General features: G+C 52.5%; 2 protein-coding genes across 2 annotated transcripts; both read right to left on the reverse strand.

Annotated features, from left to right (window-relative positions):
- Window positions 1-7,785: 7,785 nt before the first annotated feature.
- LOC120387528 (maestro heat-like repeat-containing protein family member 7) lies at window positions 7,786-16,367 on the reverse strand. The gene is made up of 6 exons (XM_039508440.1): window positions 16,280-16,367; window positions 15,092-15,241; window positions 14,309-14,463; window positions 13,789-13,933; window positions 8,050-8,234; window positions 7,786-7,942 (listed from the first exon to the last, which is right to left on the reverse strand). Exons 2-6 carry the CDS (start codon window positions 15,206-15,208, stop codon window positions 7,801-7,803), a joined length of 744 nt encoding a protein of 247 aa, XP_039364374.1. The 5' UTR covers window positions 15,209-15,241; window positions 16,280-16,367; the 3' UTR covers window positions 7,786-7,800.
- Window positions 16,368-19,766: 3,399 nt separating this feature from the next.
- LOC120387543 (maestro heat-like repeat family member 5) lies at window positions 19,767-24,141 on the reverse strand. Its single transcript, XM_039508458.1, has 4 exons — window positions 24,099-24,141; window positions 23,389-23,475; window positions 21,081-21,185; window positions 19,767-19,934 (listed from the first exon to the last, which is right to left on the reverse strand). The coding sequence occupies exons 1-4, from the start codon at window positions 24,129-24,131 to the stop codon at window positions 19,767-19,769; spliced, it is 393 nt and encodes a 130-aa protein (XP_039364392.1). The 5' UTR covers window positions 24,132-24,141.
- Window positions 24,142-70,424: the final 46,283 nt, after the last annotated feature.

The following is a 70,424-nucleotide window of genomic DNA, read 5'->3' on the forward strand; positions in this document are numbered from 1 at the left end:
TGCAGTGAATGGCCAGAGGGCTCCCTCACCAGGCAGTCACAGATTCGCCAGGTTTCCTTGTGCTGGATGAGGCCACTGAGCTGGTGCCACCTCAGGAATTGGGCGGCACTGCTGAGGGTGTCCCAACACACCTGCAAAACAAGAGGGGCCGGGGCGAGCCGGACACAGTTACGGGAGCTGGAAGCCACTAGCCTAGTTACCGGAGGCCAGGGAGGCCGTGCGTGCTGAGCAGCTTCCCTGCACTGGCTGCTCACGGAAGGTCGGCGGTGTGGCTAAGGCAATGGCTGGAGACCTGACTCAATTCCCAGCTCTCCCTGCAGGAACTCAGGCAAGTTGCTTAGGCCCAGGGCTGCAAAGGGATTTAGGTGCCTAATGCCCATGGGGGTTCAATATTTTTGAGGCTGCGCCTCAGTTCCCCACCTCATGGGGTGAATTCATTAGTGCTGGTGGCATTTGTGTCCCAAGTGATGGGGGCCATGAGCACTAGCATGTGCAGAGGCATGGGGGGGGAGGGGCTTGGGCATGTCATGGCTAGTACGGGCTGTCCGGGCCGCTTGGCTAAGGGCACATTGGGTCCTGTGTACCATCTGGAGGCTGAGTAGCCCTGCTCCTGGTAGGGATATGGCCAGGGTTGTGCTCTTCCCACAAGCACAGCCAGGGGAGTGTGCGGAGGCCAGTGGCTGTAGGAGTGGGGAGGCGACCACTCGCCCCACCCAATCTCTCAGCCTGACTGCAGGGGGGTGTTGAGCTCAGAGGATGCAGAGAAGACTCAGCAGTTGGGTGGGGTTCCATGGTCATGGCACTACTGGACTCAACATTCAAGTGATTTTGAGTGCCTGATTGTCACAGCTCTGAGCACCTGCCCTCTACCGGCCAGACCCTTTAAAGGGGGGTGTCACATGTTGCCCCCCCCCAAACAAATGGTCGCTCTGTAACTATCTCAGCTGCAGACTCCAATTCGTGGCCTCACCTGGGACACGTTGGGGACGCTCATCATGAACAAGGAGGAGCAGTGGGACCAGGCTCTGGAGCACATACTCCTTCATCTCACTCCGGTTGGGCCACCTTACAAGCTCCAGCAGGTCTTTAAAAAGGGTGATGGAGAGCACCCGGAGCTTGCTGGTCACCTGCAAGAGATGATATAGGGAGAGGAGGAGACACTGTGACAGTCATTCTCATCCAGCAGGGCAAGTGCACACTGTGCCAGAGATGTCTGCCCTGCAGAGGTATTGGTAACTCACCCCCAGCCATACAGCCACAACTGGGGCCAGAGTCTCATGGGCATAGCGCCATTGAAGGCAATAGAGATGCAGATTTCCACCAGCTGAGGGCTGGCCTGGTAACTTCTTGGCCAGGGAGGCAGTAAGCTGGGGTGAGACTGCCCCTAGGCTCTCACAGCCAGCTCTGGGTGCACTGACATCAGCACCCGCCTGTGTCAGCCAAGGGAAACATTCAGGATGGAGCAGTGTCAGGACAGGGCGGCAGAGAGGAGCGATGAGGAAAGATTCAAAGAGCGAAGGGGGTGTAGTTTGTCCACCCACTTTGCAGGCCCAGCTCACACTGGTGTTGACCCACAGCAGCCCTCTAGCCGGGCCAAGGGGCCAGGCATAGGGGCAAATTTCTACATTGGTGTTTGTTTGGGCCATGCTCAGGGACCTGGGGTGAATTTAACTAGGGCCAAGGGGTGGTAAATGTGCAGGAGCTCCCAGATAGGGGCCTTGGAAGCCATGACTGGAAGCCACCCAGCCTCCAGGGGTTTGGGGTGGGGTGAGGGTCAGCTCAGAACAGCTGGGCAGGCTCTGTACAAAACACATGGGAGGGTATGGGGGCATCAGGGCTGCACTGCAGTGGGCACAGGCAGATGTTGAACTGCCACCTCTCTGGTCTTCCCTCCAGTTGTTGAGGCCTGTTTGCCTTTCCTGGTGATGGGTGTAGTAAGTGCAGGCCATGATAAAGGCCCAGTATGAGGCCTGAGGCCTGAACTAAAGTAATGAACAAGACTTTGCTAATATAAAGCCAAGTTAAGCTGTGAGCCAGAGGCAGGCCCTGCTCACAGAAGCTGGCAAGAAAGGGCTGATACATATCTAAAAGGTACTGAACATTCACAAACTTGCACATTCCACACAGATAACAAAGAACAGGCTGGCCCATCCCAATGACAGGGGCAAAGGGTAAAATGATGGATAGAGTTGTTTTGATCGAACCAACATGTACAAGGTAGAAGGGGCACCTAAATACATAGAAAGGTTGTACCGTGCTACGTGGAGGGTTGTACCTCATCGTCAGGTGTGATGTGTAACTTGTTTGTGTCTGTGTATAAGAATGCATCCTGGGCGGTGCCTTTGTCCGGCCGAGGGGCAGTGGAAAGTCCCGCCAATGAGCCGGGTCCATTGCCAAGAGGCACTTTCTCTTAGTATGCCCTGAATTAGGCTAAGAAACCTACAGGGAACTGCAATTGTGTCCAGTGCAATAAACCTAGCCGACGTGGCTTTGCATCTTACTGGACTCTGTGGTTATTGGGGGTTCTCGTCGGGTCTGCTGTGTCAGCTATCTGCAGAGCTGGGGTAGCACACCGAGGAACACTGCATACGCAGCCGAGTGATATCAACAAGGAGAAAGCAGAGCACCACACGGTAGCACTCTGACAACACACTTCTGACAACAATGGGCGTTGTGTTCATTAACACTATTTGGATATAACCCCTGCCCCATAAAGAACCTGTTCTGTTCCCCCCGGGCCTGAGAGGGGTTTGGTTTAAAGGGCTCGCCCCAGGGCGAGATCCTGCATCCTTGGTCCAGGCTGCCCTGTCCCTTTGGCCAGCTGGGGATCCAGGAGACCCTGGGAACAGCTTTAGCCAGGCCTGTGCCACTACTAAATAAAGAGCGGCAGGGTCCCAGCAGAATTCGGGAGGGCTGAGAGTAGGATTTACCGTTATGAGAGCTGGGGAGTCCCTCCAGGAGCCCCCACTGGGGCATTACCCCTGGAAGGCAGTAACGGATGGGCCCCTTTCTCCTGCCCGCTTGCTGGATCTCGCCACCCAGTGTGGGACTGAACATCAGTCTGGTGAATGCGCCGGCGGGGGCTAGTTTGTGGGTACAAAGATCTGAGGAGAACTTTCCCTCCTTTGGCGCTGCCCTGCCATGAGAGCGAAGGGGAGAGGAAAGGGCGGTAGCTGCAGAACCTACAGACAGAGCCATTTCCTTATGGCGCTGACAGGCCAGCTGTAGGATTCCTGGCCAGGAAAGGAGGGCAGATTTTCACCAAAGTACCATCACTTGTCACCCTGGAAGCCAGCAAGAGCATTGCAGCACCCTGTGCTGCAGAGGCCCCTCGCTGCATGCAGGCTCAGGAATGCACGTCCTTCCCCAAGGGAGCCTCGTCCCCAGGCTGCCCTCATCCTTGTCAGTAGGCCTGCGGGACACCAGGGTTCCCATCCTTTCTGCCATGTGCTCTCATGGAGTGAGAGGAAGGCGGGAATGGGCTCATGATTTATGACAATCCGTTTTCTGGCTAGGACCATAGCACAGGCCCTGCTAGCCCACCCCCTAGCCCCCATTCACATGTCCGCAGTTTGATGGGATCTCCTGTGAGCTGCCAGGCCTTACATCATCAAACAATGGCAGGAGTTGCTCAGCCACTTGCACAGCCGCGCAGCTGGCGCTCTGCCTGTCCATGCCGGCGAGGAGGTGTTTCAGCACGGCGATGGCCTTGCAGATGAGGCTCTGTCTACCTCCTGGAGTCGCTCCAGGACATCTGGCAGCAGGCGCTGGAGTTTCCCCACCTGTGTGAAACAAGGAGCTGCTTTACGAAACACCCTCCAGTGACCCAACAAGCCATTTCCAAAACAATGTCTGCCTCCCCTGCAGACAGAGGCATGGGAGCTAGGGGTGCTGGGGGTGCTGCAGCACTCCCAGGTTTACGCAGGACTCTGCTCCTGGCCCCACACACAGGGTCCCAGCTGCCGGCCCTCGCCAACCCCAGCTATGGCCCCAGCCTTGGTCCCCTTGCCCCATCCATCCCCGCCCCGCCTCCTGGAGCCATGGCCCTGCTCCTGACCAAAGCTCTAGTGGTGGAGGGGTGTGTGGACAGGGGGTAAGGGGGTGCAGCACCTCCACTATAAAAAGTCTTCCAGCGCCCCTGCCTCCAGAGACATATTACAGCCTCAAAGCCTTTGCACAGCCAGCTAAGATCACGGGCAGTGGGTCTGGCAACCTGCAACATAAGCAGCTGCTTCCTTGTCCCCCAGATCTCAGGGGATGGTTTTTATTAGCAGATATCATCCGTGGGAAGTTCTCTACACAACACGTTGACCCCAAATAAATCAAGTGTATTATTGTTCAAATAGCACCTCGAGGGCCTGTCTGCAATAAGGGCTTGTGCTGGGGGCTTTCCAGGCACAGTCAGACAGTCCCTGCCCTAGAGCTTACAGGCTAGACACACGAAGGAAGGATTTCTATCCCCATTGTACAGACATGGAACTCGGGCACAGAGAGGTTACGTGACTCGCCCACAGTCACTTAGGGAGTCTGGCGGAGCCAGGAACCGAACCTGGGTTCTCCTGAATCCTGGTCCTTACAGCCCAGCCTAGGGGAGGGAGCCAATATTGCACACTAGTTCTAGGGTTAGTCTGTTACTAAAAGCCAGATTCAGTCATTTCTGTATTTGGTTTTTCAACCTTTCAAAGACAGCCCCACAAAATCTCAACCGGCATCAGGGAAAAAATAGGTCATATACAGGCTAACCGGTTCCAGAAAGGAAAATGAACCACAAGCAAGTGAAAACCAGGCTGAAGTGCATGGACCGATGGGAATGGTGTGTAACAAAGAGAATTACAGTCACGCCCTCTCCATGTCTGATCTAGTCATAGTCCGGGTTTAATAAACCGGACTGACCCCCTATTCTCAGGCGAAGTAAATTATCATTAACGAGAGTTGCCTTCAGATTGTCTCCTCTTTACCAGGCTGTCAGATCTGTGTATTTAAGCCCCAAGGACTTTCTCTGCCTTCACTATATTGTGGGTATCAAACTTGTTATGAGATCTTAGCAGCAAAAGGCCCTTCCAGAGCTCTTCAGAGGAGCGAGTGCTGCGGGACAGAGCCGTGACGTCAACAGTTAAAACCTATGAGGCTTAAAAGGGGATTTGTAGGAAAAAATGGTTCCTAATTGTAGTGAAATGGCTCTATCCACGCGTCCTGATCACTGGGGTCGCCAGCATTCCCTGGGGGTCTAGAGTCTGCAGCTCTGCTGCTACTCTAGTGCTAGGGTTCTTTGGATCACAGAGACCCCAGACACAATCAGGCCCAGCTGTGCCAGATGCTCCACACACCTAGAGACGCACCCTGCAGGAGCCAGGCCCTGCCCTGCAGAACAGCAGACAAAGGCCAGGCAGGGGCTTGCCCAAGGGCACCCCGCAGGTCAGTGGCAGAGCCAGGAATAGAAGCCAGGGCTCCTGACTCCAGGCCAGGGCCATACCCCCTGGGAAGGTTTCAATGACCCCAGCCCTGCAGCAGCTCCCTGCGGTTCTGGGTTTATCCCCCAGCCCTCCTCCCCTCTCACCTTCTCTGGGAGCCGGGCCAGATTGAGAGGCCTTTGAGCCCCAACCAGCGCACCACGGTCTGGTGGTCTCTCAGCTGCCTGCTCATCTCCTCCACGATGGCGTCTTCCAGCCCGTAGCCAAGGTCAGGGCACTGGAGGAGCTAACACACCAACAGCAAATCAAGCTAGAGAACGGGGCTGGCCTCTCGCGACTCATCTCTGCCACGGGGCCCTTAGCTCCACTGGCCAAGGCCCGGCATGGGCTGCATGCAGGGCATCGCGATTGGTCACTGTGTGGGCCCCAGTGAAACGCTGCTTGCGCGACGGCCCCTCGAGGCTCCAGCTGAGATCAAGGCCTGCCCTGCTCCCTCACTAAGGCTCAGCTGCACACGGAGCAGTGGTGTGGGGGGTGGGGTCTGCAGCCTTGTGCTCCAAAGGGTCGCCCGGTCTGCGGGGGGCAGGTGAACTGGCCATGAATGGGCAGGCGGCTGCCCGGCCTGCGCATGGCACCACGGATGTCAGAGGGGCTCGAGGGCCGAGGTCACACTAGGGACCATTCTATGGAACTGAGCCTTGGGGAACAAGAGACACCTGACCCTGGGCCTTGCTCCAGCCCCATGACACCAGCTGGGACAGGTAACAATGCCCAGACTGAGTGACTCCACCCCTAGGGTTGTAGGAGCTTTCCCTGCCCCTGCTCACCCACCCACCCCCAGGGCCTTCAGGGCCACCCCTCTCCTGGCCATAGGCATGAGCGGCAAGTTCCATTGGCCCATGGTGCCTGGGCACCATGGGCCTCAGCCCCACCTTTCCCCCCACGTCTCCCAGGCCATTTAAAACAGCCTGGGGCCCCCACCACCACTGGCAGCGCAGCAGAGCGGCCTCCTGCCTGCTTGCTCCCATGGCTGCCAGCCCCTCCCTGTGGCCCCTGGGTGGGGTGGGCGTGCCCCTGCAGCCAGTAGGAAGCTGTGGGGGCAGTGCCTCGGGGTAGCAGCACATGGAGGGTCCCCGGCCTGCCCTGCCTAGGAGCCCCAGATAAGCGCCGCACCCTCCCAACTCCTCCCAGAGCCTGCCCCCACCCCTTTCCCGACCCCACTCTGGCCCCAAACTCCTTCCCAGAGCCTGCAGCCCCTCCTCCACACACCCTCCTGTCCCCAAACTCCCTCCCAGAGCCTGCATCCCCACCCTCTCCTGCACTCCCACCCTCTGACCCATCCCAGAGCCTGCACCCCAGGCCCCCTCCCCCACCCAAACTCCCTCCCAGAGACTTAGGCAGGTTGGGGGCAGAGTTTAGGGGGGCAGAGTTTGGAGGGGCAGGTTCTGCTGAGCACCACCAAAATTTCTACAAATCTGCTGTCCCTGGCCATAGGTCAGCCCCATGCCCAGTCACCGCTGGGCCGGGGCTCTTCTCACGACCCTCACCCGCTGGTGAGGCTCACCTGAATGAAGAGCGCCACGGCCGGGACGTACCGCCTATCGTCCCGATCGCTGAGGATGGCCATCAGATGGTAGAAAATCCAGTTTCGCTCCTGGAAATTGGCGAAACCATGGCCCTGGCATAGGAAACACAAACACCACATCATCAAGGTGGGCAAGGACTGGTCCTCCATTTATGAATCTAACCAGGACAGGGGATCCCGGGCGACTAGTCACGCGCAGCTGGCACGGACTAGTTCCTGCTGGCTTAAAATGCCCAGCGGCTTATGTGCTAGAGACCCAAACCCTTAATCACTCGACAGGGAGCCCTTCCATGAGGCCAGCTCTGAGCACGTAGTGCTGTGGCTGCAAGAGAACTGCAGACAAAGAAGGGTGTCGGTGGGGTCGGTGGTCTTCCTCATGTGCCCAGATATTGGGTGATGAGAGACAGAAGGGTGGGTGAGAGAATATCTTAGATTCACCCAAGACAAGCGCTGGAGCTTTCTGTGTTAGCTTCTCTCTCACCCACAGTCACTGGGCCAACCAAAGACATTCCCTCCCCCACCTTGTCTCTCTCATGTGCTGGGCCTGACAGGGCTACACCAACGCTGCGGAAAGACATGGCGGAGGCTGTCTTTGCCCAGCCATGCCTGCCAGAGCCACGCAGGAAGCGGTTTCGCCAGGCAGCGCAGGGTGGAGAAGTAGCCGACTGACCCCTTGGCCAACAGCACAGAGGCTGCGGCCTGTTCCATGCAGGCGATTGGGAGCCGCGTCTCACCCAGCAGGGAAGGCAATGTGGCCGTGTCCTGGGCCAGGGAGCTGCTGCTGTGATCGGTTCTGGGCAGCACTCACCGGGCAAGCAGGCAGACACCTTTGTGGTGCGTGTCAGAGCTCATGAGCAGGTCCCAGCCGCCCTGCTTCATCATGAAGGTGACCTGCTCCTTGTAGCCAGCGCATAGAAGCAAAGCTTCCATGGCCTTCACCGCGAACCTGTGTGCAGAGCGAGCCTCTTGTTACTGAGTGAGCCCAGGCCAGGCCCTGCCGCGTGCCTGCGGGCGACGCTGCAGAACCCAGGCTGGGTGTCGGGCTGGCGGTACCTGACGGGGCTGAGGGGTGCGGCCGTGTCCTCCTGGTTATGCTCCCTCTCCTGCGAAGCAGTGTGCTGCACTGTGTGGGTGACGTGGAAGAGCAGCGCGACGTAGAGCTGAGGGAAGAGCTCCTTCACCTCCTGCCTGCAGGCCTGCTCCTGCAGGATCACATACAGGGCTCTTGTGGCCTGCAGCTAAGAACAGGAGACAGACATCACTGCAGGGATTTCGTCCTTCCCACGCTCCCCCAGGGCACCTAGAGGGGTGGGGGTGGGCTGGGGGCTAAGGCCTGGGATGCTGGGTTCAATTCCTAGCCTGTGAGACCTTGGCTAGAACCACACAAGGGACTTCGGCCCAGCGTGGCCATGCCCAGCTGCATGTGCCCTGCTGCCCAGTGGACTCACAGCCCTGGGTTAAGTGCCCAGGCTCCGTATATGCTCCAGAGAGAGAGTCAGTTGGGCCAATTGTTAAAGCGGGTGAAAGGGATGGGCTGGGTAATTTCAGGCCTGTCAGCCTGACATCGATCCCAGGCAAGATAATGGAGCAGCTGGTATAAGATTCAATTAATAAAGAATTAAAGAGGATAATTTATTTAATGCAAATCAACAATTTTTCGATGAGATGACAAGTTTGGTAGATAAAGGAAATGGTATTGACATAATGTATGTAGACTTCTGTAAGGCGCTTGAGTTGGCGCTGCACTCCAGTTTGATCAGAAACCTAGAAGTTACAAAAGTAACGTGGCACACATGAATTGGATTATAAAGTGGCTGATAGGTCTCAAAATGTAATTGTAAACTGGGAATCAGCATTGCACAGGTGTGTTTCAGGATGGTCCTTGCAGGGATCGGGTCTTGGCCCTCTGCGATTTAACATTTTCATCAATGACCTGGAAGAAAACCTCAAATCATCACTGATAAAGTTTGCAGATGACACAAGAATTGGGTGAGTGGTAAATAATGAAGAGGATAAGTCACTGATACAGAGCGATCTGAATCACTTGGTAAACTGAGGAGCAATCAAACAGTATGTGTTTTAATATGGCTCATTGTAAATGAATACATCTAGGAACAGGACGAGGACTCTATCCTGGGAAGCAGAGACTCTGTAAAGGACTTGGGAGTCCTGGTGGATAATCAGCTCATGTGATCCTGGGATAAATAAACAGAAGAATCTAGAGTGGGAGTATTTGGCACTGGTGTGACAACTGCTGGGATCCTGGGTCCAGTTCCGGTGCCCCAATGCAAAAGAATGTTGATGAATTGCAGAGGGTTCAGAGAAGAGCCATGAGAATGATTAAAGGACGAGAAACCATGTCTTATAGTGATAGGGTGACCAGACAGGACAGGGGTTGGGGGTAATAGGAGCCTATATAAGGAAAAGACCCTAAAATCAGGACTGTCCCTATAAAAATCAGGACCTCTGGTGAGAGATATAGTGAGAGACTCAAGAAGCTCGATCTATTCATCTTAACAATGAGAGGGTTGAGGGTGACTTGATTACTGTCTATAGGTATCTCCCTGGGAAACAAATATTTAGTAATTGGCTTTTCAGTCTTGCAGAGAAAGGTCTAACATGATCCAGTGGCTGGAAGTTGAAGGTAGACATTCAGACTGGAAATAAGGCATAAACATCACAGTGAGAGTAATTAATCATTGGAAGAATTTACCCAGGGTGGTGATAGATTCTCCATCACTGACTATTTTTGAACCACGATGGGATGTTTTTCTTCAAAGACCTGCTCTAGGAATGATCTGGGGGCAGTTCTCTGGCTTGTGTCAGGCAGGGGATCTGACTAGATGATCGCAGAGGTCCCTTCTTGCCTTGAACTCTATGAAGCTAAGAGTGAGGAGCTGCCTAAACCAACCAATAGGAAATGCGGAGGAGAGGGATGTGGCCTAAGCCCCACCCCTAAAGGGAATTTGGTATCTATCTCTACTTGGGAACACTTAAATAGTCATTGGAGCAGAGTTTTGACCCCAGGTCTCCCAGTTGGGTACCCTAACCACTGGGCTAGAGACAGTGGTGTAGTCGAAAATATGAAGGTCCTGGAATGCCACTAAAATACTGATTTTCTTCAATATGAATTATAGAAATTCACATTTTATTTGTCTACTGAATTTCTGGTACAGTAATCCTGGGCTAAACCAGGCATGGCTGGAGACAGGCCAGCTGTCCAAAATAACAAGGTATTGGATTTTTTTTTAATTGTACACCCCCCCCCATAGTAGCTATTCAATTTATTTTAAATGTTGAAATCATTGTGCTGAAATGCCATTACTGTGTATGCAATAGAATACAATAGAAATGCCATTACTGTGTCTACAATAGAATATGTAAAAGATATAACTCTAGACAGAAGTGTACAGTACAGTGGTAAAAACCCAATGAATGCGTAGCAAGTTTTCTTTTTACTTTAGCCTATAGGCTAATGAAAATAGAAAATAAATCATGCTGCTGCACTACAGACATTACTGTATCAGGCTGAAATAATAAAAGTTTATTTTAAATGTAGCTAGTAGGCTACACAAGTAACACAAAATCCATCAAGGCATAACGGGCTGGAGTAGCAAAGGCCTGCTGTAATGCATTGATCTAATTTTACAAATATTTCCACAAAGCGTCTTTCTCCATATTGTATTTTCTGTGTCTGTGAATCAGAGGAGAACAAGGATGTCTGAGCCAAGTTCTGGCACAGCTGAGAGGATGCCACATGGAAAATGAAGGGCCATGTAGCTTGCTAAACGTGAGTGATGACGTATGCGGAATAAGCCCCTTGCTACATTTCCATTCACAATCATAGTCATGTGGCTGAGGGTATGGCTACACTTGCAGCTGTACAGCACTGGGAGTTAAAGCTGTCTTCGTACAGCTGAGTAGGGAAAGCACTGCAGTGTGTGCACACTGACAGTTGCCAGCGCTGTTGTGGCCACATTTGCAGCATCTGCAGCGGCATTGGGAGCAGTGCATTATGGTCAGCTATCCCAGCGTTCCAAGTGGCTGCAACGTGCTTTTCAAAAGGGGGGGTGGAGTGTGACAGGGAGCGTGGGGGAGAGAGAGAGTGGATTTTGGAGCCAACACTGTGTCAGCAGCTGCCTTGCAAGTTCCAACCCCCTCCCTAGCCCTCTCTGACTCACTGAAAGTGAACAGCACCTCTTTGTTTTTCCTCACAGACCAGATAAGCAGCCGCTCGCGAAACGGACCCTCCTCCCTCCCCTCTATTCAAGCAAACACGAGCTGTGGGCCTTCCAAAGGAGCCCTCTGCCTCTGCTCATTTACAGCAAACAGGAGCTGGGTTTGTTTTTTTGATAAGCAGCTCCCGGGCCCAGAGTTTACAACAAAACAAAGAGCGGAACCTTCACTTAAAAGGGTTATGGGAAGCTTCGGAGATCAGTCACTGCATACTAAGGTTATTCCCTGTTTACACTGGTGCCCCAGCGCAGCAGCAGCACAATACTCTTTATTCCTCTCGGGAGGTGGAGTACAAGCAGCGCTGTAGCCACGGAGATACAGCGCTGTATGTGCCTTGCCAGTGTGGACGGGAGTGAGTTACAGCGCTGTTGGTGGCTTTATTGCGCTGTAATTCTCAAGTGTGGCCAAGGCCTTAGATAAAGTGAAAAGGAGGTAGGGCAGCTGTGTAACCAATCTGGTCTGTCACTGACAGGAATTGTCAATGCCTAGCATGACTCTCTTGATTATACTGGTCAGAAGTGCCAGCTGAGCTGAAACCACTGCTCAGCTCCACGCGTGTGATTTCATGCAGCATGGCTGAAGCCTGGTCTACACTACAAAGGGGGTTCGAATTAGGGTACGCAAATTCAGCTACGTGAATAGCGTAGCTGAATTCGAAGTACCCTAATTGAACTACTCACCGTCCAGGCAGCGGTGGGGTCGAACTCGCGGCTCCCCGTCGACTCCACCACCGCCGTTTGCACTGGTGGAGTACGGAGTTGACTGCGGTGCTTCGGAGTTCGAACTATCGCATCTAGATCAGATGCGATAGTTCGAACTCCGAGAATCAAACTCACCGCGTCGACCCAGATGGTAAGTGTAGACTAGCCCTGAGTGTGAACGTGGATTTAGGCCTTGGCTACACTTGAGAGTTACAGCACAATAAAGCCACCAACAGCGCTGTAACTCACTCCCCGTCCACACTGGCAAGGCATATACAGCGCTGTATCTCCCTGGCTACAGCGCTGCTTGTACTCCACCTCCTCGAGAGGAATAAAGAGTATTGCGCTGCTGCTGCTGCTGCTGCGCTGGGGCACCAGTGTAAACAGGGAATAACCTTAGTACGCAGTATCGACTCATCCCACCCCCCTTTCTGGCTCAGGTTACAGCCTCAGGTACTGACCCTCACCTAAAGTCATCCCCTGCTCTCCCATCCCCCATGCAGACAGTCCCAGTAAAACTAAACACCATTTCCAGGTCAATCCATCCCTCTCCCTACAGCGTCACAGGGCTATAGATAACAAAATGAAATTCACCAAAGACAAATGTGAGGTGCTACATTTAGAGAAGAAAAAGCAAATGCACAGATACAGAATGGAGGATAACCAGCTGAGAAGGATCTGGGAGCTGTGGTGGATCACAACCTCAGCATGAGTCAGCAATGCGATGCTGTTGCAAAAAAAGCAAATGCAATTTTAAGTTGCATTAACAGAGGTATAGCCAGGGCCGGCTCCAGACGCCAGCGTGCCAAGCGCGCGCTTAGGGCGGCAATGAGAGCCGCAGGGGGCGCGCTGCCTGTCGCCGGGAGGGCAGCAGGTGGCTCCGGCGGACCTCCCACAGGAGTGCCTGCGGAGGGTCCGCTGGTCCTGCGGCTCCGGTGGACCTCCCGCAGGCATGGCTGCGGATGCTCCACTGGAGCTGCGGGACCAGTGGACCCTCCGCAGGCATGTCTGCAGCAGGTCCACTGGAACCGCGGACCAGCGACCGCCAGAGCACCCCGTGGCGTGCCGCCCTGCTTAGGCGGCAAAATTACTAGAGCCGCCCCTGGGTATAGCATGCAAGTCATGGGAGGCGATAGTACCACTCTACTCAGTGCTGGTTAGGCCTCAGCTGGAGTACGGTGTCCAGTTTTGGTCACCAATGTCTAGAAAGGATGTGGAGAAACTGGAAAGGATCCAGAGGCGAGTGACAAAGGTGATCAGAGGGATGGAACACAAGCCATAAGAAAAAAAGGCTGAAGGAACTGGCTATGTTTTGTTTGGAAAGGAGGAGATTAAGGGGACTAGATAATGGTCTTCAGATACTTGGAAGGCTGCCATAAAAAGATAGAGAAAAGTTGTTCTCTCTTGCCACAGAGGGCAGGACAAGAGGCGATGGGGTCAAACTACAGCACAGCAGATATAGATTAAGCCTCAGGAAAAACTTCCTAACTGTAAGAAGAGTAGGACGATGGGAAAGATGCCTAGGGAGCTTGTGGAAACTCTTTCGCTGGAGGTTTTCAGAAGGAGGCTGGAGCCATCTGTCCAGGGTGGGTTAGAAACAAGAAGTCCTGCATTGTTGCAGGGGGCTGGACGAGCTGACTTTGCGATCCCTTCTCACCCTGTGATTCTATGAGTGCTGCTGAATAGCACCAGGAGAGCGTTTCGGCGTGTTCCGGCTCGAATATAGCACTGGCTAAAGTCACACTCTCTCTCTCTTTGGCCCAATGACTATACCCCGTGGGAGACTGAGAGACCCCCTCAGGCCATGATGGGGACACACGGCACTCCTTCCCTTGCTGCAGGGGCTGGTACTTACGGCCAAGGGGGGGAAGCCAGCCGGTCTCTCAGAGAGCTGATACCGTCGCCGAGCCGGCTCCTGCAGCCTGCTGACCAGCTCCCCAAGGATCTTTCTTGAGGTGTTGGGCTGGGATGTCAGCATCTTCCACATCTCCGCAGCAACACTGCAAAGGGAGAGAGCCAGTGGCACCCGATCAGAGCCCTGCCAGCCTCCTGCACCCCTCGGCACTGGCACGCCTGCTGGGTCTCCCCTCACCGGCCGGCCCTTTGTTGCCCTCCTGCTCCTGCAAGGACCCGTTGGCTGGTGCAGGTTACATGGGGCCAGGTCTGAGTGTCAGCCACAGGAGAGGCCGAGGATGCCGTACAGGGTTTTGCAAATTGGCCTGTGTCCAGGGCAAGCCAGCCTGCAAAACCCTCCAGGAGAAGCAGCAGCTCTGCAGGAGCAGGAGATCTCTGGAGGTTCTGCACTCCCCTGTCTCTGGCAGCGGGACCAGTCCGGGGGACCCAGAGTGCAAGTGGTGGTAGCCGCAGCCCCGTACCTGTCACATGACCGTGAGCAGCCCAGCAGGGTTCCGACCACCTCCTCGCTGAACCGGTAGCCCAGCAGGAGAAGGGCCCTGCGCAGCTCCTGCCGGGCAAGTGGCTCGCTGATGGAGTCCAGGTGCTTATGAATGCTCCTCACAGCCTCTGACATCTGGAAGGAAATGGGAGTTGGGGCCTTGGCTTCCTCGCACGGCTATTGATCTGGGGAGCCAAGGACCTGCTGCACCTGAGAGCCATCTGCCCTCCCAGAACCTCTTCACCAGCCCCAGGCCTAGAACACAGCACTAGTTCCCAGCCTATCGATTCATAGACTGCAAGGCCACAAGCGGTCATGGTGATCACCTAGACCAGGGGTAGGCAACCTATGGCACGTGTGCTGAAGGTGGCACGCAAGCTGATTTTCAGTGGCACTCACACTGCGGGGCCTGGCCACCGGTCCAGGGAGATCTGCATTTTAATTTCATTTTAAATGAAGCTTCTTAAAAATTTTCAAAAATGTATTTACTTTATATACAACAATATTTAGTGATTTATTATAGACTTATAGAAAGAGATTTTCTACAAACATTAAAATGTATGACTGACACGTGAAACCTTAAATTAGAGTGAATAAATGAAGACTTGGCACACCACTTCTGAAAGGTTGCTGACCCCTGACCTAGACTGACCCCCTGCATTTCACAGGCCAGAGAACTGCCCCCCAATAATGCCTAGCATCCAGAGACAGAGTCTCCCACGGATGGGCTCCCCCAGCACAGTGTTCTCACTGCAGCTCTTACCCTCCACCAGCGGAGGCCGGGAACCTCCAGGATCGTATGCAGCATGTTCCTGGCCGTCACTGCGTCATGGACGCTGGAGTCTCTCATGCCGTCGATAGCAGTGAGGAGAAAGTCCATGCCTTCAGACGGCTCCAAGTACTTCCCAAAAATCTGAAACAAACTGCGCAGTGAAACCCCTTTGCTGCCCAGCGGATCCGGTCAGTGGCCTAGCAGCCAGGACTGGCCCGGCCAGGAGTGCAGGCAAACCCCACTCTTCGGGACAGGCCTGGCTTACTGCACCTGGGCAGCACAGTACCCAGCCAGCAATCGGAAGCTGTCATGCATGGCAGAGGCCAGCGTGGCAGTGCACGGGGGCACAATACTGCGCAGCACGGATACACTGTCTAGTGCTCAGCAGGGGCTGGCGCTCATGCGCAGATGCAATGATGCCTTTTATTGCATTAATCTCTGAGGAAGCTCCCAGAAACCTGACAAGGAGCTGGGATCAGGTTTGGATGAGCCCCATTGCATCTTGGGATGTGTCATGTAAGGAGGCATATTGGGCTGCATTAGTAGAAGCACTGCCTGCAGATGGAGGGAAGTGATTATTCCCCTCTATTCGGCACTGGTGAGGTCACACATGGAGTATTGCGTCCAGTTTTGGGCCCCGCACAAGAGAAAGGATGTGGACAAATCAGAGAGAGTCCAGCAGAGGGCAATGAAAATGATGCGGGGGCTGGGGCACATGACTTGATAGCAGCCTTCACTACCTGCAGGGGGGTTCCAAAGAGGATGGAGCTCGGCTGTTCTCAGTGGTGGCAGATGAGAGAACAAGGAGCAATGGTCTCAAGTTGCAGTGGGGGAGGTTTAGGTTGGATATTAGGAAACACTATTTCACTAGGAGGGGGTGAAGCACTGGAATGGGTTACTTAGGGAGGTGGTGGAATTTCCATCCTCAGAGGTTTTAAGGCCTGGCTTGACAAAGCCCTGGCTGGGATGATTTAGTTGGTTGGTCCTGCTTTGAGTAAGGGGTTGGACTAGATAATTTCCTGAGGTCTATTATTCTATGAGGTGGAGTGGGCCATAGGCAGGTCTCTGTCCCAGCTGGATGGGGTTAGTCTGTCCCTTCCCCCTGACTCCTAGGGTGTTAATTTCTGACTCCTGATAACTCTGGGCACAACAATCCCAGGAAGCACTGACTGTAGTTACCAATGTGATATTTCTGGTGTTGGTGACCCAGAAGGCTGTCTCAACTTGACTGTTCTTGAGGATCTGCCGATACTCTGCACCGAGCTTCCTCAGATTTCAGCTGACCCAGGAGGAAACAGACAACAGGCAATATAAATCAGACCTTCGGTTAGCAAGCGGGAGTTTTGCAAGGAAGTTTAGAGAGGGTGTGTGAGAGACAAGTACATCTAACAAACATACTGTAAACTCAGGCCAATAACCTGTTCCCCCATCCCTCCCCCAAACTAAACAAACTAAACCCCCTGGAAGAGTAAAAATAAACCAGGCAGAAGGGCAGCAGCAGCGTGGGGCTCTCCAGTTGATTGCACTGAATGCAGCATGTACGATTACCAGCCCTGTGGGCAGGTAGCATATGTGGGCATTTGGCCCAAGGAGCTACTGGCCATCGGAGACCAGGAGACCAGAGGGGCTGAACTGGTGGAGCCAAGGGAGACAGTGAGGTACATAGAGGAGACTTTTAGGGATGCAGTAGAGTAGTCCCACCCCCAGTCTGACAGCCTCTGTGCTGCTGAGGAGGGTGAAAGTTTCGGGGAAGGAGAACATCGAGCTGGGGCAGAGGGAGACGATCCCATAGTTGGGACCCACCTTCCAGATGAAGTCATGATGTCCTCTCACACTGAGGCTACCCCTCCTAAGGCGGGAATCCCACTTACAAAGAGAAGCCAGGAAATAGTAATGGGGGATTCAATCAATAGACATATAAACAGTTGGGTTTGTGATGACTGGGAGAACCGCATGGTAAATTGCCTGCCTGGTGCAAAGGTTGCAGCTATCACGAGACATCCAGACAGACTTATGTGCAGTGCTGTGGTATGTAGCCTAGCGTTTAAATCAGCCTCTGTATGAGATAGCTAATGTGAGTGAATTTTAAAAAAGTCTCCAGATGTGATCCCTGGTAAGCCTGACTTCAGTACCAGGCAAATTGTTGAAACTATAGGAAAGAACAGAATTATCAGACACGTCGGTGAACACAATTTGTTGAGGCAGAGCCAACATGCCTTTTATAAAGGGAAATCATGCCTCACCAGTCTACTAGAATTCTTTGAAGGGGTCAACAAGGATGTGGAGAAGGGTGATCCAATGGATATAGTGTACTTGGACTTTCAGAAAGCCTTTGACAGGGTCCCTCACCAAAGGCTCTTAACCAAAGGAAGCTGTCATGGGATAAGAGGGGAGGTTCTCTCATGAGTCAGTGGTTAAAAGATAGGAAGCAAAGGACAGGAATAAATGGCCAGTTTTCACAGTGGAGAGAGGTAAATAGCGTGGTCCCCCAAGGATCTGTGTTGAGACCAGTGTAGTTCAACATAGTCATAAATGATCCAGAAAAAGGGGTAACCAGTGAGGTGGCAAAATTTGCAGATGATACAAAATAACTCAAGATAGTTAAATCCAAAGCAGCCTGCGAAGAGCTACAAAGGGATCTAAAAAAAAAGAGGGACTGGGCAAGAAAATGGCAGATGAAATTCAATATTGATAAATGCAAAGTAACGCACATTGGAAATCATAATCCCAACTATACATACAAAATTATGGGGTTTAAGTTAGCACTCAAGAAAGAGATTTTGGAGTTATCGTAAATAGTTCTCTGAAAACATCCAGTCAACGTGCAGCGGCAGTTAAAAATGCAAACAGAATGTTGGGAACCATTAGGAAAAGGATAGATAATAAAACAGAAAAATATCATAATGGTTCTATACAGTGGTGAGCTGGAGCCGTTTCCCACAGGTTCCCAAGAACCGGTTGCTAAAATTAGACCTCCGTGGAAAACCGGTTGTTAAAGGGCCAGGAGGTGGGCAAAGAACTCCGGTCCGCGGGCTGGACCATCCTGTTGCTCCCAGGATTCCCAGCTGGGGAGGCTGAGGTTCCCCTGGCCCCTCCCCCGCTTCCCACCAGCTGCAGCGTGGCCAGCCACCGGCACCAGCTGGGCAGCTCAGCTGAGCTCAGGAGTCGTCCTGCTGCCGCTTTTTGAGTAGCCCGGCAAGTGTGGGGGGGAAGGGGGCTGCTGCAAGCTCCAGGGCTGGCCAGAAGGGAGGGAAGGAACAAGTGGGGCAATTGGCCCAGGCCCTGCAGGGCCCCAGCCCCACGAGGAGGTCTCCCCCGGGCTCTCCCCCGCTTCCCCCACCCCACAGAGCCGCAGCATGGCCAGCAGCTGGGCAGCTCAGCTGAGCTCCTGAGTCGTCCTGCTGCTTTGAGCTGCTGGCAAGGTAAGGTACGAGGGAGGCTGCAAGCTCCAGGGCCGCGGGGGGGAGGGCAAGTGGGGCAATTTGCCCCAGGCCCTGCAGGGGACCCCAGACCCTCCTCTGCTTCCCTCCCTTAAATCAGAACTTTTTATAGGGAACCGGTTGTTAAGATTTTGGCAGCTCATCACTGGTTCTATATAAATCTATGATGCGCCGAAACCTTGAATACTGCGTGCAGTTCTGGTTGCCCCATCTCAAAACAGATATACCAGAATTGTAAAAGGTGCAGAGAAGGGCAACAAAAATGATTAGGGGGATGGAACAGCTTCCATATGAGGAGAGATAAAAAAGATGGGGGGCAAGTCTACACTTCAAACACTGTATCGCCATAGCTGCACTGGCGCTGTAGAGTTTACGTGAAGATGCTCCTATGCAAACAAGCTCTTAATCCACCTCCCTGAGAGGCGCTGGCTAGGTGAATGGGAGAGGTGCTCCTGCCGACAGGGGTGTGGATTTTCACACCCTGAGCAATATAGTTATAACAATATAGGTCTGTAGTAGAGACCTGGGACTATTTCGTTTAGACAAGAGATGACTAAGGGGGGATATGATAGAGGTCTATAAAATCATGACTGGTATGAAGAAAGTGACTAGGGAAGTGTTATTTACTCTTGCACATAACAGGAGAACTAGGGGTCACTTTATGAAATGAAGAGGCAGCAAGTTAAAAACAAACAAAAGAAGGTATCTGTGCACACAATGCACAGGCAACCTGTGGAAATTGTTGCCGTGGGATGTTGTGAAGGCTAAAAGTATAATTGGGTTCAAGATAATCAGGGCATGTAACCCCATACTCTGCATGTCCCTAAACCTCTGACTACCAGAAGCTGGGACTGCATGTCAGGGGATGGATCACTCAGAATTTCCCTGTTCAGTTCATTCCCTCTGAAACATGAGGCACTGGCCACTATCTGAAGACACAATACTGGGCTAGATGAACCATTGGTCTGACTCAGTATGTCCATTCTTATGTGAGTTATGAAGAGTAGAATACGGATAGAGGAAGCTAAAGACATCGGGGGAAACTCCATGGCTTGCAGGACTAAGGATAATAAGGAGGATTTCTTTAAAAAAAGTGTATTAGGAACAAAAGAAATCGTAGCAGTGGTGTAGGCTCATTACTAGATGGAGACTGTTTAAAGGTTGCAGAAAAGGTGGAAGTGTTTAATAAATAGGTTTTTCATGTTGGAAACCCCATGTCAGTGTATTTAGGAAGGACAAGGGTCTCCAGTGCTCTTACATTTTAGCTGCAGCATGAAGGAGTAGAGGTGGTGAAGTCCCTCCACAGCCGATTGGCAGATCTCCTGCTCCTGCTCCACACAGCACAGAGTGAGACACCCCACCAGCTGGCCCAGGACTCTGAACTCCTCCACTTCCTGACGGAGAGAGGGAGCAAAGGGAGTCACTCGCCCCTGCAGACCTAGCGCAGCGAGTCCCCCTGGCATTGCCCTAGCAATGGGTTAGAACAGGGGGAGGCAGAGGCCACCGCAGAGAGACTGGAGACAATGAGAGCAGGAGGAGCTGTGGGGCCCATCACCAGGGGCTGAGGAAAGCTCAGCAGGGACGGAGAAATCTGGGCAGCAAAGTCAGCAAACGTTACCCCCGAGTGGGGACCCAGGTAACGAATGAACTAGCGTCCAGTCTCCATCTCAAGGGAAAGTTCCTAATCCCAGCCCCTTCTGCCATCCCCCTCCCTTCTTTGACCTCAGGCCCAGGAGCTTGGGGTCACCTTGGACTCCTCTGCTCTGCCTCCTGCCTCTCTCACTCCATCCTGGAGCTCCCAGAGCCCTCCCTTTCCGCGCCGCCCCAGCCTGCCTGCTCTCTCCTGCCGGCTCTCTCCTGCAGCCTTGTCCTCTCGTCTCCCCTCCTGCAGCCCCTGCACTGGCTCCCTGCTCTTCCCCACCTGGCACCAAGCCCCTTGCCCTCCTCTCCCGGGGTCTGCACAGCCTCCCACTCCCACTCCCAGTTCTCTGGCGCCTTTGGCCCCGCCCATCCCTTTCACTGTGTCCCTCCCACCTCCCTCATTCTGTTCTGCTGCCCCAGCCTCTGGGGCACATCATCCGAGCGCCCTCCAGCTGCCAGAGGAAGCCCTTCCACAGGGGGGATGGAGCATCTGGAGCAGCTCAATGGCCCTGAGCATGCAGAGCAAGGGGCGTTCATCTGGCAGCCTGGCAGAAGCTGATGCCAAGGCATCCCACAGGCATCTGACAAAGGGGTGAACAGACACCTGGGTTCGGAGGCTGCTGTCAGGGCAATCCTGTGTAAATGCATTGACCCTGCAGAGCAGACTTTGGTGCTAGGGGAACAGCAGGAGAGTCCTTGGAGACAGAATGATGGAACTCGACCCAAAGCCCACTGGAGTCAGAGGAAAGACCCATCGACATCAGGGCTCGTTAGATTGGACTCCTACTGAGGATCTTGCTGAGTCACTATTCTAGGCCTGCATTTTCCATGCCAGGGCGTGCTGCACCGTGAGGCTGTTCAGTGTAGTTAGGAGGTGGCCAGGGTCACAGGCTGCTCACCTGGAATTTGCACTGAGACCCCATGAATTCCATCAGCCACCTGATCCTTCCCACTGCCCTCAGCCGCTCATGTACCTCCTTGGATGTGGTCCAGGGGAGCAGGACCTGAGAGAAACAAATTGGGACAAATTGCTAAGGAGAAGTACCAAAAAATAGTCCAAGCACATAGGGAGAAAATCAGCAAGGCAAAGGCAAAAATGAGTTCTAACTGTCAAGGGACATAAAGACAATCAGAAGCAGCTCTATAAATGCATTAGGAGCAAGAGAAAGACAAAGGAAAGTGTGGGGCCACTACTCAGCAGGGAAGGAGAGCAAAGAATGGATGACACAGACAAAGCCAAGGTGTTTAATGCCTTTTTTGCTTTAGTTTTCACTAAAAGGTTAATGACGACTAGATGCTTAACACAATATTAACAACAAGGGGGCAGGAATACAGGCTAGACTAGGGAGAGAACAGGTAAAAGACAATTGAGGTCAGTTAGATGTATTCAAGTTGGCAGAGCCTCATGATATTCACCCTAGATGGAGCTAGGCAAAGAAATCGCTGAACCTTTAGGAGGGTTGAGGTCCCAAAGGACTGGAGAAGAGCAGACACAGAACCTGTCTTCAGAAAGGGGAACAAGGAGGCCCCAAGGAATTATAGACCTGTCAGCCTAACTTTGGTACCCAGAAAGATACTGAACAAGTTATTAAACAGTTTGTAAGAATCTAGAGGAGATAATAGGGTAATAACAAATAGCACCATGCCAAACCAATCTAATTTCCTTCTTTGACAGGGTTACTTGCCTAGTGGATGGAGGCAGGCAGTATATGATGATGTATATGAAGTTTAGTAAGGCTTTTGACACAGTCCCACAAGACATTCTCCTAAGCAAACTAAGCCAGTCTGATCCAGATGAGATTACTATAAGGTGGGCACCCAACCGATGGAAAGATCGTACTCAAAGAGGAGTTATCACTGACTCGCTGGCAAAGTGGGAGGGTGTCTCAAGTGAGGTCCCCCAGGGGTGTGCCTGGTCCAGTACTAATCAATATTTTCATTAAGAACTTGGTTAACGGAAAAGAGAGGATGCTTGTAAAGTTTGCGGATGACACCAAGCTGGGAGCGGTTGCAAGCACTTTGGAGGACAGATTAGAATTCAAAATCAGCTTGCTAAATTGGAGAGTTGGTCTGAAGTCAACAAGATAAAATTCAGTCAAAACAAATGTGACGTAACACACTTAGGAAGGAAAAATGCATAAAAACAAAGTGGGGGATAACCGGCTAGGTGGCAGTACTGCAGAAAAGGATCTGGGGGTTATCATGGGTCTCACACTGAATATGAATCAACAGTGTGATGCTGTTGTGAAAAAGGGAAATGCCATTCTGAATTGTGTTAGCTTGGAGCTCTGTGTCCAGTTGCAGGCACCACGCTTTAAGAAAGATGTGAACAAACTGGGGCCAGTCCAGAGGACAGCGACAAAAATGATCAGCAGTTTAGAAAACCTGACCTGTGAAGAAAGGTTGAACGAATTGGGCATGTTTCATCTTGAGAAGACGGAGGGGGCACCTGTAACAGTCTTCAAATACGTTAAGGGCTGTTATACAGAGGATGGTGACAAATTGTTCTCCATGTCCCCTGGAGGTAGGACAAGAAGTAATGAGCTTAATCTGCAGCAAGGGAGATTTAAGTTAAATATTAGGAAAAAGTCTAAGGGTGGCTAAGCACTGGGACAGGTGACCTAGGGAAGTGGTGGACTCCCCATCATGGAGGTTTTAAAAAACAGGCTGGACAAACACTCAACAGGGACAGTCTAGGAATGCTTGGCCCTACCTCAGTGCAGGGGGTGGAGTAGATGACCTCTTGAGATCCCTTCCAGCCCTGCACTTCTGTGATTCCCTCTTCCCAGGTTCTGGGATCGAGGAGACCGAATCTCTGTTAAGGACATTTCCCTCTTTTGGGAGCACAAACCACCCACAGAATCTACTTCCTGTGGCCCCAGAACTAGAATGTTGGGGGAATCTAGCTCCGGGCTTTGGCCAGGTTGGTGGGGCCCATGGTGAACACAAAGGAATGCCAGGTTCACATGAGGGCTCAGTGGAGAACACAGCAGATCCCGCCCACGCTCCTCCACCCCCACCCCATACAGACTTTTTCAGATATAGTGGGGGCACTTGGCCCTCCAGCCCAAGAACCTTTGTAGAGAACGTACTCTGAGGAGCCGAAGGCACGGGGGTGTCCCATGCTTGGGATTAAACAGAGCCTTGGTCCCTGAGCCCCACCCCAGCTACAGGACTAGTCCCCTTCCTGCCCCCACGCCTCCAGACCTTCAAGATGATTTGCAGCACCAGAAGGTTGGGCTCCTGATCCTCGCACACCAAGGCCTTCAGCATCTCATCCATGGTTTTCAAAGTCTGCGTGCAGAGCAGAGGAGAAACCAGAGCAAGTGGAGTTACCCAGCCAGGTGATGAACCAATGCCCTGGCATGTGACACCCCCCCAGGTCATAGCAGCCCCTGGTATTACAGCTCACCCACTCACTTGTACCCGCAGGGGACCTACTACAAACTCCTCTTGGCAACAGGGCCCCACCTGTCTTTGCTCTCCCCAAAAAGCCCACTGCACACAGTCTATCCCACTGGGAGAGTCAGACAGGACTCCACATTTGGAGGGCAGATTTCCAGCCAAGCTGGCTCCTGGCCTATGTGCACCTGAAGCAGCCGATCTCAGGCCTGTGCCCCAGCCACGCATGGGGATGAATGTGCTTGTGAAGGGAGTGTCTGTTCCCACTAATTGTCAGTGCATGTGAAGGATAAATGCCTACTACTGCTACCCTAGGAGGGAGTTACTCCTTTATCTGGGCCTGTGCTTTGGGGCCTGTGCTTTGGTGCTGCAGGTCCTGAGCTGAAGTCCTGTCGGGGAGCTGTGATCATTACACTCTTATGCCAGTGCCAGGTAACCCAGGGGACAGTACACGAGCGAGTGGCAGGATTCCCACTCAGTTTGGGACGGCTCAACATGGCCAGTTTGGGGCTTACTTTGGTGTAGAGAGCAGCCTCCACCTCCTCCATGGTGTGTGCTGGAGGCAGGAGAAGATGCTGGAGAAGCAGGTGGCGAGCAGGCTGGGTTGTGTCAGGACCAGCAGCGGTAGCTTCATTTTGCTAAGAGAAGAGACACATGATTTGGGGTCTGAGGCGGGACTGATGTGCTAATATTGCCCTCAGGCTCCCAGGACATGGAAACACCTGCGGGGGCTCCAGCTGGCGGGTGGCAGATGAGAACAGGCCAGGGGGTGGTGGAAGGAGTTGGTGCTGCCTTCTCCCATACCAGCAGGCAGGGACTTAGTGTAGCCTGCAGCTGTCTGCTGTGACCCCACCAGCACTCACCGGCTGGGGCAGAGATCGCTGCGCTTCATCAAGAAACAACATCCTGCAAATGGCATGGACGGGAGACTAGAGCCTGCTGGCACCAAAGCGCCTCTGAACCCAGCAGCCACAGTGCAGAGGAGCCTGCCAGTCCTGTCCCGCTGGGGCAAGAGACCTCCCACCACAGCCGTCTGCACTGCGGCTGCACAGTCCAGGCCAGCACAGAGATGCTGCATCAGCCCGCAGCCGGGCAGAACCGAAGCAGGGATCTAAGCCCTGCCCCTGCCCATTGCTCTCAGCCTGCTGGACAGGGCACACAGCTGTGTGCAGGGGGGCAGGAAGGTGGGGACAGCCCAGACAGCATTAACCTTTTCACCCCCACTGCCAGAGCATGGCCCCAGCACATGCAATGAGGTGCCAGGTGACTACTTGAGCTGTCCCTGCAGCCGTGCCCCTCGTGGCAGGCGGCAGCCAGTGAGGAACAGCTACGCCCACTGCTGATGCAAATCCCTCCCCCTCTCACCCCCGCAGAGACGCGATCATGGCCAATGCCGTCGCCTGCCCCGTTGTCAGGAAGCCAGTGCGTAGTGGGGAGAACTGCTCCAGCTCCTGCCCCGCCTCCTCTTCCCATTCCTGGGGAACCTATCGAGCCAACAGCGAGAGCCCAGCTCCAGCCTGCAGCATCCATCACCTTCCAGACGCCTGATGGACAGGGGAAGCTCAGAGCAGGGCGCTAGTGGCACTGAGAGAGAGCCCCCCATGGCACAGGCAGTGCCAAGTGCCAGGGCTCAGCCTGCCCAGCCTCTCAGCCACTGGGAGTCGCTGCGCTGCCAGTGTGACGCAGCTGGCACAGCTGGCATCGACTCCAGTCGCTCCGCTCCAGCAGCACCTAACTGCCCCTCTCCCCCCAGAGGGGACCGGTCCTGCCTTCCACGCCCTCCACCATATCTTCATAAGGCCACGTGGAGAGGTCACCAGGCACCGAAGGATCCTCCACCACCTACCCACTGGTGCCAGTCCACATGCACCAGCACCATCATCTGGTGCCACATTTCCTGGGGGAATCAGAAGATGGGGAGGAGCAGAGGGGAAATGCCCTGAAAACTGGCCATGCCAAGAGGCTGGCATGTCTGGCTGCACGTAGCACTGGCTGGGGCTGGGCTGGGCAGGCTGGGTACCTCAGCTTCATGATGGCGAGCATAGCTTGCTGACGCATCACGCCGGTCAGGGAGTCGACGGACTCGTGATCAATCAGCTCCTGAGGAGACAATGGGGAAATGCCAGCTGGGCTCCAAGCTCCTGCAAGGCTCCGACAGGATCAAGCGCAGGGCCTGCAACACGTGGGCTCAGCAGCCAGGTCGTCCTACTGCAGGCTTGATGGTGTGCAGGGCTCCAGCCGGGGAGCGCAGTGCAGGGCCTGTGCTCAGTGTCCCAGTGTCACGCGCCAGTGCTCTGCAAAGGCTCCATCAGCATTATCACCCAAGGACTCCACCTGAGATCAGGCCCCCTTGTGCCCGGTGCTGCACACACACAGTGAGAGCCAGTCCCTGCCCCAGAGAGCTCACGAGCTAACTAGACGAGACAAGGCATGGGAGGGAAATTGAGGCACAGAGGGGGAAGTGACTTGCCCAAGGTCTTACTGCAGAACTGGGAGTAGAACCCCGGTGTGTTGAGCCCCAGCCCACTGGACCACCCACCAGCCCACGCTGTCCCACGTTCAGGGAAGGGAGGTAAGCTCTGGAAAGCTTTCTGCAGCGCTGGAGAGCAAAGACTTTCCAAATCTACGGAGCAGATTTGTTGCTAGTTCCCTAGTGGGCACTGACTGCGGAGTGTTGGGGCTCTGGGCAGGGAGACTGGCGTACACAGAGCGACCCGGTGACTTGGGAAGCTGGGTGTAAGGGAACAATCTACGTTTCAATACAGTTATATGTTTAGGAACAAAGACGGCAGGTCACACCCACAGCATGGGGGGTCCTAACCTGGGAAGCGGTGACTCTGGAAAAGACTTGGCAGTCATGGTAATCAGCTGCCCATGAGCGCCCAGTGCGAAGTTGGGGCCAAAAGGGTTAATGCTATCCCAGGATGTACAAACAGGGCAATCTCCAGTTGTTAGAGAGGTTATTTTCCCTCTGTATTTGGCACTGGTGCGACCGCTGCTGGGATCCTGTGTCCAGGTCCGGTGCCCACAATTCAAGGAGAATGTTGATAAATTGGAGGGGGGTCAGAGAACAGCCCCAAGAGTGACTGAAGGACTGGGAAACATGCCTGATAGTGAGAGACTCAAGGAGCTCAATCAGTTCAGCTTAACGAAGAGAGAGTTACAGGGTGACTTTATGACAGTCTGTAAGTATCTACAGGGGAAGCAAATACTGGATAATGGGCTCTTCAGTCTGACTCGATCCAATGATTGGCAGCTGAAGTTCGACAAATCTGCAAAGATCTCCAGGACAATCACTAAACCCGCCAAGTAACACAGCCCCAGTGTGTGTTTTACTCACCTTTATCTTCTCCACTAGCAGGGCTTTGTCCATAAAAGCAGGCAGGCTGCTGAGGGTGTTGATGGAATCCAAGAACTTGAGTTTCTTGGCCTCGTCCTACGCCCCGCAGAGATTAGACACAAACAGGAAGGTTAGCGTGGAAAGGAGCTGCCAGTGGGAGAGATGTTAGAAAGCTTCCCCCCAGTGCTGCTCAGGCTTTGATATGCCAAATGGCAGAAGGCCATTCATCCGGCAACAGGAGTGACTATCTGGGGAGGGCAGGGCAGCTCTGTATGAAACCGGACCAGAGAGGGAGCAGATCTCACAGGGTAGGTGTCCAGAGAGGAACTGCAACATGGCAGCTAAGCAGCCAGACAGTGTTAGCAGGGGCTTGACAGAGTGGGAGGAACATCTGGGTGGGACACCCTTACACCCCAATATTCACCACTGTCATGTCATTAGGATATGTTTTGTACAAAGTACATATTGTAAGGTATTGTAAAAGTCTTTATCTGCTAGACATTAATGTCTCATTGGATTGTATGTGCTATCGCTGTATGTGCAGTTATGAAGTTCAGCTATGTATGTATTCCTGAAACACGTTGTGAGGTTCAAAACAACCTTTTAGGTACAACAGTAAAAATGCCAAACAATGGCTTCTTGAGGAAATGCACACAAACAGCATAGAAACCTCTTTGAGATAACGCTACACAGTGGGAACTGTTGGACCCAGGTCGCAGCAAAAGAGTTTTCCAGCAGGTGGGAAGAGGAGATAAAAGGGGAACAATGACATCGGGGGGACCTCATGCTCCCTGCAGTAAGACACCTGGAAACACCTGAGGGACAAAGATTGAACTATGAGAAGTGATGGTCCCAGGCTGGAGAGAGATTCCTAACCTGTGTAAGAAAACCTGGGAAATCCAAGCTGCACAGCAAAGAATCTTAAGAATCTGCCAGCCTGAGAATTTGCTAGTGTAGATCCTATCTATCTAGTGTGGAAAGCTTAGTTTGTATGTTGTGTTTATTTACTAAGGTAATCTGCCTTGTTCTGTTTGCTATCTCTTAGAACCACTTAAAATCTACCTCTTGTAGTTAAGAATCTTATTTCTTGTTTGTACCATAACCCAGTTTGTACAATTAGTAACTGGGGGGAGGGGCAAAGAGTTGTGCATGCCTCTCTCCACATCAAGGGAGGAGGCAAATTTCATAAAACTTTTGGGTCTGTACTCCAAAGGAGGTGGGCACCAGAGTACTGGGACAAGCCCCTTCAGCTGAGTCTTCCCAGAGCTGATCTCAGGGTCTGTGTCTTTCTGCAGCTGGGCATGGCCCTGCCTGAGTGTATGGCTGAAAGTGGCTTGTGAACTGAGCCTAGGGCCGCCCAGAGGATTGGGGGGGCTGGGGCAAAGCAATTTCAGGAGCCCCCTCCATAAAAAAAAAGTTGCAATACTATAGTATCATGTATTTGGAAATGTAAAAAATAACCAGTGAAATACATTCAAAAATTAATTTTTAATAATTTGAAAATACACCTCTACCTCGATATAACGCTGTCCTGTGGAGCCAAAAAGTCTTACCGCATTATAGGTGAAACCATATTATATCGAACTTGCTTTGATCCACTGGAGTGCGCAGTCCCCCCACCCCCCAGAGCACTGCTTTACCGCGTTACAGCCGAATTCGTGTTATATTGGGTAGTGTTATATCGGGGTAGAGGTATATACGAAATACATGATTTTAAAACATTCAATGCTTTAATGTGTGTGTCATAACTATAAAGGGAAGGGAACTGCCCTCCTGTGTACAATACTATAAAATCCCTCCTCGGCAGAGACACTAAAATCCTTTTACCTGTAAAGGGTTAAGAAGCTCAGGTAACCTGGCTGACACCTGACCCAAAGGACCAATAAGGAGACAAGATACTTTCAAATCTTGGCGGCGGAGAGGAGGCTTTTGTTTGTGCCCTTTGTTTTGGTGGTGTTCGCTCTTTGGACTAAGAGGGACCGGACATCAATCCATGTTCTCCAAATCTTTCTGAACAAGTCTCTCATATTTCAAACTTGTAAGTAACAGCCAGGCAAGGCGTGTTAGGTTTAACTTTGTTTTCTCAACTTGTAAATGTTCCTTTTTGCTAAGAGGATTTACCTCTGTTTGCTGTAACTTTGAACCTAAGGCTAGAGGGGGTTCCTCTGGGCTCTATGAATCTGATTACCCTGTAAAGTTATTTTCCATCCTGATTTTACAGAGATGAGTTTTACCTTTCTTTCTTTAATTAAACGCCTTCTTTTAAGAACCTGATTGATTTTTCCTTGTTTTAAGATCCAAGAGGATTGGATCTGGACTCACCAGGAATTGGTGGGGGAAAGGAGGGGGGATGGTTAAATTCTCCTTGTGTTAAGATCCAAGGGGTTGGATCGGTGTTCACCAGGGACTTGGTGAAGAAGTCTCTCAAGACTATCTAGGAAGGGAGTTAGTATTTAGGAGTGGTGGCAGCAAACCAGATCTAAGCTGGTAGTTAAGCTTAGAGGTGTTCATGCAGGTCCCCACATCTGTACCCTAAAGTTCAGAGTGGGAAGGAACCTTGACAGTATATATACATTTGCAATTACATAATGGGCTGTCGCTGGGTGATGGTGATGGTTGGTGCCAATGGGCCGGCGCTGCCTGGGGTGGCGCTGCTGTTGCCCAGGGCTGGGTGGGGAGCTGGGCTCAGGGCTGGGGGCGTGTCAGGAGGTGTCCAGCTCAGAGGGGCTTACCATGCTGCTTACTCCCACCTCCCCCTCCCAGAGCCTCAGAGCGCCGCGTCCAGGAGCTTTCCTGAGGTTCTGAGCAGGAGGTGCTCAGGTCCCGCCCCCTTACCATGTGGCTCTGAGCAGGAGGTGCTCAGGCCCCGCCCCTTACCATGTGGCTCTGAGCAGGAGGTGCTCAGGCCCCACCTCTTACCATGTGGTTCTGAGCAGGAGGTGCTCAGGCCATGTCTCCTACCACGCAGCTCTGAGTGGGAGGAGCTCAGTCCCGCCTTACCATGCGGCTCGAGCAGGAGGTGCTCAGGCCCCGCCCCTTACCACGTGGCTCCAAGTGGGAGGAGCTCAGGCCCCGCCCGAGCCACGCTGCTTTAGCTCTGTCCAGGGCCACTCCTGGAGGCGGTGCGCTGAGGTGCCGGGGGATGGGGGCAGGCGGAGGGAGCCTCCGACATTCTTGTGGGGGCCTCTGCGTGGCCCGGGGCCTGGTGCAAATTGCCTCACTTGTCCCCCCCTCTGGGTGGCCCTGCGCAAGCCCAGCGAGACAAGGTAAAGGGGGCCCAGGCTGGCAGAACAGGCGGGCTCAGTGGTATCCCGGTATATCAGGTGGCACCTCAAAGGGGCTGGAAATTGAAAGTAGACAAATTCAGACTGGAAAAGGATGTTTTTAACCAGGGGCGGCTCTAGGATTTCCGCTGCCCCAAGCAGGGTGGCACGCCGCGGGGGGGGCGCTCTGGCAGTCGCCGGTCCCGTGGCTCCGGTGGACCTCCTGCAGACGTGCCTGCGGAGGGTCTGCTGCTCCTGCGGCTCCGGTGGAGCATCCGCAGGCATGCCTGCGGGAGGTCCACCGGAGCCGGCTGCCGCCCTCCCGCGGGACGCCGCCCCAAGCGCGCGCTTGGCACTGGGGTCTGGAGCCGGCCCTGTTTTTAACAGAGAAAGTAATAGACCATTGGAACAACTGGGAAGTGGCATGGTGGGTGACCTTTTGTAACTCAAGGCAGGACATTTTTAAGCTGCTTTAGTTTAAACAGGAATTATTTAGGGGCTGGTCACTGGCCTGTGTTATACAGGAGGTCACAGTGGTCCCATCTGGCCTTAGAATCCATGCATCTTCCGGAGAAGGGCGGATGGTGCATGTGGACAGGGCACTAGCTGACAGGTCAGAGGAGGGCTCTTAGTACCTGTTCATTGCTCGTGAGAAAGGCGTTGATGTAGTCCAGGGCCTCTTTCTCATCCGAGTCTGGCCTCATAAAGCAGGAGGCGTTACAAGGGGATGGTGAATCTGATCAAAGACAGAGCAGTGGTAATACCTGGGTCTTCCATGCTGCAGGCTGGGTGACAGAGATCTTAGAGAAAACCCTTACCCCCTCACTCCCGCCCCAGCAGAGCAGCCCCGATGCACAGCAGGGTCTGGCACAGTGATTCCTGGCTTCCCCACCTCTTTGCTGCCCAGCCCAGCAAAGATCCAGTCAGAGCCCTGGTTCCCAACAGCCACCCCACTTCCCCGCCCACCATGCAGGCTCAGTCTGGGGATTTGGGGAGCGTCACATCTGGAAGGAGGGATGATGTCAGGCCATGAGTGGTGTCCCAACTCTCCAGGCCATTGCTGGAGGGCAGAGGACTGGCAGTGAATTGCTCTGGTCCTCGTTTAGGAGAGGGAACAGTTGCCCAGTCTGTGTGAGATATGGGTACCCAGAGCCTGCCCGTTCTGCTTGTTCTGACTGCCTCTCCTGCCACCAACAGCCAGCCAGAGCCATCAGGTGTAACCTGGGCAGGCACTGAGCTCCCATCATCAACACTCCCCCCCAAAGGCCCTGTGCTGGGACATGCAACAAAGGAGCCAGCAGATGGGGCTGCAACACCAGAGGGCATCTTATGCTCTGGCCGGCGCCCTGCCATCCTAGGCTTTAACAACTCACCCTGCACTGAGCATCCCCTTCAACGGGTGGAAAATATCCTCCAACCCTGCAGCGTGACAGATCAGGGTGGGCGATTCAGTCAGTCTCCACCTCATGCTTCGGCCGCCGTTTCTAATGCCCCAATCAGCTCTAGAGGCTGCAGCTGCTGCCAGCAGGAGGGGCCATTCCCCCCTGCCGGGGTTTTCCTGTCTCTCCATATCATGGCAGCTCAGAGCAATACAAGGTCTATGGAGTCTTCTCTCCCCAGTGACACACTGGTCCTGCCACCCAACCCCCAGAGGGGCTAGGCCCCACCACAATGCAGGGCCATGGCCCCGGCCATTTCTGCAGCCCCCTCCGCCCACCCAGGAGGTACCCACTCACCGGCACGGAAGGGCTGAGGCACACACAGCTCCTGCTTCGGCTGTGGGCTCTTTTGCCAACTCTTCCGTTGGGGAGGTTTCATCTCCTCCCAGGCACCGATGGGCTTTGAGGGGTCCTTGGGGGCTTCTTCAGCCATCCTGCAAGAAGCTAGGACAAGGCATTGCTTGTGAGTGATGAGAGGCGACTGCCCCGTTCAGCATCAGGGCCAGCCCAATTATTTCTGTTCCACCAGTGCCTACAGACGCCAGCTGAGATCAGGGCCCTGTTGCACCAGGTGCTGCAGACAATCGCTGGGCTGTAGGGCTCAGACTCTAACTAGCCAAGGCAGCCAGCAGAGAAACAAGTGAAGGGATGTGCTCAAAGTCACCCAGCCAGTCAGCAGAACAAGCAGGATTAGAACCCAGGTCTCCGGATGCCCAGGCCAGCACCCCATCCCGCAGACCAAACGGCCTCCCTGGGTCACTCCCACCTCTCCTTTTGCTGGTTCACAAGCTGCACAGCAGACAGGCTGGATCCAGCCACTCAGGATTCTTCCTGCCCAGGGAAATTACCCTAATCCCTTCCCCCAGGAATATTGGGGCCATGGCAGTTCCCAGGTGGGCGAGGCCAGGGGGGTGGGGCAGCTGGGGCGGGCTCGTGAGCAGCAGGAGTTGCTCACACACCCCCGTGAAAGGGCCGGAGCAGAAGGTGGAGAGCGGCAGGGAGGCTGGTACCTTCTCTTCCAACCTGCCCAACCTCAATTGCATTTATCCTGACCGCCCCCTGCAGGGCAGGGCCTGGCTGCTACCCTCACTGAACAGACAGAGAATTGTGGCACAGAGGGAATAAGGGACTTGCCCAAGGCTACGCAGACTATCTCTGGCAGAGCTGGGAAATGGCCATGGGTCTCCTGGGTCCCAGGCTGGCACCTTCTCTTCCAACCTCCTGCCCCCTTTGTCCCTGGTTCAGTGTGAGCTGTGAGAGCTCTCTGGGACACAGAAGCTGGCTGGTGCCCAGAAGGAACAACGTTGCCTATTGCACAGATCTCACTTTTCCCGAACATTGAAAATGCTGCTAAAACAATACCAGGGCCCGCCAGGATCCCTGCAGCTGGTCTTTGCAAAGTTGTGAACTGTTCCCTGGCCTCCCAGAGTGGGGCAGTGGGAGAGGGTGGGGCTGGCCCAAGGCCCTGGTGGATGGCGGCTTATGTGTATGGGGTCCCAGTGCTACAAAGCTGTGTGCCAGGGGCCGCGCTTTCTGGGGGTTTCACGGCTCATCTCTCCAAGGCCTGTGTGGCAGCAGCCGCTGGAGAGCATCCCAGGCCTGATTCCCCCCATGATGGGTCTCCTGAATGGCCCCTGCTCTGGGGGGCTCCATTCCTCACTCAATGTCTCCTGCTGACTCTCCAGCAGCTGCACGGCAGGTGTCCTAATGCAGCCCTAGCCCTCTCCAGAGCTCAGGGGCACTGTCCTGGCATCGGACTGTCTTGGTAAATAGAACAATGGCTCCTGGCAACCAGAGAATGCCTGTTCCCCTGGCATCCTCAGTGCCATTCCCTATGGAAGTGATGGGGTCAGCAAAGGTGATGGAGGTGGTCAGGCCTAGCTCACTATTGACATGCCAGGTGCAGGGGGCGAGGTGCAGAGCCAGGGAGGAGATTGGGGAGGCAGGAGTGGCACATTGTGATGTGGCGCGGGCGGGAACTAGCTCCCCACATCTGAACGCTCCGCAACACTGGCGGATTCAGATCCAAACCTAGATCAGGCTCCAAATTCACAGCTGGCCCCTCCCCCTGATCTGGAGTGGCTGAGACTCCAGCGCTCTGTGGAAGAGACCAACAAACGCCAAATCCTGGGGTGGGCTTCCCCCAGAGACAATCTCGTGCTGGGAAGGGAGATGCCTAGAGCCGGCAGCTCCACCACTCACGCTCCCAGCTGCCTGGGAATGAGCCAGGATCAGAGCTTCGGATAGCGCGCAAAGCCCGGATCAGAACCCCCAGGCCTGTGAGGGACCCGCACCGCCTGGGGGTGGTTGATTTCACAAAAGAGGGAGCTTCCCACAGACTCTCCAGCTCCCTCACCTCTCATGCTTCTTCCCATTTGCCTTTCATCACCGCCACATGGACCAAGTTGGCCACCAGCTGCCTCCCTGTCTGGACACTTATCTGGCCCCATCATGGCAGTGGCTGAGCAGAGGTGGCCAATAGAAGATTCTCCTACCTGGAGTCAGGAGTGGGCAGAAGACTGCGTGTAAATGGTCCACCCACTTTCTGCTGCCGGTGGCAGAGCTGAAACGGCTGGCTCAGCGTTCCCCAGCAGCACGTGCCGGCTCTCACTCTGTCAGAGCCAAGCCTGGCAGTGAGGGGATGAGGCTGTGCCAGCCAGCAGGGGGCATGTCACAATGGGCAGGTGAGTCACAAGCCAGCCAGTGTGTGACTCCCCAGCCATGGGATGCCCCAGCCCAGACTAGTTCTGGCCTCGCAGGGTTTAAGAGCCTGTCCTTCCTCACTGGGGTCATGGGAGGGACCTTCCGTGCCCCACAGTCACAGACATTCGGCTGGAAGAGACCGCTGAACTCGTCTAGTCCCAGCTCCTGCAGAGCCCAGGCCAGAGCCCCTCCCTGCGTCCATGCAGCTGAAGCCAGGAGGTTGCCGGATGGATCCCTGAGTGGGAGAATCAGTTCCATCCCGGCTCCTCCTCCTCATGACAGTACAGAACGGGGGTTCCCGAACTCTCTCCTCCTCTATCTCCCAGCCCATGCTTTAAGAGCAGCCTCCCCGCCCAACTGAGTCTCAGGCCTTGCTAGCCACTCAGTGCCACAGCAGCCCCAGGAGATGATTGTTGCGGGGGTCTCAGCCCGGGGAAGGCAGTGACTCCTAGAAGCAGGAGCAGCAGCACCATAGCTCAGGAGGTCTGGCAATGCCAATGGCTGGCTGGGGTCTGACAGCCCAGGCACCCAGAGCAGATTGTCAAAGTGTAGGGATATTAAAGAAGGTTTATATTAGACATGGTTTATATGAAAAATGACTTATTGTTAATTGATGCCTCATAACTAAAGGTTTATGTTAAAAGTAAATTTGTGATTCTAACCTGCAAGCCACCAGCTGTGTCTGTGTGAAGCCTGCTCAAAGAAATACTTTGTATAAAACTTGTTAAACATTAATTAACTCTAAGTAAGCCAAAACAGTAGCTGTTATAATGTATAGATAGAGACCCCACCCTCTGTAAGTTTTCATCTCACTTTATCTTTGATTGTTAAAAGACAGGAGTCTCACATAAATTGGTAACACCCCAAAAGTAAAGAGACAGTGAAATAGATGTGATTAAGATAGAGAATGTATGTGAATGAATGGTTAGGGAGTCACCAGCCTGAAGAATTCAGTGTCGGCTGAAGAAGGTGTCAAGTGGGATCAACCAGATGACCCCCGGAGGGCAAACTGGAATCCACCCACCACACCTCAAAGGAAGGAAAAACAAAACATCTAATAACATGGAGCCAGCCACCTGCTGATTGATTTAGCAACAGCAAAATGAAGCAACTCTCATGAACTGACATAGGAATAAATTCCTATAAAACTGGACTCTAAAGACTGAGGACTTTGAGTCTATGGTTCTGCTGCCAGCCTCCAGGAGCATCAGATGCATCTGACACAGACTCGGCTCCATCCTCATGACCAAGATACCTGGCCAGTAACTTGGCATGAGCAACATCTAGGCTGGTAACTATAACATCTATACAGAACCTGAATGAATGATTGTGTGAATGAATGTGTGTGTGTGTATGTATGTATGTATAAGGAATAAGTAGTAATAGAAACAAGTAGAAAAACATTGTTTTTTGTTTTGTTATGGTATTTACAATAAATGTGGCATCTTTGCCTTATCCCTCTTAATAAGATCCTGCTGGTTTTTATTATATTGGTATAACAAAAGGCCAAAACCGCTCACCACCGGCTCTGTAGCTCCCCCTTGCTTTTGGTCTGTCTTAGGCACCATCCTGGCCCTCATCCCCGTGGCATCAGAGCACTGCCCAACCTCGATTGCATTTAATCTAACCACCCCCTGCAGGGCAGGGCCTTGCTGCGACCCCCACTGAACAGACAGGGAACTGTGGCACAGAGGGAATAAGGGACTTGTCCGAGGCCACGCAGAGTATCTGTGGCAGAGCTGGGAAATGACCATGGGTCTCCTGGGTCCCAGGCTGGCACATTCTCTTCCAACCTCCTGCCCCCTTTGTCCCTGGTTCAGTGTGAGCTGTGGGAGCTCTCTGGGGCACAGGAGCTGGCTGGTGCCCAGATGGAACAACGTTGCCTATTGCACAGATCTTGCTTTTCCCGAACATTGAATCTGCTGCTACAGCCATACCAGGGCCCACCAGGATCCTTGCAGCTGGTCAGTGCTAAGTTATGAACTGTGCTAGGTAGGGAAGATGAAATAGATCTTCCATCACTAGCACAGCTCTGTGTTACTGTGGACTCACTGCGGGCTCAACCCAACCAGCCCTCCTCACAAGGAGCCTGTAAATCCTCCAGCCCTGCTGTTCTCCTTTGTATTTCTGTAGTGCCCAGAGGGATCAGTCCGGGATCAGGGCCCCGCGGTGCTAGACATTGTACAGACACAGCCCGATTCCCCCCACGCTGCGTCTCCTGAATGAGGACTGGAGGGAGACCAGGACTGGAGTAGGACTAGGAACAAGGCTGGAACAGGCTCAGACTGTTGCCTTTGTCAGGCAGGAGCAAGTTCCTGGCCCTGGAGTGATGTTGAGCAGACTGAGCTGCTGCTGTGAGACTGATATAGCTGCTCTGGGAGTCACAAGGCCAGTTCCTGGCTTGTGGATTGGCTGGAGCCCAGCACAGGAGGGACTCAGCCCCTTACAGATGGCTCCCAGGGCGCTTGGCTCCTGGCCCCGCTGGGGACTGACATGCCAGGTGCCGGGGGCGAGGTTCAGTGCCAGGGAGGAGATTGGGGAGGCAGGCGCACTGAGGTGGGGCTGAGCGGGTAGGTGCTGAGGAGCTGTGGCTGGCTGGCCAGCAGAGAGGAGGAGCAGCAGCTCGGCTCTGGAGGGCCCAGTTGCAGTTCCACACAGGGCGCTGCCAGAGCCTGGCAGGTGGATGGCTGAAGTGGCACGTTGTGCTATGGCGTGGGCAGGAGCTAGCTCCCCACATCTGAACGCTCCGCAGCACCGGCGGATTCAGATCCAAACCCGGATCTGGCTCCAAAATCACAGCTGGCCCCTCCCCCCGATCTGGAGCGGCTGAGACTCCAGTGCTCTGTGGAAGAGGCCAACAAATGCCAGCTCCTGGGGTGGGCTTACCCCCCGCCACAAGGCAATCTCGTGCTGGGAAGGGAGATGCCCAGAGCTGGCAGCTCCATCACTCACATTCCCAGCTTCCTGGGAATGAGCCAGGATTAGAGCTCTGGGTAGCGCGCAAAGCCCAGATCAGCACCCTCAGGCCTGCGAAGGACCCGCACCATCTGAGAGTGGTTGATTTCACAAGAGAGGGGGCTTCCCACAGACTCTCCAACTCCCTCACTGTGACAAAGTGGGACTGTTCTTAATGTTGCCTCTGAATACTGTAGGGGTGCCTCAGTTTCCCCTATGCATTTCTTAAGTCTCTAGGTGGTGGGATAAAGGCCAGTGTGCATAAATGGCTGACACTGTTTCCGGGCAGCTAATGGCCGGGGCCCTTCCCTCTTGCAAGGGGATAGCTAAAGGTGTTAGAGAACAAAGGGATCAAGTGACTTCCTGGCTCGGGAAAGAGACAAAGGCCAGAGAGCAGGGGCTGGAGAGTTTCACTTTGGAGCTGGCTGCGGATGAGGAGTGAAGTGCAGACATGGGTGTCTGGCTCACTGCCCCCCAAAATGGACCCGGCTGAGGGGTCCTGTTCTCTGGACCTACAAGCTCTGTTTTAGACCGTGTTCCTGTCATCTAATAAACCTCTATTTTTCTGGCTGGCTAAGAGTCACGTCTGACTGCGAAGTGGGGGTGCAGGACCCTCTGGCTTCTCTAGGACCCTGCCTGGGCAGACTCACTGTGGGAAGCGCAAGGAGGGGCAGAGGATGCTGAATGCTCCAAGGTCAGACCCAGGAAGCTGGAAGCCCTGTGAGCTTCTGGCCCAGAAGAGCCTGCTCACAGAGAGGAGACTTCACCAGAGTCCTGACTGGCTTCATAGGGAGCAGCTCCAGAGTATTGCCCAGGGACTCCATGACACACACCTCTTATGCTTCTTCCCATTTGCCTTTCATCACCCCCACATGGCCCATGTTGGCCACCAGCTACCTCCCTATCTGGACACTTACCTGGCCCCATCACAGCAGCAGCTGAGCATGCGGGTGTTGTTGTATTTAGCATCTCAAACCCCAAGGAGCAGGGACTTGCTCTCCCTACTTTGCTCAGGCCCAGAGTGTCAGGGACTCACCTGATCTCACTCAGAAGTCTTACAGCAGAGTCCCAGCCCAATGCCTCATCTACCAGCCTGTGCCGCCTTCCCGTGCCTTGCCACCAGCCCCGCTAAACCCTCCTCCTTGTCTCCGTCCCCTCTGGGCTTGACAGGTGCGACCCCTTCTGTTTAGCCGCCCAGACTCCCTCCTGTGCACATGCCGCTGCCCACTTCCTCACTGGCACCGGGCTAGACAGCCAGCACCAGGGCACTTGGCAGCCAGGCGCTCGCAGAAGGCTCGGTGTGGCTGGCGATGCAATGGAAAAGCAGAGGTGGGCAATAGAAGATTCTCCTACCTGGAGTCAGGAGTGGGCAAAAGCCGGTGTGTATATGGTCCACCCACTTTCTGCTGCCGGTGGCAGAGCTGAAACGGCTGGCTCAGCGTTCCTCAGCAGCACGTGAAAGCACTCGCTCTGCCAGAGCCAAGCCTGACAGTGAGGGGATGAGGCTGTGCCAGCCAGCAGGGGGCATGTCACAATGGGCAGGTGAGTCACAAGCCAGCCAGTGTGTGACTCCCCAGCCATGGGATGCCCCAGCCCAGACTAGTTCTGGCCTCGCAGGGTTTAAGAGCCTGTCCTTCCCCACCGGGGTCATGGGATGGACCTGTGACGGGTTGGATCACAGAAACCCCCCGGGAGCTGCCACCTGATGTGCCAAGACTACCTCTGCTCCTGTTTTCCCTGCCAGCTCAGTACTCCAGCACCCTGTCTTGCTGAGCCAGACACTCCCGTCTGCTCCAACACAGACCCAGGGTCTGAATTACTTGCCCCAAAGCTGCAGGTTTACCTGAAAACAGCTCACAGAAGTGTGTTTGTCTTTAGCACTCAGATGCCCAACTCCCAATGGTGTCTAAACCCAAATAAATCCGTTTTACCCTGTATAAAGCTTATGCAGGGTAAACTCATAAATTGTTCACCCTCTATAACACTGATAGAGAGAGATGCGCAGTTCTTTGCTCCCCCAGGTATTAATACATACTCTGAGTTAATCAATAAGTAAAAAGTGATTTTATTAAACACAGAAAGTAGGTTTAAGTGGTTCCAAGTAGTAACAGACAGAACAAAGTAAGTCACCAAGCAAAATAAAATAAAATGCGCAAATCTATGTCTAATCAAACACTGAATACTGATAAGATCCTCACCAGTTCCGGAAGGCACCCTTTTACAGACTAATCTCCTTTTAGCCTGGGTCCAGCAATCACTCACACCCCTTTGTTGCAGTTTCCTCCAAATATCCTGGGGGTGGGGAGGCTCTCTCTTTAGCTAGCTGAAGACAAAATGGAGGGGTCTCCCAGGAGTTTAAATAGACTTTCTCTTGTGGGTTGAGAAGTCCTATGGAAAGTCCAGCTCCAAGATGGAGTCCTGGAGTCACCTGGGCAAGTCACATGTCCATGCATGACTCACAGTCTTTACAGGTAGAAGCCATTGTCCACGTGATATCGTGTATGTCTCCAGGAAGACTTCTTATGTGGACTGGAGCATTCCAAGAGGCATTGTTCCCCAAGTGCTTCCTGATCGGGTACTTAGCCTTGCGAATTCCTTCCTAAAGAAGCTGACCAAATGCCTCACAAAGCTTACTTAGAAATCAAGCAAGTATACAGCCAATATTCTTAACCTCAAGTAGAAAATGATAGATGTGTACAAATAGGATGACTAGATATAGTAGACCATAACCTTTACAGAGATATGTTACATGGCACAGGCAGCACAAAACATATTCCAGCTATGTCCTATTTTCATAAAGACTTATGGGAGGTACCGTCACAGGACCTTCCGCTCCCCACAGTCACAGATGTTAGGCCAGAAGGGACCACTGGGCTCATCTAGTCCCAGCTCGTGCAGACCCCAGGCCAGAGCCCCTCCTCGTATCTATGTAGCTGGAGCCAGGGGGTTCCCCAGATCCCCGAGTTGGAGCATCAGTTCCATCCTGGCTCCTCCTCCTTGTGACAGCGCAGAATGGGAGTTCTTGAACTCTCCTTACCCCCAGCTCCCATTCCCAGCTCACGTGGGCGGCTCTTTGCACCTGCCCAAGCTGCTGGGTGCCTTGGCCATGGGATGTAAAACGGCCCCATCTCTGCTTCCCCTTCCACCAGGGCAACAGCACAAGCTGCTTTAAGAGCAGCCTCTTGCCCCTCCCCACCAGCTGAGTCTCAGGCCTTGCTAGCTGCTCAGTGCCTCGGCAGTCCCAGGAGATGATTGCTGCGGGGGTCTTGTGTGACATTATGAGTCTGATCTAATATCTCACTGAAGAAAAACAGGGCCAGAAAGAGTTAATTAACTCACAGACTAACCTGACCCAGGGCTGAACTTTAGAAACTGGTTAGGAAGATGTGCAAATGAATAGAGCTTTGAAATGCAGGTCTGCATTGTTAGAGGTAGAAGGGTAGGTGTTTGCTCAGGTCTTGTGATGTAAGCAAACAAGACTTGTTTATTGCTATGGCTTTAATTTAAAGATCAAAAAGGAATATTAACATTTAGGAAGATGCTTGAGTGAAATAGTATTATTTTCTATGTGTCTCTTTGAAGGTTGTGGTAACCCGTATCTGAACTATTTAATGGCTAAATTACCCTGTGTTAATTGCCAGGATGTTTGGGAGAAGGAGCATTAGGCCTATTGTTTTCTCAAGCCAAAAGGCTGCTGGAAATGTATAAGAACCCTAGGACATGATCCTACTTCATCTCAGATCTGCTTTGGGTTTCAAGAGGGGGGAACCTTAAGCCATAAGGATTGAGATCCCCAGTCACTGACTGGAGTCACCCTGAATATGGACATTGGACCATAACCTATGGACTATTTCTAAAAGGACTTTTGGCAACTACAAGCTCACCTCTACTATGTATCTGAACCTCAAGAACTGAATTCAAGTCTGTATGTATATTGGTCTTTTAACCAACACTCTCTTGCTTTTCTTTTGTAATAAACTTTAGCTTAGTTAATAAGAATTGGCTATAGCGTGTATTTTAGGTAAGATCTAGTTATAATTGGACCTGGGTATGTGGCTGATCCTTTGAGATTGGAAGAACCTTTTCTTTTATATGATGAGATAAGATTTTCAGTAATCATCATCATATCTGACATGTGTGTCTGGATGGAGGCTTGAGGTTGGTCACTTTAAGGGAACTGCAGTGTTTGAACTTCTGAGTATCCAGTGGGGTATGGTAGAAGCTGTTCTGTGCTGGCTTGGTAAATCTAAGTATTGGAATAACCACCAGCTTCTGGGGTTTGTCTGCCCCGTTCTGTTTGCAGTTCACCCTAATTGAGTGACCTCAGCTGGCTCCCACGGGCAGCACTGTCACATCTTGGCCCAGGGGGAGGCAGTGACTCCTAGAAGCAGGGAGAGCAGCAGCACCATAGATCAGGGAGGTCTGGCAATGCCAGTGGCTGGCTGGGATCTGACAGCCCAGGCACCCAGAGCAGACTGTCAAAGGCCAAACCCCTCTCACCACTGGCTCTGTAGCTCCCCCTTAGGCACCATCCCGTGCCTGTAGATCTTCCACCGTAGGGGCGTGTGCACCCAGGGCACTTGAGTCACAGACATTTGCCAGCAGTACCATGCAGCGATGCCTGTGCCCCCGCTCTCCCCACGTGCTCAGGCACGGGCATCAAAAGGGCACGTCCGCCACCTCCCTCTCCAGTCCTTCACACCTGCATACTGTGGTGAACATCCCCAATTCTACTGAGGCCTCAGGGACAAGGTCTATGATGAAATGGTTGGGGTTGACCACCCCGCCCCCCCGTCTCGCGCTGCACCCTATGGCTCGCTGAGGATCCAAACTGACACTCATCGGTTTGAGCCCCTACCTAGCCAGGCCCTGTTCTCTCCCCCGAGGCAGTTGCTGGCCCTGAACCCCTACAGGCAGCCATGACACACAGGCACTCAGGGCTCGAGAGAAGGGCTATCGCTGGCTGAAAGACCCCTGCCTGCATGGTGGGGATCGAGGCCACTTTGCCAGCAGGTGCCGCCCAAGTCCTGGGCTATGGTGAGTCTGGGGAGATGGGAGGATTCAGCCTCTGTCTGTGGTTTGCTTTGCTCTGGAGTGCAGGAGCTGGTCCAAGAGGTAACTATAGCAGGACCGCTTGGAAATAGTGACCATAATACAATAGCATTCAACATCCCTGTGGTGGGAAGAACACCTCAACAGCCCAACACTGTGGCATTTAATTTCAAAAGGGGGAACTATACAAAAATGAGGGGGTTAGTTAAACAAAAGTTAAAAGGTACAGTGACTAAAGTGAAATCCCTGCAAGTTGCATGGGCCCTTTTTAAAGACACCATAATAGAGGCCCAACTTCAATGTCTACCCCAAATTAAGAAAAACAGTATAAGAACTAAAAAAGAGCCACCGTGGCTTAACAACCATGTAAAAGAAGCAGTGAGAGATAAAAAGACTTCCTTTAAAAAGTGGAAGTCAAATCCTAGTGAGGCAAATAGAAGCACAAACACTGCCAACTTAAGTGCAAGAGTGTAATAAGAAAAGCCAAAGAGGAGTTGGAAGAACAGCTAGCCAAAAACTCCAAAGGTAATAACAAAATGTTTTTTAAGTACATCAGAAGCAGGAAGCCTGCTAAACAACCAGTGGGGCCCCTTGACAATCGAAATACAAAAGGAGCGCTTAAAGACTGTGGAGGCCAAGAATTAATTAATAGAGGTTTGAAGGGATCTTAATGTATGTTAGCTAATTAGCAGAGGTTAAGATGTTACCCTGTATCTGGTGCAGAGTGAATTGTGTGAAAAGTCGTTACGACCTTGTGAATTGCAGTCTTGTTTTTTGTTCTAGTATTGCAGACAAATAAGATAACGAATAGGCTTATGTATAAACAAATGCAAATGTTTACTTTTACTGTCTGCAAGTATGCTAACCATGGTCTGCTAGAAAGGTATAAAGATTGTTATGATTGTTTACTAATTGAGAGAGATCCATCCAGGGCAGGGGGCAAACCTAGTTCCTGACACTCTCTCCCTCTTGTGTTCACTAGAGTATTATAATAAAGTATTTGTTTCTGCTGCACCTAAACATAAAAGTGAGAACTGAGTTTTTCTTCGACAAGACGATAAAGTCATTGCGGAGAAACTAAATGGATTCTTTGCTTCAGTCTTCACGGCTGAGGATGTTAGGGAGATTCCCAAACCTGAGCTGGCTTTTGTAGGTGACAAATCTGAGGAACTGTCACAGATTGAAGTGTCACTAGAGGAGGTTTTGGAATTAATTGATAAACTCAACATTAACAAGTCACCGGGACCAGATGGCATTCACCCAAGGGTTCTGAAAGAACTCAAATGTGAAGTTGCGGAACTATTATCTAAGGTTTGTAACCTGTCCTTTAAATTGGCATCGGTACCCAATGACTGGAAGTTAGCTAATGTAACGCCAATATTTAAAAAGGGCTCTAGAGATGATCCCGGCAATTACAGACCGGTAAGTCTAACATCGGTACCGGGCAAATTAGTCGAAACAATAGTTAAGAATAAAATTGTCAGACACATAGGAAAACATAAACCGTTGAGCAGTAGTCAACATGGTTTCTGTAAAGGGAAATCGTGTCTTACTAATCTATTAGAGTTCTTTGAAGGGGTCAACAAACATGTGGACAAGGGGGATCCGGTGGACATAGTGTACTTAGATTTCCAGAAAGCCTTTGACAAGGTCCCTCACCAAAGGCTCTTACGTAAATTAAGCTGTCATGGGATAAAAGGGAAGGTCCTTTCATGGATTAAACTGGTTAAAGGACAGGGAACAAAGGGTAGAAATTAATGGTAAATTCTCAAAATGGAGAGGGGTAATTAGTGGTGTTCCCCCAGGGTCAGTCCTGGGACCAATCCTATTCAATTTATTCATAAATGATCTGGAGAAAGGGGTAAACAATGAGGTGGCAAAGTTTGCAGATGATACTAAACTGCTCAAGATAGTTAAGTCCAAAGCAGATTGTGAAGAACTTCAAAAAGATCTCACAAAACTAAGTGATTGGGCAACAAAATGTAATGTGGATAAATGTAAAGTAATGCACATTGGAAAAAATAACCCCAACTATACATACAACATGATGGGGGCTAATTTAGCTACAACGAGTCAGGAAAAAGATCTTGGAGTCATCGTGGATAGTTCTCTGAAGATGTCCACGCAGCGTGCAGAGGCGGTCAAAAAAGCAAACAGGATGTTAGGAATCATTAAAAAAGGGATAGAAAACAAGACTGAGAATATATTATTGCCCTTATATAAATCCATGGTACGCCCATATCTCAAATACTGTGTACAGATGTGGTCTCCTCACCTCAAAAAAGATATTCTAGCACTAGAAAAGGTTCAGAAAAGGGCAACTAAAATGATTAGGGGTTTAGAGAGGGTCCCATATGAGGAAAGATTAAAGAGGTTAGGACTCTTCAGCTTGGAAAAGAGAAGACTAAGGGGGGGATATGATAGAGGTATATAAAATCATGAGTGATGTTGAGAAAGTGGATAAGGAAAAGTTATTTACTTATTCCCATAATACAAGAACTAGGGGTCACCAAATGAAATTATTAGGCAGCAGGTTTAAAACAAATAAAAGGAAGTTCTTCTTCACGCAGCGCACAGTCAACTTGTGGAACTCCTTACCTGAGGAGGTTGTGAAGGCGAGGACTATAACAATGTTTAAAAGGGAACTGGATAAATTCATGGTGGCTAAGTCCATAAATGGCTATTAGCTAGGATAGGTAAAGAATGGTGACCCTAGCCTCTGTTCGTCAGAGGATGGAGCTGGATGGCAGGAGAGAGATCACTTGATCATAGCCTGTTAGGTTCACTCCCTCTGGGGCACCTGGCATTGGCCACTGTCGGTAGACAGATACTGGGCTAGATGGACCTTTGGTCTGACCCGGTACGGCCGTTCTTATGTTCTTATGGAGCTCCACTAGCAGGTCCTGGCAGCCTCGCGGGGCGGGATCTGGCTTTGTCCTGGGTCACCCAGCCAGCGACCCCCTGCTGACACCCTTTCTCTCTCCCACGGAAGGGGCCTCATTAACCCCGTGGGCGGTGCCAGGAGTGCCTGGACAGCCCCCCTGCAGTGCAGTTCCCTGGCGGAGGGACACTCCAAGCCCATTCTCTGTGTGGATGCCACCGACGAGCTGCTCTTCTCCGGATCCAAAGGTGCGCGCCTCGGGGGCGGGCTGGCTGCTGAGCTCTGGGTGTGATCGCTGGGGAGTGAGCCTGTTACCCCAGGGAGTGCCTGAGCCGCCCTGAACTGCGGCGGCAGGACACGAGCCTCCTGCTCGAATAGCGCCGGCCTGCCTGAGAGCCCCAAGCCCCACAACAGGCTGGTGCAGTTCTGGCTCCCCCCAGCAGAGGGCAGCCATGCTGCATGAGTCATTAGGCTGAACAGCTGTGTGGTGACATCCCTGAAGCCAGTTGTTGGGGCCTCTGCCCAGCCTCTAGTGTGCAGGTGTTTACCTGGCACTGATAGACCCTCCCTCCGTTGGCAGGTCCGGTGCAGGTGCCAGGGGCTGGGTGGCCCATGGGGACTGAGCTCCCCTCTCGCCCCTGGGAGCAGGGGGAGGCAGTGACGGGGGGAGCTGTGGGGTTCCTGTGCTGAGGACGGAAAGGTCCTGCAGTGTCATGTGCTCCTGCTTCCTCTCACAGACTGGAGCTGCAAAATGTGGAACCTGGTGACAGGCCAGGAAATCGCCTCGCTGAAGGGCCACCCCAACAATGTGGTGTCCATCAAGTACTGCCATCACTCGGGGTTGGTCTTCACCGTCTCAACCTCCTACATCAAGGTGTGGCACCTCCGGGACTCGGCCAAGTGCGTCTGCACCCTCACGTAGGTACCTGGTGCACGGAGGCTGCTCTGGTGGCCTGACCAAGCGAACCGTGCTGCCCTGCCAGCGTCCTGCACCCAGGGCAGCATTGCAATGGCCAGGGGGCTGGGCCTGTCTGCAGGGCTGAGTCTAGGAATGCTGCAATGCTGGCTGCTCTAGGCTGGCCTGGCATGCGGAGGCTCTGTGGCTTGGTGCTCTGCTGGGATAACCTGTCTCTAGGAGCAGTGTCTGTGAGTTTAGTTGTGACGGTTAGCACCACTACTCAGGGTACCCACTAGGAGGCATAGAGCAAGGAGGTAAGTGTTATATCCTTGGGGGCAGCCGGTTTAGGAAGAAATCACTTGAGGCCAGACAGCAGACAGCTAACAAAACCACCATTTTATTTACAGACTCAGAGAACTCACCCAGCCGGCTGAAGCTGGCTGAGCTATCCCCTAATAATCTAACTCAGTTACCATAGGAACCAAAAACCATGACAACCAAATACACAACAGTAAGGGTCATTGTGAGCAGAAAGCCAGGTTGGCATTCGCCTTCACCCCACCCTCTGTGTGCTGGGTCTCTGAATCGCTGCACGGTGTGAGCGATGGGTTCAAGGAAAGACCCCGACTAGTGACTCTAAGAATCCTCAACTACCACCACTGTTCCTGTCTGATAGAAGGCGGTTCATGCCCTGAATCAAGCAGAAGGATCCTTTCCTGAATCTCACTGCACTCCTGGCCTCGCTGGTATTTAACGGCAAGGCATTGCACTGCGATAAAGTAAAATAGAGCCCCTGACTCACCCAAAATGGTCTCTGGTTGTTCAGCAGACAGAGGGCATTTGGATCACCATGCCCAATCAATTCCCACATTCTGAGGAATGTTCCAGGCAGCCACAGCCAGAACCTGATTGACCTAGGGGGAAATCGATAAACTGAAAGGGAGGAAATGGAGGTCATGGAGCCTCTACTAGCTCTTTGGCGCAGCCCCAGCCTCCAATATTGCTGCAATTGTCTAGAGATCAAAGAACTGGTTGACGGGACCATTTATGCCTTCCAGCAGGACAATACAGAAGAGCTCTGTTAAGGACTCTGGCTCCCCCCTCTCTGGGCTGGGAATGGAGAAAGGAAGGCTGTCACTGTGCTATCTTTAGCTGCCTGGGAAGTGCTCAGAGGCTGCAGTAGTGGGAGTCAGAGAGAAGGATGCACCAGATGGTGTTATACATAGCCAGGCATTTGCAATCCATGGGTGGGTCAGAGAGGTGACTCCATTACTCCTGTCAGCCGTCATAGATTTAGATTAACAGACATGTCCTATCTCCTAGAACTGGAAGAGACCTTGAAAGGTTGTTGAGTCCAGCCCCATGCCTTCACTAGCAGGACCAAGTACTGATTTTTGCCCCAGATCCCGAGGTGGTCCCCTCAAGAATTGAACACACAACCCTGGATATAGCAGGCCGATGCTCAAACCACTGAGCTATCTCTCCTCCCACAGCACCTGCTAAGTCCTGCTGAACCCAGCTAGTGGTTGGGAAAGGATCCTGGGGCAGAAAGGCTGATCTACACCATGCATCTGACCCTGCATGATGTCCCAGGCAGGGGCAGCTGCAGTTCCTTGAACCACCCTGGGAGGCAGCTGGGCTTCATGATGTAAAGACAGAATTGATGTTCCCCATTTGGGCCCATGCATCCTCCCTCCCCTGCCTCCACATCCCAGAGCAGTGGCTCCACCAATGAGACTGTCCTCTGGAGCGAAGGAGGTGCCGGAGCTGACTCCTCTCCGGACAGCATGGCTCTGCTGTGGCTATGAGCTCAAAGGACCGCTGATGACCCCTCTGTTGGCAGGCTGGTATCTGGATTCCTCCTTGTCTTACCCAGAATGAGCGACTGACTATTTCCTGGCCCGGTCTCGCAAACTCTTTTTTCCGTCACCACATGCCAGAGCCTCGGCGCCCTCCTCTCCCTCCCTGACTGTATCAGTACTGCAGCCTCTGGATCCTCCCTCCCACACCCCGCACTGTCTCCAGGCCACAGACTCCTCCACACTTGGGATCTGAGAGCTGGGGGGCAGAGGGGAGGCAGCTTTTAATGAAGTGGCTCTAGGACTGGTAAAAGGAACTGGGTGAGAGTCCTGGAGACCAAAGCTCCCTGGTCTTCCACAGCTTGGCCTGGCAGGGACACTGGGCTGGCCTTACCTCTTCTCCCCAGGTACCTCAGCCCTAGCCTGGAGAGCCCACAGCTGGGCTTGAAAGGGGAGTTCACGTTTCCAAGGCCCATTTTCCATGGCCTCTCTGGAAGGTGGTTCCATGGTGGGGATGCCTGGCCACTGCACTGAGTCCTACCAAATTCATTTCAGGTATGGGTCACCACAAAGTTGCAACTTCTGGTACCTCCTAACCTGGGGCAAAAGGCTCCACAGACTATTGGTGGTTCCTCAAGCCATGTGCTTCTGTGGCATTCAGGCGTTTGGAAGTGATGGCCTTCTCCAGGAGAGGGATGAAGGACTGCATCCAATGGCCAGACCCTCAACTGGGAAGCTCCATGGAAGGCAGCTGAGCTACTTTAAATTACACCTGCTGGGGGGTCTAATCTTTACTTCTTAACACCCATGGAAGGACATGGGCTGGATGGGATGTTCTACCAAAGCAAACCTCCTTGTGATGAGTGACCCACTCCATCTGTCCCCATTGCACTTGCCAGTCACATGGCCAGAAGCTCCAGGGATGACACGAGGAGTCCGGTGGCACCTTAAAGACTAACAGATTTATTTGCGCATAAACTTTCTTGGATAAAAAACCCACTTCTTCAGATGCATGGAGTGAAAATTACAGATGCAGGCATAAATATACTGACACATGAAGAGAAGGGAGTTACCTTATAAGTGGAGAACCAGTGTTAACAAGGCCAATACAATCAAGGTGGATGTGGTCCACTCCCAATAATTGATGGGGAGGTATCAATTCCAGGAGAGGGGAAAGTTGCTTTTGTAATGAGCTAGCCACTTCCAGTCCCTATTCAAGCCCAAATTAATGGTGTTAAATTTGCAAATGAATTTTAGTTCTGCAGTTTCTCTTTGAAGTCTGTTTCTAAAGTTTTTTGTGTTGAAGGATGGCTACTTTTAAATCTGTTATAGAATGTCCATGGAGACTGAAGTGCTCTCCTACTGGCTTTTGTATGTTACTATTCCTGATATCCGATTTGTGTCCATTTATTCTTTTACATAGAGACTGTCCGGTTTTCCTGCTGCATGCTAGAGTTTGGGTTACCTGCCCTCCTTGGCAAGTGATGGGGTCTTGGCTTGTCCAACCTTCCAGCCACAGGCCGGGATTGCAGAGCTCTGGCTCACTCCCCAAACCAACCTGGCCACAAGAATTCCGGGCTTCCCAGCTCCCACCCCAAACCCTCCTCTGAATTTCTACAGTTAGGGGGGAGGGATAGCTCAGTGGTTTGAGCATTAGCTTGCTAAACCCAGCATTGTGAGCTCAGTCCTTGAGGGGGGCATTTAGGGATTGGGGGCAAAAATCTGTCTGGGGATTGGTCCTGCTTTGAGCAGGGGGTTGGACCAGATGACCTCCTAAGGTCCCTTCCAACCCTGATATTCTATGATTCTGTCCACTTTCTCCTCCTGATGTCCTGCTCCAGACAGATCTCCTTGATGCCACGGGGATGGAGAGGATCCTCTAAATCATAATATATGGAGATATACCTATCTGATAGAACTGGAAGGGACCCCAAAAGATCATTAAGTCCTGCCTTCACTAGCAGGACCAAGTACTGATTTTGCCCCAGATCCATAAGTGGCCTCCTCAAGGATTGAACTCACAACCCTGGGTGTAGCAGGCCAATGCTCACTGCCCACTCATCTCCCCTCCATTCCCAGCTCACCCTGAGTCTGGGAGCCTATGACTGGGCTTCACAACATCTCCATAAAGCTGATCGTTGAGTAGAGGACCCCAACCCCAGCCCTAGGTGCGCCACAGAGCCCAGTGGGTGAGCCTCTGCAGGACTCAGCTACCCTGTGCCTTCCAGGGTCACTCGCCCCATGCGGATCTCTCTCTGCAGCCTCCTACCTGGAAGGGAAGTAGCCTCCAACAGCTCTTTTGTTGTAAGTGGCTTCCCATAGGCCTGGCCAAGTCCTGGCTGCCCCTGTCCAGTGCTGAATCAGTGGAGCTTCCCCATTCATGGAGGCAGGTGCAGGGAGAGCAGATGTTTGAGCAGGGGGGTGGGAAATAATCAGCCAATCATGTGGGAACCTGTCTTCAGCATAACCCAAGGGCCAGCCCCATCCCTGGCATTGGTTGGCGAGAAGAGGTGGCGAGGGAGCCCTTGTGAATGAAGCCCCCACACCAGCCTGCATCGATGTGCCTCAGCTCTGAGCCACTGAGACCCACTACTGAGGTCCCAGGGCAGTTCAGTCTCCACAATCCATGGGTCTCTTTGGTCACAATGCCAAATGGGGTGTGGGGCGAATTAGCACCAGTGGGAGCGTGTAGGGGAGGAAGCTACGCTCCAGCCACCCACACCCTGGGATCCAGGCTGAGCCCCAGCATCCAGCTGTGCAAAGCCTGGGGACACCCCATGAAATCAACCCTGGTAGGACAAGCCAAGACCCCATCACTTGCCAAGGAGGGCAGGTAACCCAAACTCTAGCATGCAGCAGGGAAACAGAAAACAAGTGTCCCTAGAGATAGATACAGGACAGGCCCAACAAGGAAAATATCAGAACACCACTGGCCATCACATACAGCCCCCAGCTAAAACCTCTCCAGCACATCATCAATGATCTACAACTCATCCTGGAAAATGATCCTCACTCTCACAGACCCGGGAGGGCAGGCAGGCCAGTCCTCACTTACAGACAGCCCCCAACCTGAAGCAAATACTCACATAACACAGAAACACTAACCCAGGAACCATTCCCTATAACAAACCTTGTTGCCTGCTCTGCCCCCATATCTACTCTAGCAACACCATCATAGGACCCAACCACATCAGCCACACCATCAGGGACTCATTCACCTGCACATCTACTAAGATGATATATGCCATCAGGGGCCAGCAATGCCCCTCTGCCATGTCATTGGCCAAACCGGACAGTCTCTATGTAAAAGAATAAATGGACACAAATCGGATATCAGGAATAGTAACATACAAAAGCCAGTAGGAGAGCACTTCAGTCTCCCTGGACATTCTATAACAGATTTAAAAGTAGCCATCCTTCAACACAAAAAACTTTAGAAACAGACTTCAAAGAGAAACTGCAGAACTAAAATTCATTTGCAAATTTAACACCATTAATTTGGGCTTCAATAGGGACTGGAAGCCCGGAATTCTTGTGGCCAGGTTGGTTTGGGGAGTGAGCCAGAGCTCTGCAATCCCGGCCTGTGGCTGGAAGGTTGGACAAGCCAAGACCCCATCACTTGCCAAGGAGGGCAGGTAACCCAAACTCTAGCATGCAGCAGGAAAACCGGACAGTCTCTATGTAAAAGAATAAATGGACACAAATCGGATATCAGGAATAGTAACATACAAAAGCCAGCAGGAGAGCACTTCAGTCTCCCTGGACATTCTATAAAAGATTTAAAAGGAAGGGGGAGCTGTCACAGCCATTTCATGTGGGTTTCCTTCCTCATCTCCTTGTGGCTGTTCACCCTGGAGTTATTAAGCAAGTTGCTGTGGTCTAGGGAAATAGCTGCCACTCACACCTTGTGCTGCAGCTTCAACCTACAAGGGACCTGACTCCCATCCTGTCCCTTCACAGCCTTGTGCCCAGCTGGCACCCATACCCTGAATGCCTGGCTGCCCCCCCCCCACTCCCTCCCTCCGAGAAATGGCTTGGAGATGAAACCAGGAAAAGTTTCTGAGTCCAAATTCTAACCAGCCGTGACCCAGCTGGCCCAAATCAACCCAAACCATAAGAGGCTGGATGGGCAATTTGGCCTTGTGTGGCATGCTGCAGCAGAGCCAGCCCAGGCTTATTGTTCTGGCAGGTGGTGCTGTTATACACAGACCTAGAAATCCCTTTTCTTGGGGTGTGAGTGGCACACAGTCTTGGAAGACACGCTTAGGAAGTCCTGGTTAGCTTTGGGATGTGGGTTCTTTCATGGGGGAGCTGTTGCAAGCAGCAGGAGAGTTGTTTCTCTGCCTTGAATGTCTCTAACTGGAGTCAGTTCTTGGGAGCGAAGTTGCTTCCTGGGAAGTAGGCATTGGTGTCTGGCCTGAGGATTCTGATTGCGGTCTGACCCCCGCTGTCCCAGGACTGGTTTATACGCAGCAACTAAACAAGCGGCACTAAGCCAGTACCCTGATTCCATATCACTGGCTTCCTACTGGAGGAGAAATCAACCTGTAGGGCCTGATACCCGCTCCTGCTCAGCGGAGGAGTGGCGTTATTAGTTAATTAGTTTGCTGCACTCAGGCCCCCACCGTGCCAGTTGCTGAGCGAACACTGTAAAACACAGTCCCTGCCTGTAACCGCGCGGACTCACCCCTGTCGGCACCTCCTGTTGGTTGTCCTTGGGAATTAGCTCGATTTCCAGCCCAGAGCGCCCTCTGCAGGCCGGTGATCCACCTGCCACTTGGCCCCCATGTCCCTCCTGGACCCGGTGCCCTGTTATGTGGGGCGCTGCCCCATGGCAGTAACCTCTCAGTCTTAGGGTCTCCCCCCGCCCCGGGGAACCCCACCCACTATTCCCACCTCGCTTCTGTATAAGGCTACCGCCAGTCATTGTCTAGCCCCTGGGGCAGACTGCAGTATCAGCCTACTCATCACTGGTAAGGTTGGGTTTGGACCTGCTGCCTTGCCTACCCCTGGGCTGCCCTCTGCAACCCCCAGTACCTATTGGCCTTTTGCTAGGCCGCAGCCTGGGGCTTTCCAGGCAGGAGCACCCTGGCTCCTCTCCCTTTCCCCAGCCCTGCTCCACTCAGGTACCCTGTGTCTAGCTCCCTGCAGCCAGGCTCCCTCTCTCTGAATGCAGAGGGAGAGTATCTGAGCTTCTGGTTCCCAGCCTTTTTGTACAGGCCAGCTGTGGCCTGATGGGGTATGGCCCAGCTGCAGCCACTTCCTTTTACCACTGCAGCCCTCCCAGACAGGAGTAGGGGACCACCCCACTACACTTCCCTAAAGGGATCACTTAGCAGTGGGCGGGCTTCCGCCCACCCAGTTTCCCGGAAACCCAGGGATACACTGCCCTAAAGAACTTGCATTGAAATAGTCAGGCCAAAGGAAGGATTCCAGTCAGGCCAAAGGAAGGATTCCAGTCTCACTTTGAATTGAGACCAAGAGCCTTAAGTCCTCTTCAAGGTGCCGTTTGCTGGGAACACAGGGCAGCTGAATATGGATGGAGTCCTATAGCTGAAGGTTCAGATTTGCTGCCTTCTGGCTATAAGCCAACTGGCTCCCCCACCATCATCACTGACCTTTCTGCTTCGTGCCCCCCTCCCTCCACACCCTGCTCCAGTTCAACACCAGCCTGAACGTGCAGGGAGCCTACAAGGCGTCCATGGCCCAGATGCAAACTCACCTGGGCAGCAGCGAAAGCTGCCACTCTTCTTGAGAAGCCCAGCAGGGCAAGAGTCAAAGGGCAGGGCCTGCCTGAAGGAGGCAGGTTTGTGCCGGAGCGAGATGGGTGGTTTGGTTGCCCAAAGTCTCTGTCCAGCTGCCATGGTTCCCTGTTGCAGCACAGTCAGTGCCTGAGGTCTGGCCCTGCGCCTGCCCTGGGCTCACTGAAAGATGTTTAGTAAACACTTAGACATGATTTGGTGGGAGTCACAGAAGAGTCTCACACTGTCATTAAAGCCTTGGCTGCAGCCTGGCAGTGACTCAGCCCCGGAGCCGTTAGACCAAAGGCAAACAACGTGGTGTTCTGGAGGCCAGTGGGCCAGTTCAAGGTAGACACATCAGCACGGCCTGACCCTGCTATTCCAGGGCTGGAATTCCCCTCACAGCTGTGCCAGTGCCCCACATCCTGTCCTACTGCAGCCTCCTGCCATCCCAGCCGTGGGCTCCCCTCACACAGCTCTGCCAATGCTCCTGAGACCTATTCCAGGCCTAGGCGTTTTCTAAGCTGAGACACTGCCAAAGCCTGAGAGGAGGAGAGAGCCAGACTGCCCCCTCCCTGCCTGAGACCCTAGGGAATGGTGGTGATGAGTGGGTGGAGGATTGTGTGGGGTCTTACAGGCCTGCGCATGCAAGTTAAGCTCTGCAGCCTGTGGCTGGTCTGGGTTTTTCATTCCCATCCTTCCAGTCTGCAATGCCCTAGAATCATAGAAGATCAGGACTGGGAGAGACCTCCAGAGGTCAACTAGTCCAACCCCCTGCTCAAAGCAGGATCAACCACAACTAAATCATCCCAGCCAGGGCTTTGTCAAACTGGGCCCTAAAAACCTCTTAAGGCTGCAGATTCCACCACCTCCCTAGGTAACCCATTCCAGTGCTTCACCACCCTCCTAGTGAAATAGTGTTCCCCAATATCCAGCCTCGGCCCTGTCTACACTAGCAAGTTTCTGCACAGTAAAGCAGCTTTGAGCGCTGTAACTCCCGAGGTGTACACACTGCTAAGCCACTTGGTGCACAGAAACTGCGCAGTTGCAGCACTGTAGAAAACCCACCCCAATGAGAGGCGTACAGCTTTCTGCGCCAGGGCTACAGTGCTGTGGTACCAGTGTAAACACCCTGGTCGATTGACAGTGCTGCGATTGGCCTCTGGCAGGTGTCCCACAATGCCTGTTCTCATCTCTCTGGTCATCAGTTTGAACTCTACTGCCTTGCCCTCAGGTGACCAATTGTCATTCCCACCCTGTAAATTCCTTTGGAATTTTGAAAGTCCCCTTCCTGTTTGCTAGGTGATACATGCCGTGGTCTCAGTTCATCTTTACAGGTGGCCATGCCTGCTCCACGGACCAGGCGATCCCCCACTTGGAGCAATGCTGAGCTGCTAGTCCTCATCAGCATTTGGGGAGAGGAAGTTGTTTGGTCCCAGCTGTGCTCCAGCTGTAGGAATTATGAACACATTTCACAATGCATGACAGAAAGGGGCCATGACCGGGACACACTGCAGTGCAGGGTCAAAGTGAAGGAGCTGTGGGATGCCTACAGCAGGCAGGGCCGGCTTTGGGGCTATTCCATCAATTCCCCCGAATCGGGCCCCATGCCTAAGAGGGCCTCGCACCCAGTGAGAATCCCTTCCCTGGCTAGAGGTGCCTTTTTAATTTTTACTCACCTGGCGGTGCTCCGGGTCTTCAGCAGCACTTCAGCGGCAAGTCTTTCACTTGCTCTGGGTCTTCGGCAGCACTTCGGCGGTGGGTCCTTCAGTGCCGTTGAAGACCTGGAGTGAGTGAAGGACCTGCCGCCAAAGACTTGGAGCACTGCCCGATGAGTACATGCCCCACGTGTCTTTTTACATTTTTTTTTTAAGTCATCCCTGCCGGGGCCCCATCGAAACTGTTCGAATTGGGCCCTGCACCTCCTAAAGCCGGCCCTGTCCGCAGGGTGCGGGAGGCAAACTGTGGCTCTGGTGCTGTGCCCATGAGCTGCTGGTTCTACAAAGAGCTGGATGCGATACTCAGCGGCGGCCTCATCTCCACTGCTAACACCACTGTGGATACTTCAGTGGCTCGCATGCCAGTGGAGAATGGACAGAGCCAAGAGGAGGAAATCTGGGATGAGGATGTGGAGTCACAAGGGGACCCAGAGGCAGAGGATGACTCGGAGGTCAGAGATGCATGAAGCCATGAGGTCTTTTCTACCCCTGGCGGAGCCTAGCCAGTCACAGCTGTCAGATGTTGGCAAAGCAAACAGGAGAAGAGGCCACTGGTAAGTGAAGTTGTTGGGGGCAAGAGGGTTGCAGAAAGCAGGCTTGTCTCTGTATGATGCACGTACCCCCACATGCCCAGTCTGAGTGGCGGAACAGGCTGTTGATTGACTCCCTCACTTCATGGGAATCTGCCTCTGACATCTCCAGGAAACTCTCATGGAGATACTGGGCAATCCACAGCCGCAGGTTCTTTGGCAGAGCTGCTTTGTTTCTTGCCCCATTAACGGTAACTTTTTCACACGACTGTGCCATCACCGGAGGTGGTGGGGAGGGAACCATTGCTGCACACAGGCGAGCTGCATAAGGGCCAGGGCGGAAGCCGCAGTCTTGGAGAAGATCCTCCCTTGATTCCCTGCTCATCTTCAGCAGTGAGATTTCTTCCATAATGATCACATACTGTGGAAAATGTGGGGAAAGGAATGATTATCAGCCCCTCCCCGCCCCAGTGCTGGCTCTCCAAGAGCCATGTGCCCAGTGTACAGTAGGGTCCAGGAACACTGATTTCCCCTGCCCCTGCGGCTATTTGCCATTTTGGGGGTCTTCTGGCTCATGTGTTCTTGCCTAGGGTCAACTAGTTAGTGACAGGTGTGTGAAGACTGCCTTTTTTTTAAAAAATCAGTGGATCAGTGGTCTGTGTGTTGCAAACAATGCTGCTTCTGTAAAACGTTGTATTTAAACTTCAGAGACGACCTTGGGAGCCCAGCCTCCCTCTTTGTTATTGCCGGCTAAAAGGCTGCACAGAATGAGAAAGTGGCCACGCAGAACTAAGGAGGACTTTCTGCGTGATGTTATGACAGGGCCGCCCGCGGGGGGGGGGGCTAGAGGGGCTATTTGCCCCAGGCCCCGGGCCCCACAGGGCCCCCACGAGAGTTTTTCGGGGCCCCTGGAGCGGGGTCCTTCACTCGCTCCGGGGGCCCCGGAAAACTCTCATGAGTCCTGGAGCTTCTTCCGCTCCCGGTCTTTGCCGGCGGAGGGTCCTTCCGCTCCAGGGTGGAAGGACCCCCCGCTGGCGAATTACTGCCGAAGTGCAGCCGGGTCTTTGGTGGTAATTCGGCAGCTGGTCCTGGAATGGAAGGGCCACCCGCCGCCGAAGATCCCAGGCCCCCGGAAACCTCTGGGCGGCCCTGCGTTATGATGCACTCCGCTGCAGAGAAACAGGAATTGAAGGAGTGGCGGGAAGAAGGACTGAAAGGAGAAGGCGGCATGCTGGAATGATGCCACAGAGCCGCTCTTAAATATTATGGAGCGCCAACCGTACACACTCCAGGCGATACTAGCACTGCAAACTGAGCAATTATGTTAAGAACATAAGAACATAAGAACATAAGAAAGGCCGTACCGGGTCAGACCAAAGGTCCATCTAGCCCAGTATCTGTCTACCGACAGTGGCCAATGCCAGGTGCCCCTGAGGGAGTGAACCTAACAGGTAATGATCAAATGATCTCTCTCCTGCCATCCATCTCCATCCTCTGACGAACAGAGGCTAGGGACACCATTCTTACCCATCCTGGCTAATAGCCATTTATGGACTTAGCCACCATGAATTTATCCAGTCCCCTTTTAAACATTGTTATAGTCCTAGCCTTCACAACCTCCTCAGGTAAGGAGTTCCACAAGTTGACTGTGCGCTGCGTGAAGAAGAACTTCCTTTTATTTGTTTTAAACCTGCTGCCTATTAATTTCATTTGGTGACCCCTAGTTCTTGTATTATGTGAATAAGTAAATAACTTTTCCTTATCCACTTTCTCAACATCACTCATGATTTTATATACCTCTATCATGTCCCCCCTTAGTCTTCTCTTTTCCAAACTGAAGAGTCCTAGCCTCTTTAATCTTTCCTCATATGGGACCTTCTCTAAACCCCTAATCATTTTAGTTGCTCTTTTCTGAACCTTTTCTAGTGCTAGAATATCTTTTTTGAGGTGAGACCACATCTGTACACAGTATTCGAGATGTGGGCGTACCATGGATTTATATAAGGGCAATAATATATTCTCAGTCTTATTCTCTATCCCCTTTTTAATGATTCCTAACATCCTGTTTGCTTTTTGACCGCCTCTGCACACTGCGTGGACATCTTCAGAGAACTATCCACGATAACTCCAAGATCTTTTCCTGACTCGTTGTAGCTAAATTAGCCCCCATCATGTTGTATGTATAGTTGGGGTTATTTTTTCCAATGTGCATTACTTTACATTTATCCACATTAAATTTCATTTGCCATTTTGTTGCCCAATCACTTAGTTTTGTGAGATCTTTCTGAAGTTCTTCACAATCTGCTTTGGTCTTAACTATCTTGAGTAGTTTAGTATCATCTGCAAACTTTGCCACCTCACTGTTTACCCCTTTCTCCAGATCATTTATGAATAAATTGAATAGGATTGGTCCTAGGACTGACCCTTGGGAACACCACTAGTTACCCCTCTCCATTCTGAGAATTTACCATTAATTCCTACCCTTTGTTCCCTGTCCTTTAACCAGTTCTCAATCCATGAAAGGACCTTCCTTTTATCCCATGACAGCTTAATTTACGTAAGAGCCTTTGGTGAGGACCTTGTCAAAGGCTTTCTGGAAATCTAAGTACACTATGTCCACGGATCCCCTTGTCCACATGTTTGTTGACCCCTTCAAAGAACTCTAATAGATTAGTAAGACACGATTTCCCTTTACAGAAACCATGTTGACTATTGCTCAAGAGTTTATGTTTTTCTATGTGTCTGACAATTTTATTCTTTACTATTGTTTCAACTAATTTGCCCGGTACCGACGTTAGACTTACCGGTCTGTAATTGCCGGGATCACCCCTAGAGCCCTTTTTAAATATTGGCGTTACATTAGCTAACTTCCAGTCATTGGGTACCGAAGCCGATTTAAAGGACAGGTTACAAACCTTAGTTAATAGTTCCATAACTTCACATTTGAGTTCTTTCAGAACTCTTGGGTGAATGCCATCTGGTCCCGTGACTTGTTAATGTTGAGTTTATCAATTAATTCCAAAACCTCCTCTACTGATACTTCAATCTGTGACAGTTCCTCAGATTTGTCACCTACAAAAGCCAGCTCAGGTTTGGGAATCTCCCTAACATCCTCAGCCGTGAAGACTGAGGCAAAGAATCCATTTAGTTTCTCCGCAATGACTTTATCATCTTTAAGCGCTCCTTTGTATTTTCATCGTCAAGGGGCCCCACTGGTTGTTTAGCAGGCTTCCTGCTTCTGATGTACTTAAAAAACATTTTGTTATTACCTTTGGAGTTTTTGGCTAGCCGTTCTTCAAACTCCTCTTTGGCTTTTCTTATTACACTCTTGCACTTAAGTTGGCAGCGTTTGTGCTCCTTTCTATTTGCCTCACTAGGATTTGACTTCCACTTTTTAAAGGAAGTCTTTTTATCTTTCACTGCTTCTTTTACATGGTGGTTAAGCCACGGTGGCTCTTTTTTAGTTCTTTTACAGTTTTTTTTAATTTGGGGTATACATTGAAGTTGGGCCTCTATTATGGTGTCTTTAAAAAGGGCCCACGCAACTTGCAGGGATTTCACTTTAGTCAATGTACCTTTTAACTTTTGTCTAACTAACCCCCTCATTTTTGTATAGTTCCCCCTTTTGAAATTAAAGGCCACAGTGGTGGGCAGTTGGGATGTTCTTCCCACCACAGGGATGTTGAATGCTATTGTATTATGGTCACTATTTCCAAGCGGTCCTGCTATAGTTACCTCTTGGACCAGCTCCTGCGCTCCATTCAGGATTAAATCTAGAGTCGCCTCGCCCCTTGTGTTAAACATTCATACTGCGTTGTCTGCACCAATCACCTCCTAGCATTACAAGCCCTGCACTCCCAAGCACAGCAACAAATATTAGTGGCTTTCAGCTTCAAATTGCTGCCTCCAGGCATCCCTGACCCTTATGGCTCTGCGCTGTGCCCCTTTAATAGCCCTGGTCTCTGGCTGTTCAAACTCAGCCTCCAGGTTCTGAGCCTTAGTGGTCTAGTCCTGAGTGAAGCTTTCATAGAGGCCTGGTCTACACTACGCGTTTAAACCGTTTTTAGGAGCGTTAAACCGATTTAACGCCACACCCATCCACACTAAGAGGCCCTTTATATCGATATAAAGGGCTCTTTAAACCGGTTTCTGTACTCCTCCCCAACGAGAGGAGTAGCGCTAATATCGATATTACCATATCGGATTAGGGTTAGTGTGGCCGCAAATCGACGGTATTGGCCTCCGGGCAGTATCCCACAGTGCACCACTGACCGCTCTGGACAGCAATCGGAACTCGGATGCAGTGGCCAGGTAGACAGGAAAAGCCCCGCGAACTTTTGAATATCATTTCCTGTTTGCCCAGCGTGGAGCTCCGATCAGCACGGGTGGCGATGCAGTCTGAAATCCAAATCCAAAAAGAGCTCCAGCATGGACCGTACGGATGTGATCGCTGTATGGGCAGGCAAATCTGTTCTATCAAGCTCCGTTACAGAAGACGAAATTCCAAAGCATTTTAAAAAATCTACAGACAGAGGCCACAGCAGGGACTCAGCACACTGCTGCGTGACAAGCGTAACGGAAAGCCAAAGAATTAAATGGACGATCATGGAGGGAGGGAGGGGGGACTGAGGACTCAAGCTATCCCACAGTTCCTGCAGTCTCCAAAAAGCATTTGCATTCTTGGCTGAGCTCCCAATGCCTGTAGTGTCAAACACATTGTCCGGGGTGGTTCAGGGCATAGCCTGTCAATTTATCCCCCTCACCCACCCCCAGAAGTAAAAGGGAAAAAAATCCTCTCTTGACTCTTTTAAATGTCACCCTATGTTTACTGAATGCTGCTGATAGACGCGATGCTGCGGCAGTCAACAGCAGCATCCTTGCCCCCCCCCCCATGGGTGGCTGATGGTACAATATGGCTGATATCCATCATCATCAGCCTTGTGGCAGATGGTGCAGTGCAAAAGGACTGGTATCTGTCCTCATCATCATCCCGTGAGTGCTTCTGGCTGGCCTCCAGTGAGGTCGGCTGGGGGCGCCTGGGTAAAAAACTCCTGATCATTCCCAGTAGATGGTACAGAACGGCAGGTAACCATCTTCATCATAGCAACAGGGGGCTGAGCTCCATCAGCCCCTGCCCTTCATGTGTAAAGAAAAGATTCTGTTCTGCCTGGACTATCATAGCAGTGGGATGCTGGGCTCCTCTCCCCCACACTGCTTAATGTCCTGTCTGGACTATCATAGCAGCTGGAGGCTGCCTTCCCCTCATATCTCACTAACAAGTCACTGTTTCTTATTCCTGCATTCTTTATTACTTCATCACACAAATGGGGGACACTGCAACGGTAGCCCAGGAAGGCTGGGGGAGGAGGGAATCAACAGGTGGGGTTGTTGCAGGGGCACCCCCTGTGAATGGCATACAGCTCATCATTTCTGCGGGATCTGACACAGAGTGGCTGTGCTCTCTGGTTCTCTAGTACACTTGCCCCATATTCTAGGCAGGACTGATTCTATTTTTAGATACCATAAAGGAGGGATTGACTTGGGGAGTCATTCCCATTTTTGTCTTTTGTGCCCCCGGCTGATCTCAGCCAAGGGCACCTATGACAGCAGCAGATGGTGCAGCACAAAAGGACTGGTAACCGTCATCTCATTGCCAATTTACAATGGCATGGTAGATGGTACAGAACAGCTGATAACCATCTCTGCTATCATGCAAAAGCAAATGAATGCTGCTGTGTAGTGTTGCTGAATCGCCTCTGTCAGCGGCATCTAGTACACATATGGTGACAGTGACAAGAGGCAAAACAGGCTCCATAGTTGCCATGATATGGCCTCTGCCAGGGCAATCCAGGGAAAAAGGGCGCAAAATGATTGTCTGCCGTTGCTTCCCCGGAGGAAGAAATGACTGACGACATTTACCCAGAACCACCCGCGACAATGATTTTTGCCCCATCAGGCACTGGGATCTCAACCCAGAATTCCAAGGGGCGGGGAAGACTGCGGGAACTATGGGATAGCTACGGAATAGCTACCCACAGTGCAACACTCCAGAAATCGATGCTAGCCTCGGATCGTGGACGCACACCACCGATTTAATGTGTTTAGTGTGGCCGCAGGCACTCGATTTTATACAATCTGTTTTACTAAACCGGTTTATGTAAAATCAGAATAATCCTGTAGTGTAGACGTACCCAGAGTCATAGATTCTAGGACTAGAAGGGACCTCGAGAGGTCATCAAGTCCGTCCCCTGCACTCATGGCAGGAACAAATACTGTTTTAGACGATCCCTGATAGCTTTCACCCTTCCCTTCACAAATATGGAGCATACAGCACGTGGCTATAAGCATTGGAATATTGTCATCAGCCAGGTCCAGCTTCCCATATAGGCAGCTCCAGTGGGCCTTTAAACGGTCAAAAGCACACTCAACAATCATTCAGCATTTGCTCAGCCTGTTGTTGAACCACTCTTTGCTGCTGTCAAGTGCCGTGTGTATGGCTTCATAAGCCACGGCATTAAGGGGTAGGTGGGGTCTCCCAAGATCACAATGGGCATTTTGACTTCCCCTAAGGTGATCTGATCTGGGAAGAAAGTCCCTACTTGCAGCTTTCTGAACAGGCCAGTGTTCCAAAAGATGAGTGTGTCATGCACCCTTCCAGACCAGCCTGCGCTAATGTCTGTGAAACGCCCACAGTGATCCACAAGCGCCTGGAGAACCATTGGAAATACCCCTTCCAATTAATGTATCGGTGGTTAGGCGGTCTGGTGCCAGAACTGGAACGTGTGTGCCATCTATCACCCCTCTGCAGTTAGGGAAGCCCATTTGTGCAAAGCCATCCACAATGTCATGCAGGTTGCCCAGAGTCATGGTCTTTTGGAGCAGGTTGCTATTAATGGCCAACACGAGTCCAACAGTCGACTTTCCCACTCCAAACTGGTTAGTGACCAATTGGTAGCAGTCTGGAGTAGCCAGCTTCCACAATGCAATCGCCACGCTCTTCTCCAATAGCAGGGCAGCTCTCATTCTCGTGACCTTGCGCCACAGGGCTGAGGCAAGCTCATCACACAGTCCCATGAATGTGGCTTTCCTCATGCGAAAGTTCTGCAGCCACTGCTCGTCATCCCAGACGTGCATGACGATGTGATCCCACCACCCAGGGCTTGTTTCCTGAGCCCAAAAGCAGTGTTCCACTGTGGTCAGCACCTCCATGAATGCCACAAACAATCTCGTGTCATAGCTAGTACATGTGGCGAGATCAATGTCACACTCCTTTTGCCTTTGTAGTTTAAGGAAGAACTCCACTGCCACTTGTGACGTGTTAGTGAGCGAGCAGCACACTGGTCAACAGCTCGGGATCCATTCCTGCAGCCTGAAGAGGCAAAGTGCACAGTACACAAACCGTTGAAAAATGGCTCCAAATGCAGACGGAAGCACAGGGACTGCTGGGATGCGAAGCAATGCATCATGGGGCATTGGGACAGGACCCAGGATGCCCTGCGACCCCTCTGTCTTCTCACAACTCCTAGTGGCAGAAGAGGAAGAGGTGCTCTGTGGGATAGCTGCCCAGAGTGCACCACTGCAAGGGCCACAAGTGTGAGCATGCTATTGCGCAGGCAGCTGACAGTGTGAACACACAACAGCAGTTTCCCTTCAGCGCTCTCTGAGCGATGCTGTAACTGCTGGTGACAAGGCCCTAGACCTCCCCCACTGCAACTTGAGACCATTGTCCCTTGTTCTCCATCTCAATGAGCCACCCAGCATGCAGCAGCCGGGGCTACCCTGGAGCAGCTCTAACCTGGTGGGGGAGACCTGTTTATATGCCAGTGGGCTCTGTCTACAAGTCTACTGCCTAGTGCAGAGAACTGGACCTCCTGGTTTCAGGCCGCCTGGGGTTCTAATTCTAATCAGTGTGGTCTTTTCTGAACTGGATTTCTACCTCATTGGATGCCAGTGGAGGCAAAGGCCAGACTAACAAAAGATGCTTTATTGTAAATGCACTCCAGTCTCAAGAAAGCCCCACTTTACACAGAACCCAGTGCCTAAGAGGAAGCAGGGATAATGGTCAGAGCAAGGGTTTGGGTAGCAAGGACTTCTGGATTCTTGTTCTCCATCTGCATTGACCAACTGCATGGCCTAGAGCAAGTCTCTTCCCCTCCTTGTGGCTCAGGTTACTTGTCTGTAAACTGGGGACAATGATTAGAGCTGGCTGGAAAAGGTGATTATTTGGGAGGGGGAGGGTTAGAGACTTCTGAATCTTTTTTTGCAAGAAATTTTCCAGCTTTTAAACCCAAAATAGATTTCAAACATTTTCAGTAAGAATCAAACCTCTTTATGGGGGGAAAAATCATTTTTGGTGAAATAATGAAAAATGTCAATCAAAATGACATGGAACTTTTTCAAAGTGTTTTGGCCAACAAATTCAACCTGATCTAATGATATGTACCTAAGAAGGGTTATTTAATGTATGTAAAGGGCTTTGAGATCAGTGGATGATCTCAATGGGCAGAAATCCTGGTCCTGCTGAAATCAGTGACAAAGCTTACATTGACTCCAATGGAGCCAGGATTTCACCCACTAGCTATAAATGATCAGTAGTTAATTCATTATTAACATCTCTCTCCTCTGTCCAGACAAGACTGGATTTAGTTTGTGTAAGCTGCAATTTAAAATGATTTAACATTGATATTGCAATTGCACATGGTCCCTGTGCCAAAAATCTTGTTGTTCAAGCAGGCAAATGGTATACAAAGAGGGGAGAGGTAGACAGTTCTTCTTCGAGATGTGTTGCTCATATCGATTCCAATTAGGTGTGCGCGCGCCACGTGCACGTTTGTCGGGAAGATTTTTACCCTAGCAACACTTGGTGGGTCGGCTGGGCGCCCCCTGGAATGGTGCCGCTATAGTGCCGGATATATACCCCTGCCAACCCATCCACCCCTCAGTTCCTTCTTACCGCCTGTGTCGGTCTTTGGAACAGTGGAGTGTGGCTTAGCTCCATCTCCCTAGCTATTTGCTCGTTTTTCATAGTTATTGTGTATATAGTTCAATATTTTATATTTCTAGTTAAGTTTTATCAGTTTTAGTAGTAGTTAGTGTACATAGTTAAGAGGGTTCGGGGCTTAGCCCCTTCCCCTCACCCGGTACCGGGGCCCATGCCTGGTTCGCTGGGTTTTAAACCGTGCTCGACCTGTCATAGGCCGATGCCCACAGGAGATCCGCACAACTCCTGTCTCAGGTGCTTGGGCGAATCCCACCTCGCGGACAAGTGCCGCATTTGCAAGACGTTCAAACCCCGGACGAAAAAGGAGCAGGACATTCGCCTCAAGCATCTCCTGACGGAGGCAGCTCTCACTCCTCCATCTTTGGCACCGGCCACGGCCCTGGGGATGAGTGCCTCCTTCGCACTGGAGCGCATGGGCGCCGTGAAGGGTCCTCGACATCAACCTTCACCGGCCCAAACTCCTGCCCGGCACCGTTCACTCTCCCCACGTGGCAAGAGGCGCAAGGCTCCTGCGGCACCAACACCGGCGACGCAGTCGGAGCGCGCATCGAAGTCGGACCGCCTGGCACCGTCAACTGCTGCGGCACCGACTCCTGCTGCACCATTGATTCCGGTCTCCCAAGAGCCGTTGAGTCCGGTGCCCACCAGCTCCCCGGCACATGCCGTGGTTGAGCTTATCGTGCCCGCCACGCCGGAGACATTCTCTATGGCAAGAGAGTTGATTGCCTTAACAGACCCCAGGCTGCCTCAGCCCCCGGCACCGCCAGTGCGGGCTCCTCAATCATTAGGCAAGCCTGCCCTGCTGAGACCCCCCTCGCCGGGTGCCACCGAACGTCGTCGCTTAAGATCCAGATCCCGCAGACATTCACGGTCCTGTCATCGATCCTGGTCCCGGTGCCGCTCGCAGTCCCACGCTATCCATCTAGGCGCCAGTTGTACTCGCAGCACCGGTCAAGATCCCGTTCGCCGACCTGGTACTCTCGGCACCGATCCAGGTCCCGGCACCGATCCCGGCACCGCACCTCTCGCAGCCGGTCGAGCCGGAGAGATTCGAGACTTCGGTCGACCCCCTGGCACCGTGCTGGTAGCAGGTCCCGATCTCCTTCCCGGTACCAGTACGACTCCCGGTACCGTTCCCCGGTGCCACATGGGGTACATGGATCGCCGGGATACAGAGGCCCTCCCCCAACGGGCTCAGCTCCTCCATGGCCGTCTCAGCACGCATCGGTCTCCTCCCATGCGGACAGTGCTTCCTATGAGGACTCTGATAATCACAACAGAGTCACCCAAAGAGCCCACGGCCTGGACCATGGACCACAACAGTGGCCCTTTTGGATGCCTTGGGCATATCACCAGGCCCAAGGTGAACCTCCTGTAACATCGCGTTCTGTTGCTTCAGAACACCGCATGCCAGAAGCGACAGTCAGCAGGCCTCCACCGGCTGGTACGGAGGAAACTACAGCCCCCGCACCAGACATCCAGGCTTCCCCAGCTCCCGATGTCCCCCAGGACCAGGAGCCTCTTCAGGACCCACTCGTCCCGGGACTTTCTTCTTCCTCTTCCCCGGACGAGGCAGTAGCGGGGACATCATCGTCGGGACCACCTCCCATTGACCTCAGGTCACATCAGGACCTCCTCCGGCGGGTTGCACAGAATATCAACTTGCCTGTAGAGAAGGTCCCTGAAGTGGAGGACCCAGTAATAGACATATTATTGGCGGAGGCACCCACCCGAGTGGCCCTACTCTTCATCCGTTCGATCCAAGCTAGAGCAGATACTATCTGGCAATCTCCGGCATCCATCCCACCCACAGCTAGAGGGGTCGAATGCAAGTACATGGTACCATCCAAGGGGTATGAGTACTTGTATGTACACCCCCCACCATCTTCGCTAGTGGTACAGTCCGTTAATGAATGGGAATGCCACGGCCAACAGGCCCATGCCCCTAAATCAAAGGAGGCCAGATGAATGGACCTATTGGGGCGAAAGATCTATTCTGCGGGAGGCCTCCAACTCAGGGTAGCGAACTAGCAGGCCCTGCTGAGCAGGTACAATTACAATACCTGGGAGTCAGTAGGGAAGTTTTCAGAATTACTTCCACAGGACTCCAGGCAAGAATTTTCAGCATTGTTGGAGGAAGGCAAGAAGGACCTCGCTCCAGGCCTCACTAGATGCCGCAGATTCGGCAGCTCAGACGGTCGCCTCTGGCATCGCCATGTGACGTATTTCGTGGCTTCAGGTGTCAGGCCTGCCACCTGAACTTCAATACACGATCCAAGACCTACCATTTGATGGCCAGGGCCTCTTTTCACAAAAGACAGACCCCAGGCTTCAGAGTCTGAAAGACAATCGTGTGATCATGCGTTCACTCGGAATGCATACACCTCAGACTCAACGACGGTCCTTCCGCCCACAAGCTCAGCGCCCTTACCCTCCACCTAGGCCAAGGCAGGACTTTGCCAGATGTCAAGGTCATCCTAACCGCAGACGCCAGTCTGGACCTCAAAGGGGTAACAATACGGGTTCCACCAAGCCATCTTCGGGACCCAAATCAAACTTTTGAGGGTGCGCCCGAGAGCAGAGTACCAATGGCCTCCCCGGATCCCTTTCAGTTCTACAACTGCCTTTCCTCCTTCCTCCCTGCGTGGTCCCAACTAACCTCGGATCGTTGGGTCCTTCGCACGGTGGAGTCTGGCAGTTTATTTCAACCCCTCCTCATTCCTCTTCAGGGACCCCTCTCACGAGCAATTCCTCTTGCAAGAGGTACTCAGGCTCCGGACAATCGGGGCTATAGAGGAGGTACCGGAGCAATCAAGGGGCAAGGGGTTTTATTCCCGATATTTCCTAATCCCCAAGATGAAAGGTGGCCTTCGGCCTATCCTGGACCTGAGAGGACTGAACAAGTTCATGAAAAAGTTCAAGTTCCGCATGGTATCCCTGGGGACTATCATCCCTTCTCTGGATCCCGGAGATTGGTACGCCGCTCTCCACATGAGGGACGCATATTTCTACATTGCAGTTTACCCTCCACACAGGCGATATTTACGATTTCTGGTAAACCGCCAGCACTTTTAGTTCACAGTCCTCCCCTTTGGCCTCTCCATGGCCCCGCGGGTTTTCACGAAGTGCATGGCTGTAGTCGCAGCCTCCCTCCATCGTCGACGGATACATGTTTTTCCATACCTCGACGACTGGCTTATTCGGGGGACCTCCGAAGCACAAGTCACCAGACACGTGCAAATCATCAAGGACCTATTCATGCCTCTAGGCCTGATGATCAATCTGGAGAAATCCACTCTAGTGCCTATGCAAAGAATAGAGTTCATCGAGGCCACGCTAGACTCCACTCTCGCAACAGCCAGTTTGCCTTTGCCTCATTTTCAGGCAATCGTATCAATCATACAAACGCTTCAAAACTTCCCGACAACCTCGGCCCGCCCTTGCCTCCGCCTCCTTGGCCATTTGGCAGCGTGCACATTCGTGACAAGGCACGCCAGACTGTGCATGCGTCCCCTTCAAACTTGGCTCGCCTTGATCTACTGCCCGGCAGGAACGCCATGGACATGATACTCACCATCCCACCGAACGTCCTAGCCTCCCTCAACTGGTGGCGGACACAGTCCCGTGTGTGTACAGGCCTGCCGTTCCATCCACCGCAGCCCTCCGCGTCCCTGACAATGGACGCGTCATCCTTCAGATGGGGTGCTCATCTGGGGCACCTTCGCACTCAAGGCCTCTGGTCATCTCGAGAGTTGGCGTTACACATAAATGTCCGAGAACTCAGAGCAGTCCACCTGGTGTGTCAGGCATTCCAGAGCCAGCTGCAGGGTCGTTGTGTCTCAGTCTTCACAGACAACACAACGGCCATGTATTATATAAACAAGCAGGGAGGGACACGATCTTCCCCCCCTTTGTCAGGAGGCGATTCGACTATGGGAGTTTTGCATAGCCCACTCAATAGACCTGGTAGCATCCTTTCTCCCAGGAGTCCAGAACACTCTGGCAGACCAACTGAGCAGATCCTTCCTCTCGCACGAGTGGTCCATCCGTCCGGATGTTCTCCATTCTGTCTTCCGGAAGTGGGGGTTTCCCCACATAGACCTCTTCGCCTCCCAAGAGAACAGGAAATGCCAGGTGTTCTGCTCCCTGCGGGGTCGCTCCCCGGGCTCCCTCTCAGACACATTCCTAATTCCGTGGAACGGGCACCTATTTTATGCCTTCCCTCCATTTCCACTCGTCCACAGAGTCCTTCTCAAGCTCCGCAGAGACAGAACCCGCCTAATCCTGATTGCTCCGGTGTGGCCGAGGCAACATTGGTACATCCTGTTGCTCGACCTCTCAGTGGCGGATCTGATCCCCTTGCCACTCTACCCGGACCTCATATCCCAGGACTTCGGCAGGCTTCACCACCCAGACGTGCAGTCCCTCCATCTGACAGCATGGCTGCTCTCTGGTTGAGCCAATCAGAGTTGCGTTGTTCGGATTCGGTACAACAACTGCTATTGGGAAGTAGGAAACCTTCCACGCGGGCGACATATCTTGCCAAGTGGAAGCGCTTCTCCTATTGGTGTGCCCAGCGGGGATTTCTCCCGGGTCACGTGTCTATCCCCACTATCTTGGACTACTTATGGTCCCTCAAGGAGCAAGACCTGGCTGTCTTGTCTATAAGGGTGCATCTTGCAGCCATTTCCACTTTCCATCCCGGCGAGGCTGGCAGTACTGTTTTCTCTCACCATATAGTTTCCAGGTTCCTTAGAGGTTTGGAATGACTGTACTCTCAAGTCAGACGCCCAACCCCTACCTGAGACCTAAACCTGGTGTTGGCTAAGCTCATGGGTCCCCCCTTTGAGTCTCTAGCTACTTGCTCGTTGCTGTATCTCTCATGGAAGACAGCTTTTCTCGTCACTATCACATCAGCTAGACGAGTCTCGGAACTTCACGCTTTCACCGCGGATCCCCCTTATACTGTCTTTCATAAGGACAAGGTACAGCTCTGACCACACCCAGCTTTCCTCCCTAAAGTGGTTTTTACCTTCCACGTCAATCAAGACGTCTTCCTCCCAGTTTTTTTCCCGAAACCGCACTCATCACGTCGGGAACAACAACTACATACTTTGGATGTCCGTAGGGCTTTTGCCTTTTATACTGAGAGAACCAGACCCTTCCGGCGTTCACCTCAGCTCTTTGTAGCAGTCGCAGACCGAATGAAGGGCATGCCGGTATCCTCACAATGAATTTCTTCTTGGGTGACATCCTGTATCCGGGCATGCTATGAATTGGCACATGTTCCAGCTGGACATCTCACCGCCCATTCTACTCGGGTTCAAGCCTCCTCTGCCGCCTTCCTGGCCCATGTTCCCATCCAGGAAATTTGTCGTGCAGCTACTTGGTCTTCCATCCACACCTTTGCATCACATTACGCATTGGTCCAACAGTCTAGCGACGATGCCGTCTTTGACTCAGTGGTCTTACATTCTGTGACGTCTCACTCCGACTCCACCGCCTAGGTAAGGCTTGGGAA

This window comes from Mauremys reevesii, linkage group 20 (genome assembly GCF_016161935.1).
Source record: "Mauremys reevesii isolate NIE-2019 linkage group 20, ASM1616193v1, whole genome shotgun sequence".
NCBI lineage: Eukaryota > Metazoa > Chordata > Testudines > Geoemydidae > Mauremys > Mauremys reevesii.

Coding starts and splice junctions, on each gene's coding strand:
- LOC120387528 (XM_039508440.1), bottom strand. CDS start 15,208: ATGGACTTTCTCCTCACTGCTATCGACGGCATGAGAGACTCCAGCGTC. Junction 13,934..14,308: donor TGCTCACGGTCATGTGACAG/GTACGGGGCTGC, acceptor CTCCCTTTGCAG/TGTTGCTGCGGAGATGTGGA. Junction 8,235..13,788: donor CTGGCTTCCCCCCCTTGGCC/GTAAGTACCAGC, acceptor TCCTGTTCTTAG/CTGCAGGCCACAAGAGCCCT.
- LOC120387543 (XM_039508458.1), bottom strand. CDS start 24,131: ATGGAGGAGGTGGAGGCTGCTCTCTACACCAAA. Junction 21,186..23,388: donor TGCTGCAAATCATCTTGAAG/GTCTGGAGGCGT, acceptor TGTTTCTCTCAG/GTCCTGCTCCCCTGGACCAC. Junction 19,935..21,080: donor GGTCTCAGTGCAAATTCCAG/GTGAGCAGCCTG, acceptor TCTCTCCGTCAG/GAAGTGGAGGAGTTCAGAGT.